This window comes from Canis lupus, chromosome 9, assembly GCF_048164855.1.
Source record: "Canis lupus baileyi chromosome 9, mCanLup2.hap1, whole genome shotgun sequence".
In the NCBI taxonomy this organism is placed as follows: Eukaryota; Metazoa; Chordata; class Mammalia; order Carnivora; family Canidae; genus Canis; species Canis lupus.
The window spans coordinates 29,832,136-29,904,224 of record NC_132846.1 but is presented as its reverse complement, the minus strand read 5'-3'; the positions used below and the strand labels follow the sequence as shown (position 1 = coordinate 29,904,224).

At 38.9% G+C, this 72,089-nt stretch overlaps 1 protein-coding gene, 3 long non-coding RNA genes and 1 other non-coding gene across 6 annotated transcripts; 4 read left to right on the top strand and 1 right to left on the bottom strand.

Annotated features, from left to right (window-relative positions):
• Nucleotides 1–659: 659 nt before the first annotated feature.
• LOC140639393 (uncharacterized) lies at nucleotides 660–8,816 on the top strand. Its single transcript, XR_012036121.1, has 2 exons — nucleotides 660–1,044; nucleotides 8,681–8,816. It is a non-coding gene; the product is annotated as an uncharacterized lncRNA (long non-coding RNA).
• A 26,280-nt stretch (nucleotides 8,817–35,096) lies between these two features.
• LOC140639956 (uncharacterized) lies at nucleotides 35,097–46,148 on the bottom strand. The gene is made up of 2 exons (XR_012036612.1): nucleotides 45,758–46,148; nucleotides 35,097–35,433 (listed from the first exon to the last, which is right to left on the bottom strand). It is a non-coding gene; the product is annotated as an uncharacterized lncRNA (long non-coding RNA).
• A 109-nt stretch (nucleotides 46,149–46,257) lies between these two features.
• Nucleotides 46,258–51,424, top strand: LOC140639957 (uncharacterized). Its single transcript, XR_012036613.1, has 3 exons — nucleotides 46,258–46,347; nucleotides 50,171–50,251; nucleotides 51,178–51,424. It is a non-coding gene; the product is annotated as an uncharacterized lncRNA (long non-coding RNA).
• Nucleotides 51,425–54,600: 3,176 nt separating this feature from the next.
• On the top strand, nucleotides 54,601–54,707 carry LOC140640820 (U6 spliceosomal RNA). Its single transcript, XR_012037439.1, has one exon. It is a non-coding gene; the product is annotated as a U6 spliceosomal RNA (small nuclear RNA).
• An 11,263-nt stretch (nucleotides 54,708–65,970) lies between these two features.
• Nucleotides 65,971–67,112, top strand: LOC140639392 (L-lactate dehydrogenase A chain-like). 2 transcript variants are annotated; one of them, XM_072837725.1, is made up of 2 exons: nucleotides 65,989–66,697; nucleotides 66,937–67,112. In XM_072837725.1, the coding sequence occupies exons 1-2, from the start codon at nucleotides 65,989–65,991 to the stop codon at nucleotides 67,095–67,097; spliced, it is 870 nt and encodes a 289-aa protein (XP_072693826.1). In that variant the 3' UTR covers nucleotides 67,098–67,112. The 2 variants fall into 2 exon arrangements, with proteins under 2 accessions (XP_072693825.1, XP_072693826.1); XM_072837724.1 differs by having other exon boundaries at nucleotides 65,971–67,086.
• Nucleotides 67,113–72,089: the final 4,977 nt, after the last annotated feature.

Sequence of the window (72,089 nt, the reverse complement as noted above, 5' to 3'; positions counted from 1 at the left end):
AACAAAACAGGTAGAATGAGAAAGTTTAAATGATAAATGCTTAAACCTATAAGATAAAAATCAAGGTGAGGTTTGTCTCAAGTGTCAAATTCACTATTTCAGTTTGGGTGTGCAAAAAAGGGAAGGGTGTTTTCCTTATATCTACTTGGCTCAATTCAGGCTTTGCTAATGGTAGAAAACTTAAACTTGCCAATTTTCATTGATTCACTAACTTCTACTTTAAAAACATAACCACTTTTGTCTAATGGCTCTGTTCATGTGGCATTCTCCTTCTCCCTCTTTTCCTTGCCTTCTCTTGGGGATGGCCTGAGACTCCAGGGGCTGGCATGGTGTCCTGACACTGGGGGTGGGACACCTGTGGGTGGGCCTGTCTCTGCCCTCACTGACCTTTGGGTTCAGCCATGTGCTATGTCCACCCAACTCCCTTGCTGATATCTTCAGTTCTACTATGGCTTGCAGTCAGCAAGCCCACATACATTGCTTCTTCCTTGTCCCAATTGTGAACCTCTTCTATCTGTAGCCTTCTCTTGACCTACCTCAATGTCCTTCTTCAGGGAAAGTGATAATTCCAGAGGCTTTTCTGTGCCACCTGGGCATTTATGGTCCTCTGTAGGACCACTGTCAGGTCTGCTTACCTAGATACTGCCCTCAGCATTGCTAATTCATTGCCTTGAGTCAGACTGGACTTGGGGCTTCTCTAGTGTACTCTCAGTTTCCTCAGGCCACATCTGGGAAAGTAGGTACAAAGATCCTCTATTCTGGAGTCCCCCAAATCCCTCAGAAAGATCTCATTGACCCTGTAACATGGGAGCTCAGCCTACAGAGGAAGTAGCCTGGCTCCAGGCTCTTCTCAGAAACCATGCATCTCAGCTTGTATACTTTTACATGTCCCTCTTCTGCCACTGGTAGAATTCTCATCTCCTTTTGAGAGGGGAATCCACTCTGATATCATAATGCTCTTCTTTCTGCAGAGTCATAAATGGCTCCCTCTGGAGTGTCCCAACCCCCCAAATTAAAACACAAATAAGGCGCCTGTGATTCTTGGTAAGTAGGAGACCAGCTTAGGCTGCTGGTCCCCTCCAAACCTGACAGGGGGCCTCAGGGAAGAGGAAAGTATATGGGACTGAGAAAAACTAAATAAAATAATAAATGAATAAAGCCAATAATAATAATGAGTAAAATAGTAAATGACCAGAAAATGAATAAATGAATAAGGTAGGGGAAAATTTGAATGAAACCTTCATGGGTAGTTATAAGGGTAATGTAGCCTGGTATGTGAGGGATAAGAACAGAAAACCTGGTTGGATATAGACAGACATCCAACTTCTGAATATTTTTCCTCTCCTTCCATTACTTGAGAGACAGGGGAATAGAATAAGGAAGAAAACTTTAAATAGAGCAGCCTTGGGGTAGAAGACTAAGTGGGGTTCCTGAGGCACCCTAATTTCCTTGTGAAGAGAAAAATAGGAATGATAATTCCAGTCTCTGGCACCATAGGCTCTGGTATCTGCCCTTAAACATATCTCTAACTCTTGCCTCTTAAACCTACCAGGAGAACACAAACTAAGACCCCAGTATTTTTTTTTTTTATTTTTTTTATTTTTTTTTAAGGACCCCAGTATTAACCCATCTCCTGGAGCATGTTGCTAATCATTGAAGCTATGAAGATGACTATAAATTGTCTAATATTCATTTTTAATATTTCCTAAGTTAAAATAAATGATCCATTTTTAGCTGGACACATGATTATGTGATTACCTAGAATAAATATGATGTTTCTCAGCCTTCTTTGTAGCTAATTGTATCCATATGGCACAATAGTTTTTCTAACTACATGCTAATAATACATTTGAAATCTATAAAAGTGAATTTCTGGTAAAAATAGAAAATACTAATATTGTCACAAAGAGATAACTTGAACAGGCTAATAATAGTCACTGAAGAAATGAAAATGGTAGTCATCAGAGATCTCCCCTCCAATTACCATAAAAGCTCAGGCTCAGAGAACATTATAAGTGAATTCCACAAAGCTTTCAGGGAATAGATAATACTTGTTTAATACAAGTTGTTTCTGAAAATAGGAAAAAAAAAGATGCCTCCAACTCTTTTTCTTTTCATGAGTTTAATTTAGTCTTGTCTCCAAAATTTAATAAGGAAAGGAAAAGGAGGAGCACCTGGGGGCTTAGTAGGTTAAGTGTCTATCTTCAGCTCAAGTCATGATCCTGGAGTTCTGGGATTGGGTCCCACATTGGGCTCCCTGCTCAGTGAGGTATCTGCTTCTCCCTCTTACTCCCTCTCTGTGCTTTCTTTCTCTCTCAAATAAATAAATAAAATCTTAAAAAAAAAAGGAAAAGGTAAGGAAAAAGATGTATAGGCCCATTTTCACTTACTTTTTTTTTTTTAATTTTTTTTTTAAATTTATTTATGATAGGCACGCAGTGAGAGAGAGAGAGAGGCAGAGACACAGGCAGAGAGAGAGGCAGGCTCCATGCACCTGGAGCCCGACGTGGGATTCGATCCCGGGTCTCCAGGATCGCGCCCTGGGCCAAAGGCAGGCGCCAAACCGCTGCGCCACCCAGGGATCCCCCTTCACTTACTTTTTAAAAAGGTTTTATTCATTCGTTCATGAGAGACACACAGAGAGAGAAGGAGGCAGAGACACAGGGAGAGGGAGAAGTAGGTTCTATGCAGGGAGCCCGATGTGGCACTTGATCCTGGGACTCTAGGATCACACCCCGGGCCAAAGGCAGGCGCTAAAGCACTGAGCCACCCAGGTGTCCCTCATTTTCACTTATTAACAAAGACATAAACTTATAAGTAAACTATTAGTTAATTAAATTAAATAGTATATCAAAAATATTATGATCAAGTAGTTTCAAGAATGCAAGGACATTCTAAAATCTGAAAAATCAAACGGGGGGCAGGGCAAGATGGCAGAAGAGTAGGATCCCCAAGTCACCTGTCCCCACCAACTTACCTAATAACTTTCAAATCATCCTGAAAATCTATGAATTCGACATGAGATTTAAAGAGAGAACAGCTGGAATGCTACAGTGAGAAGAGTTCCCGCTTCTATCAAGTTCAACTTGTTTTTAGCCACTCTGCACTGAGCAAAATGACTAGAAGAAGAACTCACCACAAAAGAAAGAATCAGAAACAGTCCTCTCTCTCACAGAATTACAGAATTTGGATTACAATTTGATGTCAGAAAGCCAATTCAGAAGCACAATTATAAAGCTACTGGTGGCTCTGGAAAAAAGCATAAAGGATTCAAGAGACTTCATGACTGCAGAATTTAGATCTAATCAGGCCGAAATTAAAAATCAATTAAATGAGATGCAATCAAAACTGGAGGTCCTAAAGATGAGGGTTAATGAGGTAGAAGAACGAATGAGTGACACAGAAGACAAGTTGATGGCAAGTAAGGAAGCTGAGGAAAAAAAAGATAAAAACAATTAAAAGATCATGAGGAGGGCAGCCTGGGTGGCTCAGCCCTTTAGCACCACCTTCCGCCAAGGGCATGATCCTGGAGACCCGGGATTGAGTCCCACTTCGGGCTCTCTGCATGGAGCCTGCTTCTCACTCTGCCTGTGTCTCTGCCTCTCTCTGTCTCTCTGTGTGTGTCTCTCGTGAATAAATAAATAAAATCTTAAAAAAAAAGGATTATGCACTGGGTGTTATTCTATATGTTGGCAAATTGAACACCAATAAAAAATAAATTTATAAAAAAATAAAAATAAAACCTTAAAAAGATCATGAGGAAAGGTTAAGGAAATAAATGACAGCCTCAGAAGGAGAAATCTACATTTAATTGGGGTTCCAGAGGGAGCCGAAAGGGACAGAGGACCAGAAAGTGTATTACAAATCATAGCTGAGAACTATGAGGCCAGCATCACCTTAATTCCAAAACCAGACAAAGACCCCACCAAAAAGGAGAATTATAGACCAATATCCCTGATGAACACAGACGCAAAAATTCTCAACAAAATACTAGCCAATAGGATCCAACAGTACATTAAGAAGATTATTCACTATGACCAAGTGGGATTTATCCCTAGGATGCAAGACTGGTTCAACACTCATAAAGCAGTCAATGTGATAGATCATATCAACAAGAGAAAAACCAAGAACCATATGATCCTCTCAATAGATGCAGAGAAAGCATTTGACAAAATACAGCATCCATTCCTGATCAAAACTCTTCAGAGTGTAGGGATAGAGGGAACATTCCTCAGCATCTTAGAAGCCATCTACAAAAGCCCACAGCAAATATCATTCTCAGTGGGGAAACACTGGGAGCCTTTCCCCTAAGATCAGGAACACGACAGGGATGTCCACTCTCACCACTACTATTCAACACAGCACTAGAAGTCCTAGCCTCAGCAATCAGGCAACAAAAAGAAATAAAAGGCATTCAAATTGGCAAAGAAGAAGTCAAACTCTCCCTCTTTGCAGATGACATGATACTCTACATAGAAAACCCAAAAGCCTCCACCCCAAGATTGCTAGAACTCATACAGCAATTTGGTAGTGTGGCAGGATACAAAATCAATGCCCAGAAATCAATGGCATTTCTATACACTAACAATGAGACTGAAGAAAGAGAAATTAAGGAGTCAATCCCATTTACAGTTGCACCCAAAAGCATAAGATACCTAGGAATAAACCTAACCAAAGAGGTAAAGGATCTGGTTTTCTTTTTTTAATATTCCCCTGGCTATTCGGGGTCTTTTCTGATTCCATACAAATCTTAAGATGATTTGTTCCAACTCTCTGAAGAAAGCCCATGGTATTTTGATAGGGATTGCATTAAATGTGTAAATTGCCCTGGGTAGCATTGACATTTTCACAATATTAATTCTTCCAATCCATGAGCATGGAATATTTTTCTGTCTTTTTGTGTCTTCCTCAATTTCTTTCAGAAGTGTTCTGTAGTTTTTAGGGTAGAGATCCTTTACCTCTTTGGTCCCCCTTAATATTTCTTGCAGAGCTGGTTTGGAGGTCACATATTCTTTCAGTTTCTGCCTATCTTGGAAGTTCTGTATCTCTCCTTCTATTCTGAATGAGAGCCTAGCTGGATAAAGTATTCTTGGCTGCATGTTCTTCTCATTTGGGACCCTGAATATATCCTGCCAGCCCTTTCTGGCCTGCCAGGTCTCTGTGGAGAGGTCTGCTGTTAACCTAACACTTCTCCCCATAATGGTTAGGGATCTCTTGTCTCTTGCTGCTTTAAGGATCTTCTCTTTATCTTTGGAATTTGCAAGTTTCACTATTAAATGTTGGGAGGTTGAACGGTTTTTATTGATTTTGCGGGGGGGGGGGGATCTCTCTATCTCCTGGATCTGAATGCCTGTTTCCCTTCCGAAGTTAGGGAAGTTCTCAGCTATGATTTGTTCAAATACACTTTCTGGTCCTCTGTGCCTTTTGGCGCCCTCTGGAACCCCAATTAAATGTAGATTTCTCCTTCTGAGGCTGTCATTTATTTCCCTTAACCTTTCCTCATGATCTTTTAATTGTTTTTCTCTTTTTTCCTCAGCTTCCTTCCTTGCCATCAACTTGTCTTCTTTTTTTTTTTCTTCAACTTGTCTTCTATGTCACTCACTCGTTCTTCTACCTCGTTAACCTTTGTCGTTAGGACCTCCAGTTCGGATTGCATCTCATTTAATTGATTTTTAATTTCGGCCTGATTAGATCTAAATTCTGCAGTCATGAAGTCTCTTGAATCCTTTATGCTTTTTTCCAGAGCCACCAGTAGCTTTATAATTGTGCTTCTGAATTGGCTTTCTGACATCAAATTGTAATCCAAATTCTGTAACTCTGTGGAAGAGAGGACTGTTTCTGATTCTTTCTTTTGTGGTGAGTTCTTCCTTCTAGTCATTTTGCTCAGTGCAGAGTGGCTAAAAACAAGTCGTACTGGAAAAAGGAAGGAAAAAGAGAAAAAAATGGGGGGGGGGGAACAAACAAAAAAACAAAAAAACAAGGAGGGAGGGGTATCCTCTGATTCTATGTACTGTAAGTCCCTAGACTTCCTCTGGAACTTTCCAGTGCTGTTTGGCAAGAACTGGCTCTTCCCCTGTCCTTCCAGCTGATCTTCTGGGGGAGAGGCCTGCTGTGCTGACTCTCAGGTATGTGCACCTGGGGGCGCTGTCCTACCCGCTGCCAGGTGCACTGCTCAGTGGAAGCTGTTTACCCGTGAGGCCCCTGCTCCCTGGTGGCCCTGCTCAGTCCCAGGTGCAAGGTGACACCAGGAGGAACAACCCCACTGGTGATGGACAGCTCTCCAGCCCTGGAGTCAGCTCCTGCAGTAACTACCGCAGCTCCGAGTCCGCAGGAGCCTGGATGCTCCGGGGGCGGGGGCGCTGATCTGCACAGCTCGGGGGCGCCAGGCAGCAGGAGTGTCCTCGCTGTCCTGTGTCCTCCCGGCCTCCGCCTGTCCCGGGGGAACGCAGGATCCTGGGCTGTGTCCCCGGTGCCCTAGTATCCGGGGGCCTGCGCTGCTGGAATCGCACTCCCGGGGCCGCGCAGCCCCCTCCGCACAGAGCCGCCGCCTGAGCCGCTGTCTGAGCTGCTCCGGAGGCCCCACCAGGCGCTGCAGCCCTTTAGGGAGCTCGGCGGCTACAGGGTGTGGCGGGGTCTCCCCTGGGATGCAGGTCCTCTATTAGTGCCCCCCGGGAGCCTGAGGGCATCACTGCCCCTCCTGGGATCCTGCCTGAGCTCCCTGCGAGGCCTTTCCCTCCAGGAAGATTGGTGAAGCTCCTGCTTCTCCGGGACTGGGCTTTCCTGTCCTGGGGGCTCTCGCTGCCTGGCCTTAGCCTTGGCTCCTCGAGGGGGCCCTCCCCCTTGGATGCTTTTTTATATCTTTTTTTTATGTCTTCCTACCTTGATAGAAGTGCATACTCTTCTTACTGTAGCATTCCAGCTGTTCTCTCTTTAAATATCAGGCCGAATTTGTAGGTTTTCAGGATGATTTGAAAGTTATCTAGGTAAGTTGGTGGGGACAGGTGACTTGGGGACCCAACTTTCCTGACATCCTGCCCCCCTCCTTGCCTTTATTTTTAATTAAGTATAGTTGACATGTAATATTATATTAGTTTCAGGTGTACAACAGTGATTTAACGATTATATACATTACAAAATCCTCACCATAGTAAGGATGGTTACCCTCTGTTACCATACAAAGTTATTTCAATATAATTGACTATATATTCCCTCTACTGTACTTTTCACTCCTGTGACTTGTTTATTTTATCAATGTAAATTTTTAAAATAAAACATAATTTTTAAGGGCAATAAGAAACATAAAACACCAAGGAACAAATAACTGAATATGTACAAGATCTTTGAAGTGTTTTGACATTCTGTAACAAGGTATTAAAGAAGACCTAAATAGATGGAAAGATTTATACCTTTCACTAATAGGTAGACTTAATATTAAAAGGTTGATTTTTGCCAAATTATCCATAATGTTAATACAAATATTGGATTGGTAAGTGTTGATAGAATAAAAATTCCATTTTTTTGTGTGGAACTTAGTGTTCTGACTCTAAGTTTTATATAAAAGAGCAAAGGGCCAAGAGTCAAGAAATATTTTAAAGATGAACAAGCAGGGAGACATGTCTTATCAGATATCAATATTTATAATGAAGTTAAGTAAAACATTGTGACATAAATGCAGAAATAGACACATGGAATAGTAGGACAGCTTGGAGAGTCCAGGAACAGGACTATGTGCATAAGAAAACTTGCTAAATAAATAAAAGAAGTGGTAATACTGATTAGGAGATGCATTGTATACAAAATGGTCCTGGGGAAAATTGTGAATCATGTGGAGGAAGGATACAGCTAGAGTGCCACGACTCATCATACACAAATATAACTCCAGCTAATTTAGACCTGGTTGTCCAAAGCAAAACTTTAACTCTTTTGGAGAAAAATTTAAGAGAATTACTTTATGTCTGGGCATAAAAAATGTTTTTCTAGGTAAGACAAAATAAGTTTAACCATAAGTGAAAGATTAGAAAATTTGACTAGATTTAGAAAAAAAATCTGTTTTACAGAAGATACCATGGGGGAAATGATAAGCCACAGACTGAGAGAAGGTATTTACAGTGTAGGTGATAGACAAAGGATTGGTATTTAATATGTAAAGGTTCCCAACATGACAAAAATAACAGATAACCCAATATAGCAACGGTAAAAGGTATAGTTAGATAATTCATAGAAAACTTTAAAAGGGGTTTAACCTGAAAAGTAATCAGAAATACAAATTAAAACCACAGTGAGGTTCTATTTTATACCTGTCATATTAATAAAAATTTAAAGTTTTACTTCTCTAGTAGGTGGGAATAATAAGGGTTAACATTGCTGGGCTGTATAGGTGGGGAGCATAAATAAGGATCATCACTTAAAGCACTTTGACAAAATGTAGCAAAGTCGAGAATACTTATTCCCTATAATGCTGCAATTCCACTTCAAAGTGTATACCCTAGAGACTTGTTATAGGTGCACGAAAAGGCATGTACCAGGTGCTCTCTGCAGCATTATTTGTAATGGCAAATAATTGGAAATCTCATTGACGCCTATAAACAGGAGAACAGAGAAAAATGATGTATCTTCATACTCATTTATTGGCCATGTGATCTAGAGCTTAACCCTTTGTATCTTTGTTTCTGTACCCAAGGATGAAGATCCCAATAGTACCTATCTGATTAGAAAAGATTTTTAAAGGTAAAATGAGTCTGTGTTGGAAAAAAAAAAAAAACTTAGAAATGGTGTCAAACACAAATAAAATCTATCAATAGCAGCAGCAGAGAAGTGGGCTGAAGTGGCAGAAATAACAGTCCCTGGGAGGAAAATAGGATTTCATCAAAAAGATCCAGGCTGAAGCCAGAAAAATGACAGACTCTAAAGGGCAAAGTACTATCGACCAATGTCAAAGATAAACAGAGTTGAAGTAAGCAAGAAAGAAGTTATTCAAAATCAAAGCTGTTGACAATGAATTTGGGTTGGAATTCCCACTTGGCTTAGAGAAGTTCATTTATAGACAGGGCATCTGGAAGGAATTGCTTCTTAAAAACCAAATGCTTTGTCTTTCTATCTGGAACTTGAGATCCATCACTTCCCCCCTCTTCCATTCATCTCCTTTTCCTCCTCTTTTCTCTTTTTTTTTTTAATCTGGAGAAAACTTCCTATATGTTCTGCCACTCAGAGAGGACAGATGTTAATATTTTATCGTAGTGGCTTCAAATATTTTTAATCAAAGAGAATTACAGATAAAGTTGTCCCTCTCCTCAGTCCCGTTCATCTGCTTCCCTGCCCATGCACATCTACAATCATGAGTTTGGTGTAGATTCTTCTAGTCCACACTTTAGAAAATTTTGTTACTTCATTCATCATCAGGGAAGTACAAATCAAACTATGATGAGATACCATCTCACACCTGTCAGAATGGCTAAAATTAACAACACAAGAAACAAGTGTTGGCGAGGATGAGGGCAAAAGGGAACCCTCTTGCACTGTTGGTGGGAATGAAAACTGGTGCAGCTACTCTGGAAAACAGTATTGAGGTTCCTCAAAAAGTTAAAAATAGAGTTACACTACTAGCTATTTTCCCAAATGATACAAAAATATAAATTCAAAGGGGGTACAGGCACCCCGATGTTCATAACAGCATTATCAACAATAGCCAAGCTATGGAAAGAGCATATGTCCATCGACTTACAAATGGATAAAGAAGATGTGGTGTATATGTACAATGGAATATTACTCAGCCATCAGAAAGAATGAAATCTTGCCATTTGCAATGATGTAGATGGAGCTATAATGTATTATGCTAACAGAAATAAGTCAGAGAAAGACAAATACCATATGATTTCACTTGTGGAATTTAAGAAACAGATGAACATAGGGGAAGGTAAAAAAAAGAGTGAGAGAGAGAAACTATAAGAGACTTTTTTAAAAAAAGATTGTATTTATTTACTTGAGGAATTTAAGAAACAGATGAACATAGGGGAAGGTAAAAAAAAGAGTGAGAGAGAGAAACTATAAGAGACTTTTTAAAAAAAAGATTGTATTTATTTACTTGAGAGAGGGAGAAAAAGCATGAGCAGGGGTAGGGACAGGCAGGGGTAGGGACAGATGGAGAAGCAGACTCCCTACTGAGCAGGGAGTCAGACTCAGGGCTTGATCCCAGGACCCTGGGATTATGACCTGTGTGCAATGCAGATGCTTAATAGATTGAGCCACCCAAGTGCCCCCCATAAGAGACTCCTAATGATAGAGAAAAAACTGAGGGTTGATGGAGAGAGGTGAGTGGAGGATGAGCTAAATGGGTGATGGGTATTAAGGTATAACATCATCACTTGTTATGATGAAGCACCAGGTGTTATATGTAAGTGATGAATCACTAAATTCTACTCCTGAAATCAATATTACACTATATGTTAACTAACTATAATTTAAATAAAAAATTGAAAAGAAAAAATAAAATTAAAAATAAAAAAATTTTGTCACTATACATATATTTTCCCACAAACAACATAATGTATTGCTTTTTGTGTTTTAAGAATAGAATAATGAGGCACCTGAGTGGCTCAGCTGATTAAGTGTCTGACTCTTGATATCAGCTCAGGTCTTGATCTCAGAGTCCTGAGTTCAAGTCCAGTATGGGAGGCTACTTTAAAAAGAGGAAATATGTCATACTGTACATATTGTTGGACAAGTTGCTTTTGTCACTGAACATATTTTTGAGCTCTAACCATGGTTATATACATTGATCGAGTTTGTTCCTTTTAACTATGTATATTCATCATATAGCATACCACATTTTACTTATTCATTCTTTCCTGGTGTGTGTTTTATTTTCCAAATTTTTGCCATTATAAGCAGTGCTACAGTGAACATCTTAATATCCAGTTCTTCCTTAACAATGAAACAACAGTTTTTAGAACAAAAGAATGATAAACTATAATTCTGATTTTTTTTTGGTATATTTTATGGGAAAGGACTAAGATGCATTCAGAATTAAATTGTGGGGCAGCCCTGATGGCCCAGCGGTTTGGTGTCACCCTCCGCCCAGGGCATGATCCTGGAGACCCGGGATCAAGTCCCAAATTGGGCTCCCTGCATGGAGCCTGCTTCTCCCTCTGCCAGTGTCTGCTTCTCCCTCCCTCCCTCTCTCTCTCTCTCTCTCTCTCTCTCTGTCATGATTAAATAAATAAAATCTTTTAAAAAATTTAAATTGTGTATGAGTTAAATGTGTCCAGATTTGACCAGTTTGTTGGTCCTAGATAAGACCAATTATTTTGGCAGAATTCTCTAGTGTGTAAGAATACAAGCTTGAGATCCAAGCTGCCTGGGTTTAAATCTTGTTATAGTTTCTAATGAACTGAGGCTCATTGGCTAGTCAGAAAAACCTCTCCCCTTCTATTGTCAGCTAAAGAGTAGACTCAGGTCAGTTTCTGTTGGCCATCAGTACCTTTGAACATTTTCTTAATGTTTAGGCAGAAGAGTCCCCATTTGAGTCTCTATTTTCTCCTACTAGAAGCTAGAGCATAGACATATGTCCTGAGATCCACCAGTCAGCTACCAGAGCTCAAACCCTAAAGGAATGGAGGTATTCATTCTGGCAAGGTTAGGTGAGGCTCTGTCCTGTTTTCAGAGGGAGTGACATCTCAGGTTCTGATGTGGTAGCCAGGCCTGTTATCTAACATCAATAGTGATGGAAGCTGCATTGTCTAGCCCAGGGTGGAAGCATCATTGGTGACCTCTGCAGTGTGATTTGGGGCATGGTTACTGGTGAGGTTGCCTCCAAATCCTGTTTCTCTGATTATCAAAGAAATTTAAAATCCTTTAATAAATTATTTTTCTACTTAAATGGATCAGAGTTGTTTTCAGTTGTTGTTGTTGTTGTGTTTTCCAATTAAGACTCCTTTCTAAAAGACGGTGGATCCCACAGAAGACAGTCTTGGGTCTTCCCATTTTATCATGTAGCCTTTTCTTTCTCAGGATGCATTGGCACTCTGGTAAGGGCGAGCTAGAAGAGTTCAAGTCCGAATTCATGTGTTCCTCAGATACCTTGTTTGTCTAGCATTCAGGTCTGGTGATGTTCACTCAGTTAAATTGTCGTTATTTCAAAACAAAACAAACCTCACTTGTTTTCCCCTCTGTCATTTGGCTTCTGTGGCCCCTTCCAATCCCAATGAACTGTTATCAAATGCATCTATATATATATTTTTTTTAGTGCATCTATATATTATTTGAATTCTAATACTCTAATTGTGGAGAGAGATTAAATTTTCTTGCTGAAATGTCCACAATAGCCAAACTGTGGAAGGAGCCTCAGTGTCCATCGAAAGATGAATGGATAAAGAAGCTGTGGTCTATGTATACAATGGAATATTACTCAGCCGTTAGAAATGACAAATACCCACCATTTGCTTCGATGTGGATGGACCTGGAGGGTATTATGCTGAGTGAAATAAGTCAATCGGAGAAGGACAAACATTATATGGTCTCATTCATTTGGGGAATATAAAAATTAGTAAAAGGGAATAAAGGGAAAGGAGTGAAAATATCAATGAGGGTGACAAAACATCAGAGACACCTAACTCTGGGATATGAACAAGGGGTAGTGGAAGGGGAGGTGGGCAGGGGGTTGGGGTGACTGGGTGATGGGCACTGAGGGGAGCATTTGGCGGGATGAGCACTGGGTGTTATGCTAAATGTTGGCAAATTGAACTCCAAAAAAAAAAATTAAAAAAAAAAGATTCTCTTGCTGAAGGGCTTCTAGGCTCTAGAGAAATTAGAGGAGGGGGTTAGATTCCTATTTAACCCTATTTAGGTATCTAAATAAGGAGTGTTTCATTAAATAAAGGTCACCATGACCATGAGATCTAGGGCTACTCAAGTCTTCCTTTGACCATAGCTACCCTTCTGTGGTTTCTAAAGGAAGTATACGTACAAAGAAAAATAGCAAGAAAAAGAAAGTCACACTTTAATTTTTGTGTGTCTTAGACTCTAGTCCCTATTTTAGAGAATTCTGGTAAGGTGGGCTGCTCTGTGGAGCTCTCCTGTTATATAAGCTATTAGTCAGTATGGCCTCAGACCAAAGAAGCTGTGAGCCCTTTCTTTCTTTCACCCATTACTTCCTTCTCTACCATCCTCATAACACTCTTGGGTATCTTGGAGACTAATCCAACACACAACTGCCAGCACCTGACTAAATGTCACCACAGAGAGGATGGCATCCATGTACTTCCCCACAGTGTGGAGCTGAGCAAGGCCACAGCTGGGGCCTAGTCCTGGCCCAACCATGTGGAAGGATGGGGTAGAGGGAAAGAAGTTGATTTCCTTCCATGTGGGAATAAACTTTGACTTAGAACTGCATCCAAGAGGAAAAGGGAGTTTAAAGAAAGAGAGCCATATCCTATATGACTTTTAAACCTGGGACTGTACCCATCAGAAAACTAGGTCAAGGGATACCTGGCATGTGACTCATGATCTCAAGGCCATGAGTTTGAGCCCCACATTGGGCAGACATAACTTAAAATAAATAAACTTAAAAAAAAATGAAAGGAAATAAAAGTAGGTCAAAGCAGTGCCCTGGCAACTGACCAAACCAGGTTGATATTCATTTTCCCTAACGTGCAAGAATAAAGGAGAGGATCAAGGAGAAGAGGAGCTTTGTGAGTTATTTTGCCAGGGCAGATGGACATAAAGGTGTTGCCAATTTCTAGATCCTGGTGAATTTGGTTCCCACCTTCTTCTCAAGTTGGGACATTTGTTATAATGGTGAGTTAAATCTCTTACCCCAAACTAGCCCAGAAATCGTCAGGACAGAGAAAATAGAATATGCTTATAGGGACATGAGAAAAAAGGTAAAGGATGTCAGGAGTTTGGGTTTTAGTTCAATTTTATTCATTTAAGGGGATAGGAATTCAGTGAACAAGTATTTCATTCTTCTATCTATATGGCAGTGAATTAACTATAACATGTTTACATGTATAAATCGCTAACCATAAAATCACATCAAGATAGATAAAATCAGACATAAAGTATTAAAAAGGGGTGCCTGGGTGGCACAGTAGGTTAAGCATCTGACTCTTGGTTTGGGCTCAGGTCATAATCTCACAGTGGTGGGATCGATGCTCAGCACAGAGTCTGCTTAAGTTTCTCCCTCTTCTTCTCTCTCTGCCTCTTCCCACCCCACCCCTTGTACTCACTCTTTAAAATAAATAAATATTAAAAAATATATTAAGAAAATGACCCCTTCATGTCATTCCAGGATCATGTTTTAAAGACTTGGAACTGTTCTACTAGCTGGCTCTTTCAAGTCCCCTAGGATTTAAACACAAGATTCAAAACTACAACTAATGACCTGGTAGTAATTTATAATCGTGTGGCCAGAATAATTAAGTTATCATTGATATAGAGATGGGAAGCAATATAAATTCTTGGATATTGCAGTGATCTTAAAATAATTTAAAAGTAATACATAAAGAAAAACTTTAACATTTACTAGCACCAATGGTCCTTGTTTTTCAGAATGTCAGAATTTTCCTTATCTCTATTTTTGTGGCATTTTTTTCTGTTTTCTTAATGGATTTGATTTTTAGAGCAATCTTACAGCACAGCAAAATCAGGTGAAAGGCAAATTTCCAATATATTCCCCTGCCCCTACATATGCACAGCCTCCCCCATCACAAACATCCCTCACCAGAGCAGTACATTTGTTTTTTTTTTTTTGTATATTTTTTTATTGGTGTTTGATTTGCCAACATAGAGCATAACACCCAGTGCTCATCCCATCAAGTGTCCCCCTCAGTGCCCGTCACCCAGTTACCCCAACCCCTCCCCCCCACCTCCCTTTCCACCACCCCTTGTTCGTTTCCTAGAGTTAGGTGTCTTTCATGTTCTGTCACCCTCACTGAGTGTTTTTGTTTTTCTACTGTTTCTCAATATTATGAATCAACAAGTTTTGATCTTTTAAAGGCTTTGCCATCAAATGGATCATCAAACTAGATGGCAATTTTCATTGACAATCTTCGTGTTACTTTCCTGTATTAGTTGAATACTTCTTATACTCAATGAACATCTTTTAATTCAGCCAATTATGGCTCAGTTGACTCTTTGTGAGAAGGCAGTTGGGGAAAGTCAGAAACCCCAAGCTAGGATTTCCCAAAAGGTAGGCAGTAGAAAAAGGAAGGATGTGGTAATCATAGGCAGAGTTTGAGCCACTGTCTCCCTCTATCAAAAAATGTTTTTTTGGGGAATATTAGTGTCATATGATTCTTCAGGTACAAGAGTCATATGGTCAATTAAGTTTGTGAAAAACTGCACACTACCTCTCTTAGAAATTTATAATGCACAGTAAAGGCTCCGAGAAATCCTCAAGTAGGGTTTCTCTAACCCAGAACTAGCTAAATTTATTTAGCCATAGAGGGCACTTTTTCTCAAATAATCCTGCTCCATTAACATTTTATTGAATTTGTGCTCTACAAAAATCATTTGGGAAAGTGCTGATCAGCATTTGGCCTAAAGTTATCCGAGATGAAGCCAAAGATAATATTACAAAGAGAGTCATAAGGCTAAAAAAAGTCAAAGCTCATGGGACGCTTTGTTTGTTTTAATAAAGAATAGAAGTGTGAGCATGTTTATAGGCCAGGCAAAGGAACCTAAAGAGATGATGAGATGGAAGTCACAGGAAAGGGATAATCTGTTAGAGTCTAGTAAAATCTCTAATATTCCCAGCAGCCACATGAAATAGGCAATATTGTTGCACACATTTTGCAGATGAGGAAATGGAGGATCCAAGAGTTTAAGAGTAAGTTGCCAAGGGTCACACATCTGGTTAATGGCAGAGCGAGGCTGCAAGGTTAGGTGTGATCCCACGGACTGTACTCTTTCCACTGTGTAATGCTCTCTTCTAAGTCCTGTGATTTTTTTCTACATACTCTCCAAAATCTTCTCTTCCTTTCATTCTCCCACTGGAATACCAGCAGACATTGAGTCAAGTTTGGGGCATTTTGAATTGTGATTCATAGGAAACAGACTTCATTTCTTTCCTCCATGTCATCACAGATATCCCTCCCCCTGCCTCTGAATACTGGCAGGGTGCTTTCCCAACCCCCTTCTCTGCTTCTAGCTCTTTTCCCTACGATGGTGAACTCATCATAATTGTCATATACGTACACACACATTATAAATACACATGGAAAATACATATATATTATACTATGTATACAACATATGTATGTTATGTGTCTTTTTACACACATACCTATTTGAAACATACACGCTATTAATCTGTGATATAATTATTAGCAAAATCCTCCCCCACCCATTACATTTCCCTTACCTAAAGTCATCCTGTCTTGTGAATTTATGGTCAGCTGCTAGAAGAAAAAATGTAGTAGTTGTAAATTGAAGATAATGACTTTGGGTGGGGCTTCTAAACTCTTAACTGGAATTTTTGTTTGGTTATTTGGCTATTACTCTAGACTCCATTTTTATAGTTCTGTAGCTTTAATAAAATTTTATTATATTCTGGGAAGGGATGGGTTAATTAGAAATGTAGAGAAGGAGGAACTAGTCAATGTAATTTATTTAGATTTTCATAAGGCTTTTTTGACAAATTTCCAAAGCAAATACTGTATTAAAAAGATAATTATAAATTGATGGAAATATTTTGCTACGAAGTGAATGTTGGCTTAAAAATAAGCTCCAGCAGGGCATGGACATTTTTAACATAGATAACTGTAAACATTTTAATAACATCTGTTTCCTGAGCCACATGAATGTTTTAAAGTATATTGAGTAATGAAGATAGTGTTATTTCCATAATATGCCTACAAGCTTTAATTAAAAATGAGGGCACTTTCTTTCAATGCAAAAATCTCATCCTGTATAGAGCAATATGTTTTCATATGGTTACCACTGTCAATGGTGAGCAAATCTACAAATGACCTTGATCCACTATAAGCAGATCTTAGAATTAAGTCTTATCTTTACTTTCTTTACCTATATTGACTTCTCTTCCATCAGTCTCTTGTTTATTTTCCCCTATTTATGTTCTGAGTTTTAAAAATCTTTTAAAATATTTGAAAAAAATTTTATATGAATCTGTGTAAACCTGTATATCCTAAGATAATTTAGGAATGAACTTAAAGATTTCCATTTCTCTATATTAGCACAGTTTATGTTGGCAAAGTTTTGTGGTTTCTTTTTGTGATATTCAAATATTCATAAATGGGCATTAGGCCATAGTCAGTGGGATGTCCAGTTAGCAGAGCAATCTTAAACAAAGAGCAATGTCTTGTATATACTAATAGGACTCTGATTTATATTAACTCACAAAACTAGAAATATGAAAGGATAATTTGGTGAAAATATCTTTCTGGTAGGTATATGCCTAGATGAAACAAAGCATGATCACTATATATATGCCAGCTGGACACTTGCAACTCAAGTGCCTCACCAACTCTCTGGGGGAAGAAGATAGCATCTCTCCCTTCACAAAGCTTATGGTTTATTTGGGAAGACAGAATTCTGGAAGGGGTTATGTAATTCAGTGTTAACTCTGTGGAATATACAGAACTGTCCTGACACAAAATTTTGACATTTGTTTAGCCTTATTTCTCTTAAGTCCTTATTTCCCTGCTCTTCTCCTCCTCCCTGGGTCTTCCTCTCTAATTTCCAAGACACCCAGAGTGTACCCTCCCAGAGTGTTCCTGCCACATCTGACTCATTTGCCTTATTTATTGAATTCAAGATGCCATCAAGCATAAAATATACCATAATTCTTTGTGCCACTATTTAAAAAAATGATGCCAATTAAATTATATCACACTCCTTTCTTATTTAAAAATGGAAATCAGGCAGCCTGGGTGGCTCAGCGGTTTAGCGCCGCCTTCAGTCCAGGGCCTGATTCTGGAGACCCAGGATCGAGTCCCACGTCGGGCTCTCTGCATGGAGCCTGCTTCTCCCTCTGCCTGTGTCTCTGCCTCTCTCTCTCTGTTTCTCATTAATAAATAATAAATATTTCCCACTCATTTTTTCTCCTTTCCCCTTTATTCCCTTTCACTATTTTTTATATCAGGGAGGGAGACAGAACATGAGAGACTCCTAACTCTGGGAAACGAACTAGGGGTGGTGGGGGGGGGCGGGGGATGACTGGGTGATGGACACTGAGGGGGGCACTTGATGGGATGAACACTGGGTGTTATTCTACCTGTTGGCAAATTGAACATCAATAAAAAATAAATTTATTAAAAAAATAAAAAATAAAATCTACAAAACTTAAACAATAATAATAATAATTAATAAAATAAAAATGGAAATCATTGGAATTACACTTAATTGTTTTACACCCAGAAAAAGGAAAATAAAGCTAATTAAATGGTTGAATCATTAAGATTTTCCCAAATCTTTACAACTTTGAATAAAATGTTATTAAACTAATTTGTATGGGATTATAAATGACTAGTTATAGATTCAGTTTCATTTTAACACACTTGTTGTTCAACTTGAAGTCAACACACCTACACATCTATTGAACATTACTACATATACTGTACTACAGAGTATCAGGCAAGTGCAGCTAAAGTTAAATAAAGAGGGTAATATTTGAAGTGGACACTGTAGGATGGATGAGATTACACATTTGCGGGGGTGAGATGCAATAGATGGAAAAGGGGGAAAGTTGAAAAATAAACCTCTGTGATGTTTGATTATTCAGTTGTAAATGAGATACTACAAAAACCAGTTTTCAATTGGAAACAGTTCACTCAAGAATAAGTAAAATAAAAAACATGTGAACTCAGGGTTACCCATTAAAGCTATCTATTAATATCAAAATATCTAGATTGAAGTAAAGCTCCTAATCACAAGTAATAGAAGAAAGAATAGAAGCTATCACATGGAATATTATACATATATGTGAAAGTGGTATCATTTAGTATTGAGTAAAAAAGTGAGATACAAAATTAAGTTACAGTGTTACTGCAATGTACAGTGTTACTACAACAATAAAAATATATTTGCTTGTAGCCCAAATTGCATAAAGAACTTAGGTAGGAATATGTATGGTCCTCCCATTCAGATGTTCTTTAATATAATCTTATATCCTCATTTTAATAATTGGCTTGAAAGTCCTTGTGAGGAAGGGTGGCATGAACAGGTTGGTGGGGAAGAAGGATATAATAGGTAAATCAAAAGGTAAATATTATGAAAAGAAAAAAATTACCATCAAAATATTAAATGCTAACATGGACTTATGCTTCTGATGCATGTTAATGTAATAATCTAATAAGTCACTAAAGGAAACAGAAAAAGAGAAATACGAGATAATAAAGATTGCATTAGTGCATTAGTTAAATGCCGTATGTTAGTACTTCATAATCAGTTATTTTTCCAGTCACAATCTAATGAATACTCAAATTTTTTTAAAACACAAAATTGAAAAGCTACAGTGGCCATTGACCTGACTGCCTAAACTTCTATATTTAGATTTTCAGATATATATATATTTTTTCAGAATCAAAAATGAATTTTCCATGTTATGTATTACCATTTTGCATAATCTTTATTCCTTTGTATAAGTCTAAGTATCATTTTCCTTCAACTTGAACATTTCTTGCAGTGCAAGTTTGCTAATAAGAAAATATCTTTATTTCACCTTTATTTTTTGAAGAATATATTTGCTGGATATGCAATTATAGGTTAATAGAAGTTGATAGAGCTCACTCCCTTCCCTCTTCAGAAATTTCTTAATGTCATTTCATTGACTCCTGACTTGCATTGGTTTTGATGACATCAGCCATGATTCTTATGTAATGTATCTTCCTCTCTGGTTGTTTTAAAGATTTTCTCTTATCATTGATTTTCAACAATGTAATTATAATATGATTTGGAGTGATTTTCTTTGTCATTATACCTTTTAGTGTGTTTGTTAAATGTCTTTGACCTGTGTGTTGGTTATTTTTCCTCAAATGTGACAAAGTTTCAGGCATTATTTCTCCAACTATTTTTTCTTCCCTACTCTTCCTAGAACCTCTAACTATGCTTGTGATACATCATCAGTATTGTTCCCAAGGTCACTGAACCTTTGTTCATTTTTAAAATTAATAAACATTTTCAAGAGCAATTTTAGGTCTCCAGAAACATCGAATGGAAAGAACAGAGTGTCCCCATAAACCCACACTTATTCATGCATACAGATACAAGTATTATTAATATCTTGCTCTATCTCATGTATTTGGCAGAGCAGCTTTGATGGTAGTGTGTGGGGGCAGGGAGAGAGTGACTGGATCCAGATGATCTAGGTGGCAGTGGATTGAAGAGTAAATCGAACTTGAGGAAGTGAAGATAGGCATAGAGAAAGCTTTTGGGAGGCTTGGCTGAAGGGAAATAGATGATAGAGTAAAATGTAGGTCTATTTTTTTTTTTAAGATAAGAAAGTTAAAGCACATATTTAATATTGGGAAACACCAGCAGAAAAGACGTGTTAAAGACACAGAAGCAAGGTGCTAATGTCAGAAGGAAGGCTTCTGAGGAGGCAGGAGGGAAAGGAAACAGAACAGAGGTAAAAAAACAAAAAACAAAACTAGCTTTATAGAAGCAAATGCCTCTACCAAGCTGATGGAAGGGCAAAACAGCTATAGATGTATAAATTTGATTGTTGGGGCTCAGGAAATTGAGGTATATTCCAATTGATGGCATACAGTAGAAGCTGAATTCATCTGCTGAGAGTATCAGCTGAATTCATCTGCTGGGAGAGGGGCCAGGAATTTTTGAAAGAATAGATGATGAAGTTTAAAATAGGTTTTGTGGGTAGCTCAGGTGGCTCAGCAGTTTAGTGCTGCCTTTAGCCCAGGGTGTGATCCTGGAGACCTGGGATCGAATCCCACGTCGGGCTCCCGGTGCATGGAGCCTGCTTCTCCCTCTGCCTGTGTCTCTGCCTCTCTCTCTCTCTGTGACTATCATAAATAAATAAAAATAAAAAAAATTAAAAAAAAGAAGTTAAGGGGCTCTAAGAGGGAAAGAAGTACTGAGGCCCCAACAAAGGTTAGAAACAGACATTCTACTGAGGCACCAATCTGTGCAGTGGAAGGGTTTTTCTTAAACACATTCAAGGTACTGGATGCTTATTATGTTTATGTCTATGAAATACATATTTTTAAAAGCTTAAAAGAAATGAGGACAATTTATTGTTTATTATCGTATTCTGTTGGTTTGGTGGTCTTAAGATTGGATAGCCACCTTTTGGGAATCTGAAAGGGGAAATTCTGGATTCAATGACAGGTCTCATTTGAGAACTCCCATTCTCTTCTGATTCAAAGATGCTCTAATAATTTAGCTTCAATTAGTATCAAATGCCTTAACTGATCCTATTTTCTCTCATCCTACTCCAAAGCATCTTGATCTGTAAATACTGGCCTTGCATACTAATACTCTTACTACTGCCATTTGGCTTTCAGCCAAATTTTGATTGCTGGATCTTCCATGTAACAACCCTGGCAAGGTCATGATATGGAGCATCCTCATGGGACATACCAGACCTTTATGATAATGGGATCAATCTCAGAGAAATCGGATGTGTTCTCAGTAGCTCAAGCTTCATTAGTCCCTAAATCCATCTCAGTTATGCTTTTCTCTGGGTGGTGACAGTTAGGAGTTTAGCCTTTAATATATATGGATTGTGAACATATATACATACTGATGTCGATGATGAGAAAAGTGATTCACTAACAGTTCCCAAATGTGCAAGGCAGATCAAAATCTGCCCTAATCCTGAACCTCAGAAACACCCCAGTGACTTCTGAATGGTGGTCCTTTGGAGATGTAGCCACTGTTGTTTATTTTCCACTGAAGTCAATGGAAAAAAATGACATTCCCAGGAGACGGCCTTATCATATCCAAACTAATTATGGAGGAATGGATAATAGTTTTCCCCTAGAAAAATATCTATGGCATTTACAAAAAGACAAATGTCAGTAAAGATGGCAATCTAGACATGAAATAATTATATCTTTTCTCCCCTTAATATTGAGAAAAAAATACCTTCTAAATTTTGATTTGGGGAGACTCTTGCCTAATTATCCTTTTATAGGCCAGAACTTCCCCTCATATTTGCAATAAAATGAATTATTTTCTCTTTTGTTTTGGAAAATAAATGGGATGAGCAAATTGTGATCAATGATTTTTTTTAATTAAGCCATACACAGATCTGTGTGTACCTTTGCCCAGAAGATAAATTATGTATATTGTAATGAAGAGAGAAAACAGAATGCTTAGGAAATAGCCAGGAGATGTGTTGCTTTTTCCCAATTTCAGGTACCTTAGAGAGAGCCTGCCTATTGATTTGGCCGCAAATGAACTGGCAGAGTTATGACTGGATGTGGCCATGGGAGGAATCAGCAAGTGTCAGGAGGCTTCCCCATTTGGTATCATTCTCGGAGTTTGTGTTCCAGGCAAAGGCATCTGTGTCTATCCTTATTTCCAGGCAGTCGAAGATTCTCATCTTAGCGGCAGAGAACTGAACTTAGCATTGTCTTGGGTAGAGATAAAAATAGGGAAACCTTTAACTCCTTTCTTGGTATCCTGAAACTCTCACCTCTGTACTTGCTATAAAGTGCAGTTTTTCTGAGTATGGTCCCTGACTAGCAGCATCAGCATCACCTGCAAACTTAGAGATGCATATTTTCAGCCCCACCTCTGACCTACTAAATCAGGAAGTCTGGGGATGGGGCCCAATAATCTCGGTTTTAACAAGTTCTCTGGGTGATCCTGGTGTATGCATATGTTTGAGAATCACTGATGTAACAAAAAAGACCTACCCCAGAGAAGATGGGCCATAGAGAGGGAGAGCCAGACAGAAGGAAGGAATTGTTGTTAGTACTGAGGCTCATAGAGGTGGGAGCTGGGCAGCGTCCAGGCACATGAGAGGATGATTGGCCGTGGCAGAGAGAGACATTACCTATTCTGAAAAAGGAGATTTGGGGACAATTTTTTTTTAAGTTTAGAAGGGAGGAAAGTTAAGGACTTCATACTTGACTACTTCTATGTTCTTAGAGAAGTAGGTGAGCAAATGAGGAATGGAGTGGAGCCTTGTGTAGACTTTTGAATAGCCAGTGTAGATTTTGAAAAGGGATAATATCAATAATCTGCCTGGCTCAACATCCTTAATCCTTAGGGAAATGTAAATCAAAACCACAAAGAGATACCACTACTCACCTATCATAACAGCCAAAATAAACAAAACAAAAGACCTAAGTAAGTAAGTGCTATAGCAAGGATATAGAGCAACTCTCATATAAGGACATTTGCAATACAAAATAGTAGAGCCACTTTGGAAAACAGTTTGGCAGTTTCTTTGAAGTTAAACATGTACTTATAATATAACCTACCAGTGAATCCTTGCCTGAACAAGTATTTAGTGTCTGAGCATGCAGAGTCTGAGAAGCAAAGCCTTCATAATATCTTATAAAATTATAACCTCAGGTAGTTTCAGCCAAAACACCAAGCATATTTTATAAAATATGCATGTGTGCAAATCTTATTTTTTATTACCTATATGTCTTATATTTTACATTAGACTTTTAAATTTAAAAATAGTATTATCTTCCTTCCAAATAAGCAAAAGGTGTAATATCAAAACCCAAGTTTACTGCTTGTTGATTCACCATTCAATCTATAATTTCATTAGTCTAGAGATAACTCATGATATTTAATGTTTGTTCTACTCTGACATTTGACACAGGAATTGAAACAGGATATTAAACCAATTTTAACACCTTTGAAACTGCAAGTTCTCTGCTAAAACAATTTTTTTCTAAAAATTTATTTTTTATACAGAGGATTGCCTGAAGAAAGATGAATCTCATGTTCAAGTTAGGAACATCCTAATAAAAAGAATTTGGGGGGAGGATTTTTTTAAATGGCTACAAAATCCAGATTTGAATGAATTCATATACTAGAAGAGAATTCTTGGGAGGAACCAAACTCAAAGCAGAGTACCATAAGATGAATTTTCAAAGGAAAAACACTTCCCTGGGCATGAACTCCTGAGCAGAGAGTCAGTGTAGTTCAGAAATACTTGTAAACAATCCTTTTGCAATGTAAAGGTGACTTTTATCCTCAAAAGTTTAATTGATTCATAAAAACTTTGGGGAATTGCCAAGGTCAAATAAAAATCACAGAAAATATCCAAATTAATAATTTTAAGCTTCTTTTAAGGAAGACAGTTGTTTTTTTAAGTACTGAATATGTCTTATAAGACATGATCATCATGAGATTTACAAAAATAGAAAGTTTAATAAAGGACAACACTATAACAAATATGCTAGTAAAAGGAAAATATTTTGGAAAGCTGGGCTCATCCTGGCTAGAGGACATAAATTCAGAGGTAGACCAGTAAGTATCTTGAATATCCTTCACAAAAGCATCATGGTGATGAGTCAATTAGACTGAAGTGAACCATCCAAGCAACAAAAGAACCTGGATACAACAAGCACCTAGAGAATCGGGGAGAATAGATGAGTACAAGTCATCTTCCATCTATTTGCTGATTACTTCCCACTTTTTTCCTAACTGCATATTTTTAATCCACTCCATTATAGGGCACCTGGGTGGCTCAGTGATTGGTTCTCTGCCTTTGACTCAGGTCGTGATCCCGAGATCCTGGGATGGAGTCCTACGTTGGGCTCCCTGCAGGGAGCCTGTTTCTCTCTCTGCCTATGTCTCTGCTTCTTTCTCTGTCTCTCGTGAATAAATAAATAAAATCTTAAAAAAAAAAAAAAAACCAGTCCATTATATAATGTTATTCTTGTCTTCCCATAGAGTTAGATTTATACTGATGTCTTGATTTGGAAACTAAGACCTAAATTGCTTAGAATTTTAATTTGACTGTCAGAGACTTCCATCCTCTTGAACAAACAGCAAAGAAATATAAACTCCATTTATGCAACACAAAACACCCAGCAGGTTTGAATTATAGCTTTGTTACAGACTGATAGGCAAGCAGCTTGATCTTCCTGGGACTTATAAAACTTGATATTAATATTGTTTATCTTTCTGTATGATCAGCCCAGAAGAGATAACACATGACAGTTATTTCAAGTTTTCAGAAAGTATATTCAGATACAAAGTAAAGTGAAACTAATATTAAATATCACCCCATTTCTTGGGTAAACCAGCCATGCCTGTAAATTATACAATATGTGTTCTTCAACCAGACCCTTAAAAATAGTCCAAAGTGGATTTGTTGGTGTCTTCTTACAGTAGTCAATTTACTATGGCAAAATAAAATTACCATTACAATTACCTTTTCATTTCATTAGTATTTTAAAACTTCTTTGATTTTTTAAGAAACTAAGTAATCCAAATATTGTGATATTAAAAGCAAAATTCAAGGAGTTTCCTGTTGTTCCTTAGAAGGGAATGTTAGGAGCAGCTGTCCTGTTCCACTATTGTCCTCTTATTGGAAGTGGGAACTGCCTGCCTCTCTTGTTTTTTCCATTGCTTCCACAGACTCTTTCATGGCTTACCAGGTCTTTATCCCCATTCTGTTCAGTGCTAATGGTGTACCAGGAAATGAGAAAGTACGGGTACTGGGAAATGAGAAAGTAGGGCCATATGACTCCCCTCCCTCCTTCTGGGTAATTAATTCTCTCACCCACATCCCTCCTCCCAGGCCCCTCATTCTCTTCCATCTCCCTGAATCTTCCTATCTTTCTCCTCATCCCAAAGCCATTCCAACCCATGCAAGCACCTCTGAGGTAGCTAAAACACCGGGCCCTATTATGGGTGGAATGATATCCTCCCAAAATTCATATGTTGAAGACCTAACCTCCCAATACTTCAGAATGTGACCTTATTTGGAAATTAGGGCCATTGTAGATGTAATTAGGTAAGATGAGGCTAACCTGGAGTAGGAGGAGGCCCTAATCAACATTCTTTAAACATGTACTGATGTTTATTTTAGAGAAGGCAATGTCAGCTCCCATTGAAACAGATTCCATTTGTGTTTCCCCTGTAATGCACTAGAATTGTGCCTTACTTCTGGTTTAAAGGATGGATGTTTTATTCCTCATAAAGATCGACACCTCCTGGAGTCAGCCCAGCTTTACAGCATCTAATTCCCAGATGTCCTGCCTCAGAGTTTGATCAACCCAGGAGCTTGTTGACCTCAGATTAATTTTAAGAGTATCTGTTTTGGTCTGAATTAGAGACGAACACTGTTTTAATGTGTTTTGTAGAATTATGGTTCTCAACAGTACCTGAATATCAAAGAAATCTTTGGAGCTTTATAGAGACACTTCTGTTGGGTCCTAGGCCTTGAATTTTGAGTCAGTGAATGTGGAGTAGGGCCAGGCTTTAATGTTTATTTAAAAGCCCCCCAACACTTTCAGGGACCATTATGCATAACCAGAATGGGCAACAGCTGGAGAATCAAATATGTAGTCCTTTGTCTACCTGGTCTAAATTAAAGAGAGTAAATTGAGGCATGGAGGAGACTATACTGTTATTATTGTTTTATCTCAGACTACATTCCTTTTGTTACTAAGACAAAAAAGAAAAGCAATGCTTAACACATCTCAAAAGGCCTATATGTTCCCCCCTCACCAAAAAAGAGAGAAATAATGAGATTATTGTTAAACAGAGTGAAAAACAATTGTCAAAGGTAAGAAACAGGCGTGGGCAATGGGAAAGGGAAGTAAGATAGTAGGTCAGTAAGAAACATCAGAGGTAGCCAGGGAGTCAGCTAGGGCCAAGACATGTCACCAGATAATAATCTTAAGCCCTGCATGGATTCCTAACTTTTGACTCTGACACCAGGAGGTTCATTCCTGCCAAAGCAGGAGGTGATTAGGCCATGAGGAGAACCAGCTGTAGATTGGTGGGGCTGGTCCTGGTGGTAGCATTTTTTGATGTCTCTATCTGTCCCACCCTTACCCTCTTAGAATCTAATTTTGGTCAAGAAAAGTAAACCACAGATACTGTGTGGTTCACATGTGGGTTGGATGAGGAAGGGTGGGAAGAGGCACCATGTACAACAGGATACAATGGAGATAAGGCAGTTCTTACTGAGATCTGTGGTTAAAATGATAATTTTAACTTTTAGTTTTTACGTTAAACTTTTAATTTGTGGGTAATTGTAGATTGACATGCAGTTGTAGAAAATAATCCAGAGTGATTTTCTTCACCTTTTACCCAGTTTCCCCAATGATAACATTTGCAGGACTATAGTATAGTATCACAACCAGGATATTGACATTGATAGAGTCAAGATGTAGAAGAGTTCCATCTTCACAAGGATTGCTCATATTGCTCTTTTGTAACCAACCCCACTTTCCTCCCACGCCTTCCTTTTCCTCTGTTCCTGACAACCACTAAACCGTTTTCTATTTCTCAATTTCGTCATTCCAAGAATGTATTATATTATAAATGCAATCCTGTATTATACACAAATATGAAAAAGGCCTTTTGAGATAGGTTTTTCACTCAGCATGATTCTTGGTAGGTTCATGCAGGTTATTGCATGTAAAAATCAGGCATTCCTTTTTTTTTTTTTTTTAAGGATTTTATTTATTTAATCACTAGAGATACACAGAGAGAGAGGTAGAGGCACAGGCAGAGAGAGGAGCAGGCTCCATGCAGGGAGCCCAATGTGGGACTCGATCCCGGGTCCCCAGGATCACGCCCTGGGCTACAGGCAGCGCTAAACCGCTGAGCCACCCTGGCTGCCCCAGTCATTCCTTTTTATTGCTGAATGTAATATTCCACAGTATGGAAGTACCATAGTTTACTAATTCACCCATTGAAGAGCAGCTGGGTTGTTTCCAATTCTTTTGGCAATTATGAGTAAAGCTGCTATCAACATTTGCATATAGATTTTTGTGTGAACTAAGTCTCCATTTCTCTGGGATAAATGCCTCAGAGGGCAATTGTTGGGTATGATCGCTGCATGTTTATTTTTTAAATAAACTGTCAAACTGCTTTCTAAAGTAGTTGTATCATTTTGCATTCCTACCAACAAAGCACAAATGATTTTGGTTTTTCCACATTCTCTCTGACTTATGGAATTTCCTTTCATTTTTGTTCTAGCCATTTTGATAGATGTTTAATGGTATTTCATTGTGGTTTAAAGTGGCATTTTTCTTATGGCTAATGGAATTTAGCATCTTTTCATGGACTTACTTGCTATCTATGTAGGATGGGGAGCAGTGTGATGTAGGTCATGATCAGATGGAGATAAGGCAGTTCTTACCAAGATCTGAAGTTAAAATTATGCTTCAAATAGATTCCCCCCTCCTCGCACTTCCACCACCTCCACTGTAATCACCACCACACCACACACACACACACACACACACACACACACACACGCCACTCAGGTTTCAACAGGAAATGGAAAAAGGTACTGGAAGCACAAATAATGTGTCCTATTCTTTTCTCCTTCTTAAACCCTCACAAAAATAACCTATGAATTTAAGATTCTAAGAACCCCCCAATTTAGGTTGGCCGGAAGGAACTCAAAGCTCTGTGTTGTACTGTTCAGGGAATAAAGCTTTGATGACTCATGTACCTCAACCAAATCTTTCAAAAAACATAAACGTTAATGTTACTTATACTCATTATTTTGATCAGCATGATGACCCTCTGGATGAACCATTTCCTGTGTTGGTTTATTTAATCTGACAAGGTAAATGTTCTCTCATCATTTTTTTGTGTGTTCAGTGTTGTATACATCATTTTGGGACCAATTAGAATGTCCATTGCCTTTATACCCAGATGTGAACATGAGTTAATGTTTTAAAAATTCTATGCAAAATGGACTCAGATAGAATAACTTTAAGAATATACTTGGCAATATATAATAGAGAATACCTAGAAGAATATATTGCCAAGTAACAAAATAAAGAATGAATGGTGTTTATTTTATGTAAGTGCCAATTCAAACCACAAAATCCTGAGGTATGAGCTGAATGTGACAGCATGTTCAAGTTCATTGCTTTTGTGTTGAAAATGAAAATATAGGATCATTTTGTCTTATTGAAATCCATTTTGATGACCTTATAAATTCACCTCTAAAATGCATTAAGTGACTGAAACAATTTACTGAAATTATCATTTTTGTGTTATGCTTGATTAAAAAACACCAAACAACCCACCAACCCAGCCTAACCCTCAACATGCACAAAGAAAGTTAAGCAGATTTGGGACATAGAGACACAGCCTCTCAGCAGGGGCTAATTTTCTGTTAGTTTTCTCAAGACTATTTAATTTTAGCTCTATTTCCCATGTGGGGCATGTACCAACTGACCAGATTTTATGGGGCCTTAAAAAAAATTTTTTTTTACTTTACTCACATCTTGTATTTTATTTCTTATCATTAATGGCTAATAAAAGGGGAAAAGTAATTGTAGCACCCTACTATTTTAAGACCACAACTACAACTTAAATACTAACCCATACAGTAAAACAGAGAACCTTCCCCTAAAGCTATTGTAGGCATTTATTTATGTTTCTATGACGCATTCCTTTAAGATAAAATATAGAAAGCATACAAATTTGGGTACAGAATGTTGAAAGGTACCTGTGCAAGAAGGAAACCTGAAGCTTAGTTAGCTTTGTTAGTGTCACAATAAATCCATTACTCTGGTAAATGGAAAATGGATCATGTGTTCCAGATGGTGTCTTACAAATTTTCTAATCTGATTTTTTTTTCCAGATAGTCATTAAATGTTTCTTGCATCATTAGGGAAGTATCTCTGCCTCTTCTTCCTTTTCTCTTAGCTACTGTCAGTTTGACTAAGCTAATCCTTTAAAAATCAAACAAAAATGCACCAAAAGCTTTTATATTCTGACCATTTGGCTGAAAAATACTTTGAGCCAAATCAAGTCTTTCTTACTGTTTGTGCTTTTATCTCATCTATAATCTTAAGTGACTCATCCACTGTCAACAGCTGGTGGGCTGCAGAGCTGGGAAGAGTCATCATCTTCCAGTCTTGGAGTAGCTGGGAAATTTTTTTCTGGAGTCCCCAAGGACTCTTATCCCATATGCATTATTGTTGTTATTCATTTCTGAGCTTAATAAGAATTCCTGATTTCTCTGATGACAGACCTGGCTCTGCATCTTTGAGCAAATTGCTCAATTTCACTAAGCTCAATTTCTTCACCTCAGAAATGGGGATAATAACAGGCCCTGCTAAAAGGGCTGCTCTAGGGTGAAGTGCAGTAATATACAAGTTGGCCCTTAGGAAAGGGAGCATGTTTGTTTGAATACTCGTTCTGTAAGCTTGTGTATGAAAGACATCGAACTTTTCTCAATTTTACATTAACAAGGAATAAATTTAATGCTCTGGACAATGAAATGTTAACTTTCTTCTTGGTTATCTAGATACATTAAGTTGAATTTTCACTGCTCAGACAACTTCCTGTTTTCATATTCCTTCAGCCAATGATATCCCAGACCATAAATCTAACAGACACTTTTCATAGGAAGCTTGGTTTTTGCATTATACATGGTTTCTCCAGAATTATGAAAATTTGACCAAGATTGCTTAATATGTGGCATCTACTATTTTACTCTGGAAGGGAGTGATGTCAATCTTGGCTTTTAAAGGTCTAGATGAATGTATTCCTCAAGTAAATGTGTAATTGCATGCCTATTGTATGGGAAGCATTGTTCTAGACACTGAGGATACATGGGTGAATCAGATGGACAAGCTCCTGCTTTCATGGAGCTAAGAATCTAATGGAGATGGCAGAGAAAGAGAAGGAAGAAAAGGAGGAAAAAGCAAGAAAGAGAACATACCTAGAAGAGGGAATGATGGGAGAAAGGACCAAGGATGGTGAGAAGCTTATGTTGGAGGCCAATGTGTTGGAGAAGAGGAGGCCACAGCAGGGCAGTCAGAGAGACAGGCAAGGCGATATCACATGGGGGCAAGGACCACATAGAGGCCAGATCATATAGAGGGCTTAATTCCAAGTCTGAAGAAAAGCCACTGGGGAGTGTGACAGTATCTGACATTGATTAGATTATAGCTACCGAGATGTTGCCTTATTTAATGTCAAAATTGGGTCGCAACCATCAAATCAGGGCACTAGTTTGGACAAAAGATGTGTGCAATCTCTGACTGTCTCACCTACCATTCTGCACTGTTGCTGCCTCCCTCCTGTTTAGCCTGAAACTGAGATTGGTAGAGGGAAAGCATTGATAATTGATAAAACAAATCAAAACAAAACCCTACCTGTACTGCTCCACATCTCCTTTAAAGAGAAGCTCTCAGTGGGTTCATGGAGGTGACAAAATGCATTCTGAGGATTGGTAGCAATGTTTTTGGAATAAGCAGTTCATTCTGAATTGCTCATGGGCAGAGCTGTGCCTTAATCACTTGGATATCCCCAACACCCGGTGCCTTCACTAGCCTATCAGTCTGTGTAAGCATTTGCTCTTTGTTGGGTGAACTAATGGACAATGCATTTTAGGACAGAGTACTTTGTCATTCATTTCAGATATTTATTGAGTGTCTAATATGTTCCAGGTACCATTCTAAATGCTCTGATGTAGCACTGAACAAAACAGATCTGAATATCTCTGCCCCTGAAACTTACCTTCTAGTGATAAGCAAGTACATCAAGACTTTCACATATTCCTGAGTATGGGTTGCAATGGTGGTGCATGTGTGTGTTTGTGTGTGTGTGTGTGTGTGTGTGTGTGTGAATATTTTCCCGGGAGCAGTGGGGTAAAGAAAAATAGTGGAGATTGATGTAGAAAAAAGTTATGACTTTCAGAGAGGATAATAATCAATCAGAAGCAGTTTTGAAACCTATATGCTCTGATTATAGAATAGAGGAATCCTTAGGTTTTGGAGGTATCACCAAGCCAGCATTATGGTGGTCCTAAGGACAGCATTTTCAGCATCAAGATCTTACCTGAAAAGAGTTGGAACTCCCTTTTATCAGCCAGAGCTCTTAGCTGTCAACCAAGGTCCTTCTCTAGTAGTTAGAATAGGAAGAGTATTTACTGAAGCATAGCTTACAGAACACTAGGAGAGCCAGAAAAATAGGCTTGGAGGCTACAGACTAAGAGCTACATCTACATTCCCCGCAGGACTGCTCCCACAGAGCACAGTAAACGCCAGGGCTGCAGCTCACACTGCTGATCAGCGTTTGGGACAACTTCCAGAGCTGCTGTCTGCCTTCTGGAAGCTCCTTGTCTCCCCCTATCTTTACCAGAATTGAGTTTAATTTTTTTTTAATGAAGAATAACGCACAAGCAAAAAATGCAGAAAACCTAAAAGAATGATTGCAAGGTAAACTTCCATATAATCACCACCCAGGTCAAGAAATATAACTTTAGAGCATCCTAGAATTTCCTTCTCCTCCCAGTCTCTCCCTCTATCCTTATCTCTCTTTAAAGAAGGAATAACTCTTCCTGGCATTCTCTTCACAGCCAAAAATCTTACATCTGATTGGAGGAACCTGGGCTACATTCATATATTCTAGTCTCAAGAAATCTGGAAAGTGAGTTTCTGGCATCACCCTAAAGAGAACAAGATGGACATTACCCCCAGTATAGGAAGGGTTTACACAGATTTTGAACAGCTTCATAGCATGACAAATGGTTGCTGTGTTCTCCCGTGGGCAAAGAAATCTCTCAGCCTTGTCAGGTTTTTGTAGGTCAAAAGCAGTCCTTTGGCTCAGCCTAATAGAACAGAACAGTGTCGGTCTAGGCTCAGGAAACAGAAAATATCTGAGGGAGATGGGACACGAGATGCTGGGAAAACTGAGGACATGCTTCAAGCCAGCACCAATTGGTAATATGAGGCTCAGAATCCGCAATTTGCCTCATATATTACCCCCAGCTTCTCTTGCCACTGTATTTTTTTTTTTTTGCCACTGTATTTGAAGTGTGTTGAAGGAGATCAATGGCTCTGCGTGGTACAAGTATGCATTGTTTATTTTTTATTTTTTTAATAATAAATTTATTTTTTATTGGTGTTCAATTTGCCAACATACAGAATAACACCCAGTGCTCATCCGTCAAGTGCCCCCCTCAGTGCCCGCCACCCAGTCACCCCTAGCCCCCGCCCTCCTTCCCTTCCACCACCCCTAGTTCGTTTCCCAGTTAGGAGTCTTCCATGTTCTGTCTCCCTTTCTGATATTTCCCACTTATTTTTTCTCCTTTCCCCTTTATTCCCTTTAACTATTATTTATATTTCCCAAATGAATGAGACCATATAATGTTTGTCCTTCTCCGATTGACTCATTTCACTCAGCATAATACCCTCCAGTTCCATCCATGTCGAAGCAAATGGTGGGTATTTGTCATTTCTAATGGCTGAGTAATATTCCATTGTATACATAGACCACATCTTCTTTATCCATTCATCTGTCGATGGACACCAAGTCTCCTTCCACAGTTTGGCTATTGTGGACATTGCTGCTAGAAACATCGGGGTGCAGGTGTGAACTGGTGCAGCCATTCTGGAATACTGTGTGGAGGTTCCTCAAAGAGTTAAAAATAGACCTGCCCTACGACCCAGCAACTGCACTGCTGGGGATTTACCCCAAAGATACAGATGCAATGAAACGCCGGGACACCTGCACCCCGAAGTATGCATTGTTTAGCAGTGAGCACAGCCAGGGAGGAGCACTGTGAGAGATTTAAAAGGACTGGCTGTGAAACCATAAAACCGGAAGTTTAACACTTTGGTAGGTGCCACTGGAGAAACTGTCACAGCAAGGTAGAACTAACAGTTTGGTTTGAGACTTGCCCTAAAGGCAAGAGGGTGCATAGTGCTACATTTAAAACAGTTCTATTTTTAACTTTCTTTTTTTAATTAAATTTTTAATTTTTAATTCCAGCATAGTTAACTTATAGTGTTATATTGGTTTTAGTTCTAAGGAGCCATGGTTAAAATACACATCTTTAATTCAAGGAAATCATCAGATGGTACAAAGATGGGCTATAATTAGATTCAGCTCAACATTGCTTATTAGGGAAAAAATAGAAATGGTCTAGATGCCCAATTAGAGGAGATTTATTAAATAAATTATTATTTATCCATGCAATGGAATGCTAGGTAGTAGCTAAAAATGGTGTTGCAGAAGAATATGATAAAGATTGAATGAAATAAATAATAACATATGTAAGTTAAATATCTCTATTTTGTTAGTGATTTGAATGTCAAGCAGAGTCCCAAGTACCCAGTTATTTCTTCTTTCTCTTCCTCCAGCATCTTGTATGCATAGAAGAGAAAACACCACAGTGGGTGAACTATTTTTCTTTTTTTAGTTTAAATAAGTTGAATACAATATTTTTTTAAATTTTAGGATAATGATAAGATTATATACAATTTCAAACAATATCTCATTAACCAGAGGTTTCATAAAATATTAAGAGTTTCATTTACCAAAATTATTCTGTCAATTGTCCACTTTAATTATTTACATTCATCTTTCCAAAATGAACACCATGGCAAAGAATAGGAAGGAAACTTAGTGGGGAAAATCTAAATAACATTTTTAAGATGAATATTTAAGGTACAAGCAACAGGAAGTGGGTTCTGTTATATGTAGGTCATCTGTTTGGTATATTATTTTTCTTGGCACTTTTGGATATAAATCTGTTGACCACACTGCTGGTGTGAATGTAAATCGTAAGAGTTTTATTAAAAATATGCAAGGTATATTTGAGCTCTGTAAATAACAAAATAAAAAATGGTACCTAATTTATGTTGCACTCGTATGTATCAGCACTAGTACGAGTTTTATTTACATTTTCTTGTTTTATTCTTACTATGACTGACCTCATTTTACAGAAAACCAAAGCTAAAGACACTAAGTAATCTCCATAGTTCTCATAGCTAGTAAATAATGGACATTAGATACAAACTAAGCAAATTTATTCTCAGACTTATATTTAAAAAAATGGAGTCAGGCCACTCATTTACACGTGTATACACAGACACACACATACACACTGGAATATTATTCAGCCATAAAAAAGAATGAAATCTTGCCATTTGCAACAACATAGAAGGATCTAGAGGGTATAATGCTAAGCAAAATAAGCCAGTCAGAGAAAGACAAATATCATATGATTTTACTCATATGTGGAATGTAAGGAACAAAACAAACAAGTAAAGGGGAAAAGAGAGAGAGCGAGAGAGAGAGAAATCAAGAAATAGATTCTTAACTATAGAGAATAAATTGATGGTTACCACAGAGGAGTAAGGTGGGGGGGAATGAGTGAAATAGGTGATGAGGGGATCCCTGGGTGGCGCAGCGGTTTGGCGCCTGCCTTTGGCCCAGGGCGCGATCCTGGAGACCCGGGATAGAATCCCACGTCGGGCTCCCGGTGCATGGAGCCTGCTTCTCCCTCTGCCTGTGTCTCTGTCTCTCTGTCTCTCTCTCTCTCTGTGACTATCATAAATAAATAAAAATTAAAAAAAAAAAAGAAATAGGTGATGAGGATTAAGGAGTGCACTTATGATGAGCACCAGGTATTGTAAGGAAGTGTGGAGTCACTATATTATACACCTGAAACTAATATAACACTGTACATTAATTGGAATTAAAATAAAAACTTAAAAAGAAAAAAAAAGTAGTTATTTGCAGGGGAAAAAAAAAAAAAGATGGAATTAGGCCCTGGGGTCATTTTGCCTTTTTTCCAATTCTGCTTCCACCATTTATTGTGTGGCTTCAGGAAATTTACTTTCTCAGCTTAGGTTTTCTTATATGTAAAATGGAACACCAATAGTACTAGCATTCTAGGGTCACTGTAATAGTTCAAAAAGACAGTATGGGTAAAGCTCTTAGTAAAATGGTATAGAGTTAGTGTTCAATAAGTGTTAGTTGTAATATATTATTATTACTATTATAAGCTACTAAATCATACTACTTTAAAAATATTCATGCTCATTGATCTAGTTCTACATTTTAAAATCTATTTTGGGAAAATAATTGGTCATAGGTATGCAGAAAAATTTCTGCAGAAGGCTATTCCTTGAACTTATATAAAAATGAGATTTTAGGAAAAAATTAACTTTGCAGCAAAAAGAATTAAATAATTAAACTAATTAGTTAATTAGTTAAATAAGTGGCTCCATATGATGGACTTTTCACAAATGTGAAATGTTTTAGAAAAATATTTAGTCATATGGGGGAATAGTTTATTATAATAAATAGATGAATGAAGAGAAATGAAAATCCATAAATACTACATTATCTCAACTCAAACCCATTTGTTCTTGCAAGAAGTATGTATTGAGTGGCAAATGTGGACAGGCGGTGTTCTGAGCACTGGAGATACAGCTCTGAAAAAATAATAACTATCCTTCTTGAGAAGCACATTCATCCCATTATATGTTAAGGCATCAGAAGAAAATACTTGTTTACAGGGCCTACCAATGAATATTGCAATATAGACTAAATAATAGCTTACATGTTTTTATATTTTTAAGTTCTTTCCTTTTATACTGTTTACTTTTATCCTTAATAAAGTAGCAGAGTGTATGTAACAAAATGACCATATCAACAATTACTGCCCCTTTTATGGAAAAAAAGACGAAAAGGAAAGCTGGTCTGTAGATTAAAAGCATAAACTCCAAAGCCAAAATGTTTTGTTTGAGTCCTGACTTGGGCACTAATTAGCTTAGTAAGTGGGCAAGTTCCTCATCTGAGAAATTAAAAGAGTTACTATACATAAAGTATGTGGAAGAATTTCTAGAACATGGATGTGTCATCCATTTTTATGATCATAAGGTAACTGATGTGGTTTAAAGTATAATGTTCTCTAAAACATCATGTGTATTTATTTTTTCACCCTTTCAAAATTCCATTAAGATGACAATAAAGGAATTTTAAAAAGTGAAATTCCACAAAGAGAAAATAGAGATGCAGCACATATGGATGACAACTGGATCAATGTTCAAGTCGATATTTATCCAAAGTGAAGACTAACGTCAAATATCATCACCACTGATTGAATTCCCAGGATACAAAAATGAATCTGAAGCTTCATCAAATTATAAATATTATTTCGATGTTATGACAAAAAAATGTGGATAGTCAAATATTACAAATTTGACAAATCTATGCAGAAAAATGATTTGTCTGCACTGCCACCATATATGGTTCCTGGTATCACTCTATTGCAATATTAAAGAGATTGCTGGCTTATAATTACAGGGAGGGGGAAGTAGCAAGATTTTAGTAGTAGTAGTAGTAGTAGTAGAGGAGGAGGAGGAGGAGTTATAGCAGTGGTAGTTGTAGTAGTAATAGTAGTAATAGTAGTCGTATTTTGACTAGCTGTACCAGTATAGGACATTGTTGGTTGTGATGTTATCACTGAGTTATCAAGGCTTTCTCACTCTGAAGAGTAACTGCTTAAAGTAAAATGTTATCTTCTCTATGATTCCTGCATGTTAAAACTTGATTGATGGTGACAATGTAATCTCATTGAAGCAAACCAGTTCCTGAAAAACATTCTTAAGTATTTTCAGAAACAGACTTAATATCATTGCCTCATTTTTCCTTCCTTCCTTCCTTCCTTCCTTCCTTCCTTCCTTCCTTCCTTCCTTCCTTCCTTCCTTCCTTCCTTCCTCCCTTCCTTCCTCCCTCCCTCTCCCTTCCTTTTTTCTTTCTTTCTTTTCTGGGAATAGGCAAGCATTTGATGGTTTATCACTTGGGAAAAAACGTGTCCTTAAATCGTCATCTGCAAATGTGGAGTAACTTGATACAATTGGCTCTGAAAGGTTAAAAATAGATATGTTCGAATTGCCATCTATATCTCAACTGGCAGTGCATACGCAGCCTTTACCCTGGATAGAAGTATAGAAGGCTCTTTACTACAGATATCATATAAAAGATATTTACCATCTCAAGGCAGATCAGCTTGGTGTCCTTTTTGGATGCTTACTTTCTCTGCAAGCAACTGTTGAACTTTGGTCCTGTTAGGCTGCCCCCACCCCCAGCCCAATTCCTGAGTTATATTCTGCTCTGTTATCTTATGATGTGCTAATTCTGCATTTTGTACCGGTTCCTCAGACACGTTCTGTGTGACTCCTTGATGGATGGGTCCTGATTATTGTTGAACTTTGCTTTTAATTTACTTGACTGCCAAGAGAGTTCTGGGTCTCACAGAACTAATATCACAGTGAATCTGACTGAAGAAACATTTATATAATGGAAAACTAGTGACTTAAAGTGTCAGGTAATTGTCATTGACAGTGTGACACTGCAGTAGAGGCTTCGGGTTTAGGAATCACAGGCATATGATCTGTTCACAGCCTTTGGAAAGTAAGGATAGCACAGTGAGGTTACGGACATCTTAGTGGTGAGCAGGAAGAGAGCGGGCTCCTCCTGTTACTCTTCATCTGATCCACCCGAATAAAAGGGAATTAGGAACTGCCTTGCCATTCACTCTCTTTATTTAAGATAGAAATAGATGGCCATAAAGTTCAGGGTCCACTTCTGGGTTCTCCATTCTGTTCCATTGATCTATGTGTCTGTTTTTGTGCCAGTACCACACTGTCTTGATGACCACAGCTTTGTAGTGCAACCTGAAATCTAGCATTGTGATGCCCCCAGATATGGTTTTCTTTTTTAAAATTCCCCTGGCTATTTGGGATCTTTTCTGATTCCACACAAATCTTAAAATAATTTGTTCTAACTCTCTGAAGAAAGTCCATGGTATTTTGATAGGGATTGCATTAAACGTGTATATTGCCCTGGGTAACATTGACATTTTCACAATATTAATTCTTCTAATCCATGAGCATGGAATATTTTTCCATCTCTTTGTGTCTTCTTCAATTTCTTTCAGAAGTGTTCTGTAGTTTTTAGGGTATAGATCCTTTACCTCTTTGGTGAGGTTTATTCCTAGGTATCTTATGCTTTTGGGTGAAATTGTAAATAGGATTGACACCTTAATTTCTCTTTCTTCAGTCTCATTGTTAGTGTATAGAAATGCCATTGATTTCTGGGCATTGATTTTGTATCCTGCCACACTACCAAATTGCTGTATGAGTTCTATCAATCTTGGGGTGGAGGCTTTTGGGTTTTCTATGTAGAGTATCATGTCATCGGCGAAGAGGGAGAGTTTGACTAATATTCGATAAAGGAGGAAAGACTATCCATTGGAAGAAAGACAGTCTCTTCAATAAATGGTGCTGGGAAATTGGACATCCACATGCAGAAGAATGAAACTAGACCACTCTCTTTCACCATACACAAAGATAAATTCAAAATGGATGAAAGATCTAAATGTGAGACAAGATTCCATCAAAATCCTAGAGGAGAACACAGGCAAAACCCTTTTTGAACTTGGCCACAGTAACTTCTTGCAAGATACATCCACGAAGGCAAGGGAAACAAAAGCAAAAATGAACTATTGGGACTTCATCAAGATAAGAAGCTTTTGCACAGCAAAGGATACAGTCAACAAAACTAAAAGACAACCCACAGAATGGGAGAAGATATTTGCAAATGACGTATCAGATAAAGGGCTAGTTTCCAAGATCTATAAAGAACTTCTTAAACTCAACACCAAAAAAACAAACAATCCAATCATGAAATGGGCAAAAGACATGAAGAGAAATCTCTCAGAGGAAGACATAGACGTGGCCAACATGCATATGAGAAAATGCTCTGCATCACTTGCCATCAGGGAAATACAAATCAAAACCACAATGAGATACCACCTCACACCAATGAGAATGGGGAAAATTAACAAGGCAGGAAACCACAAATGTTGGAGAGGATGCGGAGAAAAGGGAACCCTCTTACACTGTGGGTGGGAATGTGAACTGGTACAGCCACTCTGGAAAACTGTGTGGAGGTTCCTCAAAGAGTTAAAAATAGACCTGCCCTATGACCCAGAAATTGCACTGCTGGGGATTTACCCCAAAGATACAGATGCAATGAAATGCCGGGACACCTGCACCCCGATGTTTATAGCAGCCATGTCCACAATAGCCAAACTGTGGAAGGAGCCTCGGTGTCCATCAAAAGATGAATGGATAAAGAAGATGTGGTCTATGTATACAATGGAATATCACTCAGCCATTAGAAATGACAAATACCCACCATTTGCTTCAACATGGATGGAACTGGAGGGTATTATGCTGAGTGAAATAAGTCAATTGGAGAAGGACTAACATTACATGTTCTCATTCATTTGGAGAATATAAATAATAGTGAAAGGGAACAGAAGGGAAGGGAGAAGAAATGGGTAGGAAATATCAGAAAGGGAGACAGAACATAAAGACTCCTAACTCTGGGAAACGAACTAGGGGTGGTGGAAGGGGAGGAGGGCAGGGGGTAGGGGTGAAGGGATGACAGGCACTGAGGGGGGCACTTGATGGGATGAGCACTGGGTGTTATTCTGTATGTTGGCAAATTGAACACCAATAAAAATAAATTTATTATTAAAAAAATAAAATAAAATACATGGAATAGAAAAAAAAAGATAGAAATAGAAGCTGTTTAGTGTTAAAGGAGCTGTTTGAGCAAATTCAAGTCTTCACACTACCTTTGTATGTAATATTTCCATCCGAATAGGACCAAAATTCTCCAAACTGATGTGCCTAATTTTTCTGGAAGGAACTTTGTACTTAGAATCCATAGCTTAGGCAAGTTGGAAAAAATCTTTTGGGTTCAAACAAAACAAAATAAAACTCTTTTGTGTTCACTATTGAAAATGTCAATGCCTACCAATCATTTAGACAAGTTCCATTTATAGTTTTGGCCTTGATTACTAGAAATATTTCTTCTTTTCTTCACATGTTTATTACTCTTTATTATGATTGGATAAAGGATGACTTATGTACGCTGTAGTTCAGAATTTAATTTTTAAGTGGCAACGTTGATATTCTGCTTCCTACTCATTTTCACAAGATGTGAGCAATTCACAAATAGAAGATTTTCATGGAAGACTCAAGGCCTAATGAAATTAAGTAATTAAAAATGAAATACAGTTCCTTTAAGTTATTTTGTCTAGTTTTGCAAATGTCTGTGCATCAAACAATTCAATAAAAGATTAGAATTGTAAATAGTTTCTATTATTCTGCCTTGTGTTATTATTTAAATTCTCATACATATTTGTTGTTTCAGAAGGATGTATTTCGAGTTGCCTGAGTGGCTCAGTCAGTTGAGCATCCAGCTTTTGATTTCAGCTCAAGTCATGATCTTAGGGTGAGTTCAAACCCCACTTTGGGTACAGAGCTTACTTTAAATACATAGATAAATAAGTGAGGGAAAGAAGGAGTTAAGTCAAAGTCCACACATTAAAGAGAAAACCCCTCCTCCCTACCCCCCAACACACACCATCAACACCAGCAGCCCTCTTCCCTTATCTTGATTCTTATATGTCTCTAAAGACAAAAATGAAGTTTCATTTTCTGGAGAAATAATATTTAGGCACTGACATATATGTGGTCCTCCTAATGCAAAAAGTCTGTTTGTCAGCCATTGCCTTGCAGCAAAGCTGGCCATTTGATGAGCCCCATCCTCATACACAGAGTTTACAGCTAGCTTTGTAGGTCTTGCTCTTAAATGTGAAAAATTGGTCAAACCTCCTGAGGCATTTGAGGAAAGACTCCATCAGAAAACATATCAGACAAACAGAAAAACAAAACAAAACAAAGCAAAAAACCCCACAACCTCAGGAGAAACATAGTAATAGAAATTACTAGAAAATTTTTTTAAAAACCCCAGCAATCTATAATTCATATCTTCAGAGGGATAAAAGAAGATATTGCATCCATGAAATAAGAGCTAAATACTATCAGAAAAAAATAGAAAATGGGAACATATTTAATATTACATATTCAATAGATTGGTTGGAAAATAAAGCTCAGGAATTCTTTCAGTATTTAAAATAAAATAATTCAGAAATGGACAATAGGAACCAAAAAATACAAAAATAAAGATTCAATCAAGGAATTTCAACATCCAGGGGAAGAAAGAACAGAGAAAATGAAAGGGATAATGTAATTATCCCACAAAGAGTATGAGAATGAAAGGACATGAGTTTCTGGATTGAAATGACCCATAAAATGTCCAAGACACACACACGAGCTCACGAAATACCCACACCAAACCATAATAACCATGACATTTAGAAATACCGTTGATGAAGAGAAGATCCTAAAACCTTTGAGATGAAAAAAACAGCTGCAAACAAACAAACAAACAAAAAACACAATTCCATGGTAAGGGTTGGGAATCAGAATAATACCAACCTTTAAAATACCCACATTGGTAAGGTGCCTGGCAAGCTCAGTCAAAGAGCATGCAACTCTTGATCTCAGGGTCATGAGTTCAAGCCTGAGCTCATTGGCAGGTAAGCAATAATGGAGCAATTCTTAGAAAATTTTGAGTGAAAAATTATATTTAACTATCCATTAATCAAATGTAAATGTAAAATAAAGATTTTTTATTATGCAAAATTCAAAATATCACCTGGCAGTGGTCTTTCTCAGGAAGTTGATGGAGGAAGTGGCCAGGGTGGGAGGGGTAGATTTACAAGATCTAGAATAGTCTCAGCAGTTTCCCATGTAAGTAGGGGGGCTATGATCTCATAGGAACTGTAACTGGTCCACTATCCATTAGTCTAGATCATTGATTTCCAGTAGAAATATAATATGAGAAATAAGATTTAAATTTTCTAGGGGGTACATTTTAAAAAGTATTAAAAAATGGGTGAAATTATTTTAATAATATGGTTTATCCATTTATTTTTAAATTTTTAATAATATAGTTTATTTAAACTTGTATACCCAAAGCATTATCATTTCAACATTAATCAATAAATAACAAATGAGTTATTTTACACGTTTTTCATGTCAAGTCTTCACAACTTGGTGTGCATTTCACATTTACAGCACATCTCAATATAGACTAGCCACATTTCAAGTGTTCCATAGCCACTTGTAGTCAGTAGCTACTATATTGGACAGCATGTCTTAGGAAACATTATGTTAAAAAAAATTAAATTAAATTAAATTTTAAAAAAGGAAACATGTTTTAGCTGACTGACATAATGTGAAGCATGGCAAAATAGTCTTTGAGGGACTAGGATGTGACAGGCAGATAATAATAGAAAAGTCTGAAAAATGGTATGCCGAGATAAGGTTCCAAATATGGAGGCCTGGAAATGGAGATGGATTCAGATTGGTGGTGCCAACTGCTGAGACAGAGCTTCTAGGGAAAGAGAGTCATTCCTCCCAGCCAAGGAAAATACTTCCTTTCATACCATGGATGCCATCCAATTCCTGTATCTTCTCAGGAACATTTTTCCACCATTTTTCTCTCTTCTGTATTTTCAGCCTCATCCTCTTTTTGGCACCCACATCTCTCCTGTTCCTTGTTCATTAACCAACTCTTTCCCAGCTGCTGTCTCCTCCTGTAGACCCACTCGATTTCAACTGGGAATCATCCTTTTCTTCTCATTTTGCCAAATTCCACTGACAACAGACTGTTGCCTGCTATCAATAATTTCAGAAATAATAAGGTGATGTAGGCCAATTGCAGCTCAAGGAAGAAAAAAAAACAATTGGACATCAGACATCGCTACGTAAACATTATTTTTTAAAATTCGTCTACTCTCCCAGTTCCAGAAAATTTCCCTTTGGTCCTACCAACTCTCTTCTGGATGTCACTTGAATTGCTCCATCCATCTTTCTACCCAGTTATCTGAGGACTGCTTTTCAATTCATGTGAAGCACCATAGATCTCTCCCACCATTCCAAATGAGGTTTTGTCTTGACTTTGCATATATAAGAATTCATTTTTGGCTCAGCTAAGCAAGGAATTATTTGCTTTATGACTTCATCATGAAAAAATATAAAGAACTGGAGAAAGCTTTGAAACTACAGTTGTTCTCTAATATAATCCAGGATCAAATTCTTAGGCACAGATATTACCCACAGAGATCCCAGGGGTGTGGGCTGTTTCCTTCTTATATAATATCTTACAAACTTTAGAAGTTATTGTAATTATGTTTGCTCAGCTGTTCCCACAGCTTCCAAAGGCGCTCCACTGCTGGCAAGCTAAAGGGAAGCTTTTCTCTGGTTTCCATAGCACTTCTGGTTAAGCTTAGATTCTGCTTCTAAGTGCTTATACAGCTTTCATATCCCTAGATAGGTTGATTTTCCAAAGTTACCGTCTTCTCTGTTGAAGACTGTCAGCCTTAAAATTCCATCATCCTTTGGTCAAGGGCTGTTGGAGGTCTGCCCTGATATCTCCCCATCCCTAACATGGGTAAGGCATATGTTAAAGAGGTCTCAGAGATGACATACACCCACATCTTACTTCACTGATGAGAAATTGAGGCCTATGGAGACAGTTAGTTGATGATAGATCCAGAGCTAAGCCCAGAATTCCTAGCCTTGATTTCATTATTATTTTCACTCTATAAAATAGATGAGTGGGAGTAGAGTCAAGGAGGCAGGAGACATACTTAAGGGCTGCAAAATAGCACAGTTCTGGGTGAGAAGGGCAGAAAATCCAGAGGACTTTGAAAAGCCACTGGGTTAAGAGTTGCCAGACAGATTCCTGCTATGGAAATGACAGAGTGCCACCAGGAGTCTGATAACTTATCTTCAGTGTGTCCCAAGAGCAACATCTCCAGGCCACCATTAGTTCCCCAGGGCCAGACATAACTCCTGGGCAAAGAGGGTGATTCTGAAGGAGGAGCTATCTCCCCAAACAGATCTGTGGCTTCAGAGATGCAGAAATCAATGAAGCAAAGGAGCCAGGACTGAAATAGGACATTCTTCCAGGTAAGCAGGAGAGGAAATGAGCAGCCATAAAGGGGCAAGATTTGAACTAAGGCAGGGCTGAGTGTGGGAGCCTAAGACCCTGAAAAAATAGGGCCAAACATGCCAAATGCTGTATGAATCAGAGGTAGAGGCAGTGGAAGATTGGAAAAGGTTATTTATCCAATTTGTTGTGATGGGAGTATAGCGAGATTGTGAGGGAAACAGTGAGGGGCTTGTGAGGGGGTTGGGGGTATCAAGAATTTATTACTTGAAGAAGCCGGTTGCAACATTATTCATAATATCCAAGACACAGAGTGTCCATTGACAGATGAATTGTTGAAGAACATACAGTATATAAAATAGAATATTATTTAGAACTAAAAGGAGGAAATCTTGCTGTTTGTGACAACATGGGTGGACCTTCAGGGCATTACACTGAGTGAAATAAGTCAAACAGAGAAAGACAAATACCATATGATCTCACTTATATGTGGAATCTTAAAAAAAAAAAAAGGCAAAACAAACCCCAACAAAAAAGCTCATAAATATAGAGAACAGATTGGTGGTTTCCAGAGGCAGGAGGCTGGGGTTGACAAAATGGGTAAAAGGGACCAAAAGTTACAACTTCCAATTATAAGATAAATAAGTCCTAGAGACATAATGTATAGCATGATGACTACAGTTACAATTCTGTATTGTATACTTGAAGGTGGCTAAGAGGGTAGATCCTAAAAGTTCTCATTATAAGAAAACAAAATTGAAACTGTGTGTGGTGATGATGTTACCTAGACTCACTGTAGTGATCATTTGGTAACAGACACAAATAAGGGATCATTATGTTGTACACTTGAAATTAACGTAATGTTACATGTTAATTACATCTCAATTGAAAAAAAACCAGCCTACTATAGACATCTAGGAAGGTTTAATAGATATTCTTAGTGTTTACCAATATCAGTTCAATATATGGTTTTGAGACTTACATGACATAAGGGTTGGGGAAGCTTCTCCCTTCAAGGAAGGAGTTTGGAGAAAATCTACCTTTGCTCCTCAAAAGCTGCAGAAAATCTGGGAGAGAGTGGGTGATCTTTGGTAGCCCTAATTAAAATTTCAGGCCAACCTACCTTTTGGCAGAAGATAGACAACTGCCCTTTTATTTCCATAAGGGAATGAATGAATGAGTACTTGGAATAACATTTCTGAAAGGTTACCAGCTCCTGATGTAAATCTCATAAGGAACAGTCAATGACTGAATGCCCAGAGTTGGAGCGGAAGAGGTGTGGGAGAATTAAGGGCTCGTCCGTCTCTCGGCTCTTGCAAGGCCCCATAAATGAAATGAGGTGAATTGAACTTCCCACTGGCAGTGGCCTCTGAATTCCCTACCTTGGAATTCCATGAGGAATGTGCTTTTGTTTCTCTCACAGTGTACTAATTGTGTCTTAAAGTGTGTGGAGAGAGGCATGGGAATGTTGCCTATGAAAACATTCTGCTGCAATTTGAGCTTTCAATTCAACAGATGGAAACTAAAAGAAACTAGATGGCTCTGTTAACAGGGGACATTTTCAGATGTTTGGTATGTGCTGTCTTTTGCTGCCCATTCCAATAAGGCCAAACAATGGGTACAAGAAGAACTGTGGTCTTTTGAGTGAAGATGTATGTCTATTTTTCTCTTAGGCAGAGCAAATGGAACCAGGAAGAGCTGGGCTACTTACCTGATGGTCAAAGGACAACTGTTTGACAGTTGGGGCAGTGGTAGTAGGAGATGGAGCCAGATCAGCCATAAAGTAGGCTGTAAAATTGCCAGGAGGTCTTTAGTTTTCCATTTTATGTCCCTCTGGTGGTGCAGTATGGATTCAAAGCCTGCTTTGACATGAGCTGTGCCTTGTACAATTTCCTGGATATCCCAGATGCTGGTTTCCTTGGTGATATCCTGACCCTACTCTTATCTCCAGATGGTCAGGGAGTGTATTGAATGTATAGAGTGTATAGAGTCTCAGGCTCTGGGGGCAGATAGACCTGAGTTCTAATTCCAAAAGAGCCTTGGGAGGAATCCCAGACCCCACCCCTAGACCTGATGAACCAGAATCTGCGGGAGCAGAGCCTACACCATCAATAAACTTTCCAGATTTCTTAGGCATCCTAAAATATGAGACCACTATCTAAGTGTTTCTCCTTTTCCCATCCTCTTCTATCCGAGTTCTTGACATCAGTTTCTTGCAGTGAATTCTTAATTTAAGCTCTTAGAGCAAGTGTTTTTTGTTTTCTTGTTTTTAACCTAGGGAACTGGACTCTTTGGAGAGAAGAATTCAAAGGTCTTAGATCTTGGATAAGAAAAAAATTACTTTTTTTCCATAACCTCAATCTGAAATTAGGCATTTCTTTCCATTACAAGCATAAGCAACACACTCCAGCAGCAATTGCTAAGTGCCTCTGACTTGACTCTCACCATGGGAGTTGCAGATATTTTCAGAGCACACTATGGTGGTTGCAGAGAGTTTAAAGATCATAAACTCTCATCAGGACTTTGACACGATGGTAGCTATGGATTAATAAAAAGGTACATATATTGTACCATAATTTTAAAAATTATTTTAATAACTATATTTCAATATCATTGGTTTCCCTTGTCATCTGTCTTAAAACATGCATTCAAAAATATTTTTCTGAGAAGGGGTCCATAAACTTCCTCCAAGTGTCATAAGGGCCAGAGCACAAAGAACTTAAGAATCCTTGTGCTAGACATATTTAATGTAATCCCTATCAAAATACCATGGACTTTCTTCAGAGAGTTGGGACAAATCATCTTAAGATTTGTGTGGAATCAGAAAAGACCCCGAATAGCCAGGGGAATATTAAAAAAGAAAACCAGAGCCAGGGGCATCACAATGCCAGATTTCAGGTTGTACTACAAAGCTGTGGTCATCAAGACAGTGTGGTACTGGAACAAAAACAGACACATAGATCAATGGAACAGAATAGAAAACCCAGAAATGGGCCCTCAACTCTATGGTCAACTAATACTTGACAAAGCAGGAAATACTATCCACTGGAAAAAAGACAGTTTCTTTAATAAATGGTGCTGGGAAAATTGGACATCCATGTGCAGAAGAATTAAACTGGACCATTCTCTTACACCATACACAAAGATAAACTCAAATGGATGAAAGATCTAAATGTGAGACAAGATTCCATCAAAATCCTAGAGGAGAACACAGGCAACACCCTTTTTGAACTTGGCCACAGCAACTTCTTGCAAGATACATCTATGAAGGCAAGGGAAACAAAAGCAAAAATGAATTATTGGGACTTCATCAAGATAAAAAGCTTCTGCACAGCACAAGAAACAGTCAACAAAACTAAAAGACAACCCACAGAATGGGAGAAGATATTTGCAAATGACATATCAGATAAAGGGCTAGTTTCCAAGATGTATAAAGAACTTATTAAACTCAACAGCAAAGAAACAAACAATCCAATCATGAAATGGGCAAAAGACCTGAACAGAAATTTCACAGAGGAAGACATAGACATGACCAACAAGCACATGAGAAAATGCTCCACATCACTGGCCATCAGGGAAATATAAATCAAAACCACAATGAGATACCACCTCACACCAGTGAGAATGGTGAAAACTAACAGGAAACAACAAATGTTGGAGAGGATGTGGAGAAAGGGGAACCCTCTTGCACTGTTGGTGGGAATGTGAACCGGTACAGCCACTCTGGAAAACTGTGTGGAGGTTCCTCAAAGAGTTAAAAATAGACCTGCCCTACGACCCAGCAATTGCACTGTTGGGGATTTACCCCAAAGATACAGATGCAATGAAACGCCGGGACACCTGCACCCCAGTGTTTATAGCAGCAATGTCCACAATAGCCAAACTATTGGAAGTGGAAGGAGCCTCGGTGTCCATCAACAGATGAATGGATAAAGAAGCTGTGGTCTATGTATACAATGGCATATTACTCAGCCATTAGAAATGACAAATACCCACCATTTGCTTCATCGTGGTTGGAACTGGAGGGTATTATGCTGAGTGAAGTAAGTCAATCGGAGAAGGACAAACAGTATATGGTCTCATTCATTTGGGGAATATAAAAAATAGTGAAAGGGAATAAAGGGGAAAGGAGAGAAAATGAGTGGGAAATATCAGAGAGGGAGACAGAACATGAGAAACTCCTAACTCTGGGAAACGAACAAGGGGTGGTGGAAAGGGAGGTGGGCGGGGGGATGGGGGTGACTGGGTGACAGGCACTGAGGGGGGACTTGACGGGATGAGCACTGGGTGATATGCTATATGTTGGCAAATTGAACTCCAATAAAAATTAAAAAAAAAAAAAAAGAATCCTTGTGCTAGACAGTATCCAACTCACGGTAGCTAGCTCCTGCTTGTCTGGCCGTCCTCCTCCCTAACTGAAATAAACCACTAATGCATAGAATTTCTAGTGGCATGAGGGAGATAATCGGAGATGGGAATGGCCATGAGAGTAGGAGCTTTCTATCGAATTTCACTTACAGCTTCCTGCCCTGACCAGCTCTAGAAGGGTTGCAGGGGCAAAGAACACCACTGGCACATTTCCTTAAGCTAGACAGGACTCCCCGCCTCTCATGTTTGGCCCTGCAGGAGTACCCATCCGGCATCTCCTGGAGCACCCTTGGCTATGGAGAAACTCCTCCATGAAAACAAAGAAGGAAGACCAGATGTTCGGATATCCCTGTCATAGATCCACGCGACTACTGAGGGGTTCAGTACATGCAGATACCCCATCCTACTCAGGTCCTCTATCCCCAGGACAGCCAGGTGCAAACACAATTGATTAGCCTGATAATGACAACAACACCAGCAGCAGCTTATTGTGTGTCAGGCACCACACCAAATGCTTTGTAAATATTGCCTCATTTAAGTCTTGGACCATTCAACAATGTACATGATATCAGTGCCCTTTTACAGTCATAGGAGGTGAAATGAAAAAAATAGTTCACCGCTACTTACGTCATCTTTAAGTGATAATAACATAATATCTGCTCTGCTCAGTAACTGCGGGATGCTGGAGACCATTGTGTAAAGAACTATGTGCACTATGTTGCAGATGGTAGATTATGCGTGTGGTCAGGTGCAGGTGTTGTGCTGGTTAGGTGTGCAAGCCTTCACATGGGAATCCTGGGGTTAGAATTCTGACTCCACCCCCTTGGGCAATGACTTTTCTGTGCCTCTGTCCTCATCTGAATCAAGGAGATAACAGTGCCTTCCTCAGTGGGAAGTGGGGAGGATGAAAGGAGATCATCTGTATAAAGCATTCAGCACTTTATGCTACAAAGCACAGCACTTGTAGGCAGTAAGTTCAACATATGTTAGTCATCATTACCATAATTCATACTTACATATTTCTTAGAAAGACATCAGGAAGTTGATTATCTCCAAGATCTCTGGAGAACACCAGAGAACAAAGAGATCTCTCCCATCTGGAGATAAGGTAAAACATTCCGGGCATAATTAATTCAAACTGACTTTAGTGTGCGACTCTTGTGTTTGCCTATACAGCATATGCCCACTTCCTCTGGTAAAACCACCCAGCTTTGCTTTAGGAAACGGCCCTTCTCCATTCTATGGGGTTCTGACTTGGTGCTTCCTCACCTCTGGCCCCAGGGACTCATTTCTGTTTCCCTCTGGATTTGCTGACTTTGTGGGATGAGCAGCTGGACTGTTGAGTCCTCTTACCCACGCTATGGAGAGAGTCTGCTCAAGGCATGGAGAGCAAGACAGAGCTCTGAGATCATTTGAACCTCTGGATTCATATGTGGCTGAAACTAGACACATATCAGACTTATGATTGACTAGTTCTCTCTTCTGCTTAACCTGTTTGAATTCAGTTTCCTTTTTTAAAAATTTTTATTTATATATTCATGATAGAGAGAGAGAGAGGGGCAGAGGGAGAACCAGGTTCCATGCAGGGAGCTTGACACGGGACTCGATCCAGGATCTCCAGGATCACGCACTGGGCTGAAGGCGGGGCTAAACCGCTGAGCCACCCGGGCTGCCCTTGAATTCAGTTTCCATCTTTGTAATTGAAAGAGGCTCCAGATCTACCTATAAATGCTATTTGAGCACTTATAAGTGCTTATCCCTAAGTTCTGGGTATACTCCAGTTTCATATTTTATTACAGAAAATTTTATCTGCTCACTGCCTACTACTACTACTATTTCTACTACTACTACTACTACTACTACTAATTCCTATGCTTGATCTCTCTGCCAGCCTGACAACAATTATTAGGTTAAGTAATGTGTTCAAAGACTAAGGGGTGCAGGTGGGATTTAAACTAAAGTTTGTCTGATTGTAAATCTGTGAGTTTTCTTTTTTTTTTTTTTTTTTAATTTTTTTTTATTTATTTATGATAGTTACAGAGAGAGAGAGAGGCAGAGACACAGGCAGAGGGAGAAGCAGGCTCCATGCACCGGGAGCCCGACGTGGGATTCGATCCCGGGTCTCCAGGATCGCGCCCTGGGCCAAAGGCAGGCGCCAAACCGCTGCGCCACCCAGGGATCCCGTGAGTTTTCTACTATACCAAGCCTCCTCTTCACATTGAGCTAAGAATGTTTTCCACCTGAATGCATCTTAGACATGATGATGGAAGTCTGTGAATAAACAGGTTAATTTAACAAAATTCACTTTAAATGTCTTCTTTAAGTCCAATCCTTTTTGAGAATTGTAATTGGAAGTGGTGCTTTATCTTACATCATTCAAGTCCATCCTGCTAATCACCACAAAGTCCTTGTTTCCAAGAGAAAAATATGAAATTAGTGCATATTTTACAGTGACTTCTATACAAGGTAAACTAGGAGGGAATGGGGCTGGGAGTGTCCTCTGCCAGCAAGTAGCTGGAACTCCTGTGGGGAAAATCCACCTACAATGAACTAAATCTCTTGCAGGCCAGTTAGCTATATGCCACCATCAGTACAAATCATGGGCACTAGCCACAGAGAAAGGAGTATTAGTGGGATTGGGTACCTCAGGGAGGGAGGATTTCAAGGAGAGGGAGCTGTTGAGCTATGTCTTCAAGCATGAGAGGAATTCCTCAGAAGTATGTGTGCTCAAGTGATCTAAGAGTTCCCAAAGTGGGATCAGAGAGCACTCTAAGTTTTCACTGTGGGACTCCCATCTTCAAACACTGTGCTGGGAGCAGGAATACAAGAGGGATGTCAACAGTCCTAGCCTCACCATGCTGAGGGCATGCAGAATAAAGCCGTGAGTATGAAACTAGGGGTAAGTGTGGGGTGCAGTGGGAACTTGTGGCAGTGGCCCTGTCTCAAGCGGTCAGGACATCTCAGATGGCATCTGATGGGTGAATGCAGAGAGTGCCACAGGGGGACACTCTTCAGAGACTGTGGAGCAGTGGAAACCAGCCTGGAAAACTAGTGATAACATGACTTGACTCATTGGGGGAATAACAAGCTGTTTGCTAGAATATTTCCAGGTGGGCTGGAGCCAGGAGAGGCAGTGGAAAAATATGCATAGGAAGGATTTGGGATGACCTCAATCCTTCCCCTGCCTTTGACATTAGTATAAATGTGAAGAATTACCCTTCTGTGAAATGGGTTAGAGGCTTGGACAAAGGACTACAGTTGGCTCCCACTTCTTATTTGCTCCCTTCTCTCTCAGCTCAGCCTGGCAGAGTTCTGAATTTCCATCTCTACCTTTGTAATTTGTTACTCATGGTTTCCAGCTTACCTTCAGCTTTGCACCCTAGTTCCTTACCTATGAATAACCCTGCTTCATGGGCTCCTGGAGACCAGAGCCACATGGCTTCCCTCCAGCTCAACCCTTCCCCGCAGTGTGTTGTGTCTTCCCTTCTCTCTCTCTTTTTTCTCCATCTTCTCTAGGCTATGTACAACAACTCCCCTCAGCCCAGAGTGCTTTAGCTCTCACTTCAGCACAAGTAGCTTGGCAAGAGGGGAAGAGAGAGGGAAGTGGGTAGAGTAAAACCCAAAGGCTCTTCTGCTTTCTCTGCCTGTGGCCCCAGCCCCAGGTCCCCTTCTTCTCCCCATCCCTCATTTCACTTTCGGTCCCCAATTAGGTGCTAGCTTCAATGATACATGGACCCGTCTGGTAACCCTAATCTTCAGATTTCTCTCAAACATCCACATCTGGCAATTCACCATAAAGTGTGAAGAGGGCAGGTTTTAGAACATCTGTGCAGATTTTGTTTTTCTTCAGGAGATCTCAGTGAAAACAAATGAGGCACAGAAGACAGCTTTTTAAATCCTGGGTCAGCCTCCCCTTTATTACTACATAGGAAGCCACTTAGAATCCTGCTTTTTCTCCCTTTAACTTGTTTTGGGCATAGAAAAAGTAAGAGGAAAAACTCGAGGATTATAGTTAGTTCCTCAATGGAAAGGTAGCAAAGGTTTTCACAGATAAAGGTAGCCAAGACCTGTGGTACCGTCCCCTGAGAGTAACTAGACCAATTATTTTCACCAGAGTCCCTATCCTCAGCCTTTATCATGATGACAATTTATTCTCCTGGGTTTTAGTCACTAAAGTATCAAACACACTTGGATCTAGAAGAGAATGAGGGAAGTATGGCTATAAAATACTGACGTTGCCACATCAAAGAGGAATCCATTTTCCTTTGTCTTACATAGAACAGTCCTGAAGGGGTAACCAACTATTGTATTGATGGTTGACCACAAGGGGGCAGAAGAAGATAAAAGTTCTCTTCAGAAAGTTCCTTGTAAACATTGGAGTATTGGCCTCCCCAGTTCTTTTCCAGCCTTTTCTCTATGTATGGTCTGTTTCAGAAGTTTTAGAGAAAATTACAGTGCAAACTTTGAGGCAGGAAGGTTGAGCAATGATTCTCAAAATATGATTCCCAGATCAAACTTGGGAAGCACTGAGACCCTTTCAGGAAGCCTTTGAGGTCAAAGTATTTTCATACCAATATCAAGACATTATTTGCCTCTTTTGCTGCATTGATATCTGCACCAACAGTGCAAAAACGATGATGGTCAAAAATGCTGTCACCTTAACATGACTCAAGATACTGGCATCAAGCTATTAGTAATCAGTGTATTCTTCACCATCACATATTTGCAAAAAGGGGAGAGGGCCAATTTTACCTAAGAATGGCCTTAAGCAGTGAAATTATTAATTGTATCAAATGTTGACCCTTAAATTCATATCCTTTTAATCTTCAGTGTGACAAAATGGGAATACACATAAGGTAGTCTTGTTGCATGTCAAAGTAGAATGATCATCTTGAAGAAAAACACCCGTGCAGCCTAAAAAAGAGTCCCTTTTTTATTCAACACCATTTTTACTTAAAAAAAAAAAAAGAAAAAAAAAAGGTCTGGCAAACAAATTATGGTTTTTCAAACTTCAGTGTTTGGCAGATATTTTATCAAAAATAAAGTGAACTTACTCGTTTAAGGAAAATAACTAACAGTATCTGTGCCAGTATTTGTGATAAAATTTGAGCTTTCAAGTGAAAATTAGAAATCCAGAAAACTTGTATCTACCCCAGTGAACTTCACAGGTTCTCCATATTTGAAGACTCTTCTGATTATTTTGATGATGGTGGTGACATTAATGAATTTGATATTTTTTTAATATTGTGCAACTAAATGTGTCAAAACCTTGGAGATCTGTATAACTCAGTGAACCACTTGAAGGTCTATTCAAAGTGCAAAATAGCTCAATGGATTTTGGTAAACAGAGTACAAAAAGTTCATTTATATGGCTTCAGATTCTATCCTGTTACTAATGTTTAAGAAACTATCATTTGGTAGTTAGGTGTAGTATAAAAGATCAAGAGTCATAGGCCAGTGCTCACTTCGGCAGTACATATACTAAAATTGGAACAATACAGAGAAGATTAGCATGGCCCCTGCACAAGGATGACATGCAAATTCGTGAAGTGTTCCATAATTAAAATAAAAAAGAGAGAGTCATAGGCCGGCTGCCAAGCCGGTTCAGTCAGAACAGGTGACTCTTGATCTTGGGATTGTGAGTTCAAGTCCCAATGCTGGGTGTAGAGATTACTAAATAAATAAATAAACTTTAAAAAAAGGGAATAAAAAGCCACAAGCAAATCTGAGAAGCTGTTGAAATACCTCTCCCTTTTCCAACTACTTATCTGGATGAGGTTGGATTTTTTTTTCACATGCTTCAACTTGAACAATAGAGCACAAACAGACTGAATGTAGAAGCAGATATATGAGACTCTGATAACCAACAACCACTAACTCATGTTTTGAATAGACATTCAAGGAATAGGATATCTTGATTTGTTCCCTGTCATTTAGTTATAGCAGATAAACTTGGCTTCCTTCTTTGTTTACAAACTCTCTTCTTTAGAAAACAAAGGTCTTGGTCAAGATAATTTTACTTGTCTATCTAGCCTTTACTATCAACAGTATGATCATATCACCTTACACTGTAAATATTTTGTAGTTTAGAAATACCATACAGTTTATTCAAAGACCCTAAGGAAAGTGTGGTCAAGATGGGATTTACCTTTAGTCATCTAGTAACTAGCAGAAGCCTAACTAAAATCCTGGCTTTATGATTCAAGGTTGTTTCCTCCCTCATTACACTGCTTACTTTGGAAAGTAGTTCTCCACAGCAGTTTGTCACAGGAGGGTGGGGAGAAAAGAAAGAGGCCAGTCAATTCTGCATTTGAGAAAGCTCAACACAGACAGGCAGGACTGAAGAGAGTGGGACTCTTGGGTGAGGTGGGTGTCAGAGTCAAACTACATGCAAACAATTCTGATTCTTTATTCAAGTGACTTGGAATTGTGGGACTACGGAGAAAATCCTATTTGCTTCATAATCAAAGGTAGTGCTCTTCTTTGTCCAACCCTCCAGAGGGCACTAGAGCTTTTAATCTCTGCCAAGTAAGGGAAATACCCTGATACTGGTCATGGGGTACTTGGATTCCTTTTATTTCTTATTTCTATTTTTTTAAATCTGTTAAAGAATTTTATTCTTAAGTAATCTCTACATCCACTATGGAGCTCAAACTCACAACCTTGAGATCAAGAGCCTCATGTTCTACCAACTAAGCCAGCCAGGTGTCCCTGGGCTGCCAGATACATTACTGTATCTTCACTCTATCCATTTGTTATAGCTTTGTTTCAAGCTTAAACAGAAAAGCAGAGTAAAATCAAGGGAGGGAAGCTATGTGTATGATGATTTCTTCAAAAGCTGAGAGTAGGTTATATTGTCATGCCATCAGTGTCTCTTCCATTTTTTCTCCCTAAAGGCTTGGCAACTTTAACAATATTTACATTTATATGGCTCCTCTGAGTTTTCAAAGTATTTTTGTAGCATTTGTCCATTGAGCCTCAGGCTTACCTCTATGAGGAAAGTAGGCTATGGGGCCTCTGGTGAGCAGAATTGTTTAAAGGTGATAGAAAAGAGTACTCTAGACTGCCTGCACTTCGAGCTGGTAGGATGGAGAAGAACTACCCCAGTGCAGCCCCACCCCCTTCCAGATCCAGTATCATCACAGCAAAGGAATTGGCCTCACACCAAGGAACCAGTGTTTCTGAGTCAGTTAATTTAGGGCACAACTTGAGAATGTGCATTTTAATAAAATTCCTAGTAGATATTTCTGACTGGGGACTACACTTTGAGAATCTCTGCTTTAACTCATACCATATACATTTGCAGAATTGTCTACAACTTTGTTGCAGGGTGTATGGCATCCATGCCCATGATGGAAGCCACCTTTTATGAATGGCCCTTTTTACAGCTGAGGCAGAGAGTAGAGATTAAGTGATTGGTCAATGGTCACATTGATAGAGATTTGGTATAGTCTGAAGTAGCAAGGTCTTCTGATTTCTAGTCAAGGGTAGTTTCTAAGGCCATCAGTTTTTTGCAACTTTCTTTAATAATAGACAGCGATGGTTGGCGATTGTTATAGAGCATTCAATAATTATATGTTTAGTTGAACTTTTAGCTGAGCTTGATCTAAGGAAACAGGAAAAGAGAAAGAATCCTTCCTATTTTTATTCCTGACACATTGTGGGAAATAGAAGTATCCTTCATTATACTTGAGAACATCAAGTATAGAAACATATAAAATACTTAATTTCAGCTCTTCAGAATGATATGTCTATACTAAATGCTGTTGGGTTCTCAAAGATAGTGGATTTCTTTTTTATTTTTTTAAAATATTTTATTCATTTATTCATGAGAGAGAGGCAGAGACACAGGCAGAGGGAGAAGCAGACTCCCTGTGGGGAGCCTGATGCAGGACTCCATCCCAGGACCCTGGGATCACAACCTGAGCCAAAGGCAGATGCTGAACCCCTGAGCTACCCAGACACCCCAAGATAGTGGATTTCAACACAGTTTAATAAAAAAATATTTTTGATGTTCACTGTGAGAAATATTTCTGCTGGGGCTGTAAATAAGATCTAGTCTTTAACTTAAAGGAATGTATAGTTTAGTGGGAAAAAGCAGAATGTTCATAATTGACTCCAGTGTTACACCAGATGGAATGTGGTATCTACTAAAATGGAGCTTTGAACTGTACAGAGCAGGAGATAGAGGGAAGAGGTTTCACTTAGCAGCATTAATGAAAGTTTTGTGGAGGATGTGTCATCTGAACTGAGCCTCTAAAAGGTAAGAGGATCTTGTCTGGTAAAGATAAAGAGGAAGAATCTTCTGGACAGAGAAAACTGCATGGAAAGAGATGTAGCTAAACCCAGAGCTTGCTTGAGGAGTAGCTTCTTTTCCATGTGCTCTGGGAAGAGCACGCTCATGCACTATGAGATACCACTGAAATGTCAGTGGGAACAGTCAGAATGATGGAACAGTTCTGGGCCGAGAGATATGTGATCAGAGGCTAGGTGGCCATGGCAGGTAGCAGTATGGAGGACAGATGGAAGGGACAAGAAGAGACCGGCAAGGAGGTGGACACCAGTAAGGAGGATACTTCAGAAGTTGACACAGTTGACATGAGTGAGAAAATGAATTTTGAGTCTTTTGTGGTAAACTTGGTTTTGAACCTGATTTCAACTTACTACCTCTGTTGTCTTAGGCAAAATACCACTCTCTTTGGACTTCAGTTTTACTATTTCTGAAAAGAGAGGGTAGATGCTGGCTAAAGTCTATGTACTGCAAACTTTCTGTGATTCTGGGAATCCTACTTGTCCTCTGTTGCAAATAGAATTTTGGATGATCTTGGTCACTTTTTAATCCTTCAATTTTGCTAATATGATTGTGCCTCCATTTGGGATCACAAAGTTGAAATAAAATACAATTGAAGGTCCCATTGATCTAGCCATAGTTTGGGGTAGAAGTGTGAAGATGAAATTTTATTCAAACCTGCCTTATTTAGAACTTATTTCAATAATACCAACTTTTCAAGTAGGATTGATTTGCAACAGAGAAAATGTTGTCTTGCTGAGTTTACAAATTCATGGGACAGGAAGCATGATTTCAACTCTGAAAATGTGGTAGGTTACTTAGGTTACTTCTTATAAACACAAGGGTTTGCATCAGGGGTAGAGGCCAGATTTCATGACTCTGACTGGAAATATTAGGGAACAGATGAATCATATAATACATCACTTCAACCGGAAAGTGAATGTATCCTACTGTTAAGAGTTTATCTCAAAATGCTTTGTGAAATCTAAGGGAGCTGGAGGAACCCTAGCTCAAGGTGTGGGATGTCATGGTCTATCTAGCATAGACTCCAGCCAGAAGACCAAATGTGTGGCCTTTTGTTCTCTCCTGGGGGATGGGAAGGATATGGAAAACAATGCTCTGGCCATGGAGAAGATTCAAGGGAATAAAAATGAATCATCGCTGGCCGCCAGGAAACACTAGGAGTTCTCTAAATGGAATGAAGTCCTCCTGTACCTTGGGTGGGAGGAAAGAGATTGAGGGGAAACAACAGCTGAGGGGGAGACGGAAGCTGGAGAGAGGGACACTGCAGCAGGCCTGTGACTCCCAACCAGCACCACAGAGGAACAAACCCAAAGGCTGTGAGCTTATGCTGGTTTCCTGTGGTGTTCCTTAGGGAGGTTCCTTGGGGTTTTTTTGTTTTTTTGTTTTTTTTTTGACTGCCTTTGGTGATTTCCTAATCAGCTGCCCCAGTCCCCAACCTCCACCCTATGCAATGTCATCTGCATAAAAATGTGGAGAATGTGACCAACTATTCACGCATGTCGGGAAGGGCTCTGTGAATTATGAGGCTGCACGTGTGGCCTGCTATACAAAGGGTCTCCAACCAGCAGGCTGGGAACACAAATTGCTGCCCTAGGCAAAGGAGGCCCAAGGGTCAAGGGACATCTGGAGCTGAGTCCAGGCCCTGAACTGGGACTTTGGAAGAATTTCAGGCACATCCTGCTCCTTACTGGACCCTGAGGCATGGGATTTGGGCTGGATTTGTTCATGATTCTTGTGTTTAATTAATTAATGACTTAATCACTTTTTAAGCATCCTTATATTTCTCCATTAATTTCAGTTTTCTTTAGTGTTTCTAAATAATGTCTTTTTTTAAACTTTTGTTAATGTCATTTTCAAACATACAAGAAAAAGAATAGTATATATTGAAACTGTACCACCTGGCTTCAATATTTATCAATATTGTGCCAAATTTGTTTTACTTATATCTCCTCCACTTTTTAAATCTAGAGTATATGGTATTAAAGCAAATACCAAATCTCATATCATTTCAATTATAAAAATTTCAGAATGCTAGCAGATAAGGACTTTCATTAAGTAAGGCCTAGACCCAAAGTGGGCCTTGAACTCATGACCTGAGATCAAGAGTTACATGCTCTACCAACTGAGCCAGCCAGGCACCCCAGATAAGGACTCTTTTTTTGTAACATAATAATACTATCATATATCATATGTAAAAAAATTAGTGATTTTAAAATATCATACAAATATATGTCTTATTATACCACAGAACCCAAAAAAGATCCACACATAATACATATTGGTTCCTCTCTTTTTAAATTGCCATTTATTTGTGGGAGAAATTGGGTCATAAGTTTCTTTTTTTTTTTTTTTTTAAGATTTTATTTATTTATTCATGAGAGACAGAGAGAGAGAGAGGGGCAGAGACACAGGCAGAGGGAGAAGCAGGCTCCATGCAGGAAGCCCGCCCAACATGGGACTGGATCCCGAGTCTCCAGGATCAGGCCCTGGGCCGAAGGTGGCGCTAAACTGCTGAACCACCCAGGCTGCCTGGGTCTTAAGTTTCTATAGAATTTCCCACATCCTAGATTTGGCTCATTGCATCCTTGTGATATTTTTCCCATGATTCCTACTTCCTTTTCATTAGGAAATGTTATTTAGAGACTACCATCTGGGCTTGAAGGATAGTCTTTGCCACTGCATTGTCATTGTTTTATGAATTTTTAAGGGCAAATAGTGAGAAAATATTTATTTTTGAAAATAAGAAAAACTGAGTTCCTATTAATATTTTCAATTTAAGTTCATGGTTGCAGGGTTTTTGCTTACTTGATTTAAAAAAATAAAAGATTTTATTTATTTCTTTGACAGAGAGAGCATGAGCAGGAGAAGCAGCAGGCAGAGAGAGAGAGAGAGAAGCAGGCTCCCCACAGAGCAGATAGCCCAATGTGAGGGATGGGATTATGACCTGAACTGAAGGCAGATGCTTAACCAACTGAGCCACAAGGGACCCCTTAATTTACTTGATTTTGTATTTGTATCTTATTTCTCCTTTCCTGAAAAACTTGATTTTTATAATATTAACATAATTACTAATTAGTTGTAATTCACAACACATTTAACATAGGTTAAAATTTTCTTGCAGTAATTCTGTGGAAGCAGTATTGTCTCTTATGTTTCTGAAGATAGCAATTGTAGTTCCTTTTTACAATAATGTTTTCTTGTATTCCCCTTATTGTTTTGTTTTTACTACCTAGATTTTCATAAGTATTTGATGAACTATTGGCTATTGACTAAAAAATGAGAGATAGTAAAACATCAGTATTACTAATAACAGTAAGATTACTAAAGAGTATAAAACAAAGAAATTAAGTAAAAATCCCATAATCTTCCATTTGAATAGGAAATCAATATGAACTTATCTTTTTTCTTAAAATAAATAAAAAATGCACACTTCATTGCTCTGTCCCTGAAAAGTCTGAGAAGCAATGCTAATTCAGTAATAATATGCATGACCAGCATTCAGATTCTGGTCTCTAAATACCATTCCCCACTAAGAGAAATCAGAACTTCCCAGTAAGAGAAATCAGAAACCATTCCCCACTATGAGAAACCAGAACTCTTTTGGAAAAGTGCCTGATTTCAAGACTAGGGCAGAAAATTAACAAGTAAGTCTGGGACATCATTTTATGTCAAGGAAGAAATAAAGAAGCCTTTCAAAACAAATGGAATCATATCAAAAGGACACAAAAGCCACCTTTGAGGCTCCCATTTGCCAAAGATGGGACCATTTGAGCAAGACAAAGAATCAGATATATAAAAATTCCTGAGTTTATGATGGTTTTCAAAAATATTTCATTGGTCATCTTTGAAGGTTGCTAAGGCACAGTAACATTGAAAAGGAAAGTATGAAATATCCTTCCTTTCCTGTATGTACTGTATTTCAGGGTAACCAAATTGTTGATGTGGTAAAGATCTTCGTAGACCTATAATTCTGACCAGTGAATGAAGAAAAAATGATAGGATTCAAAAAGCATCGTTTTGCACCCCTTTATGATCTAGGCAACAATTAGTGTTTGCTAAAACAATTAGGTTAAAAGTCAATGAAGACCTCCATAATGGAAATGTTTTCCTTAACCCATTGATCCATCTTGGTATCATTAAAACAACTGGTCTGTATAATGATGTCCTATGGTTGGAAAAACACACCACCACTTATGGAGTATATTCTTGCTTAAAAAAAAAAAAAATCAAACCTGAATCTTATCAACTCAGTAGGTTTAGTGGTCAGTTTACAGAAAACAAGAGGAAGAACATTTAAACAAGATCATTAATATGTAATAAATGAAATCCTGAATGAGATATCCTATAAGTCAGATGAGCTACTTTCTCCACAAAATAATGGCATAAAAAAATAGAGGCATGCATTGTTAGAGAATACAAGATACTTGTGAGATATAACAACCAAAGCCAATGTATGGACATTGTTTGGATCCTACTTTGAACAAACTCACTATAAAATACATCTTTGAGATAATTGGGGAAATGTGAATATAGGCTTAGTATTCAATTATATAAAGGAATTATTTTAAGTTGTACTATCATAATGGCATAAGTGCTATTTTTAAAAGTTTTGTTCAGCAAAAGATAGATGTATATTGAAGCATTTCTAGATGGGTTTAAAAACTGGGTAATAGATACATGTGAGTTCATTATACTGTTCTTTCTACTTCTAAGTTCAAAATTTTCTATCAATTAGGTTTTTAAAAAATAAAGGAAAAAACTCTTGGCGAATATTGAATCAAAGTTATCTCTAAATAAACATAGTCTTAAAAAACAATAGAAAAAACAATCTTGGTTAACATAGAACGTGGACAAAAAAAGAAAATAGGTATTTCCAAAAGAATATCTAAATGAACAAAACACGATGATAAACTAACCATCTCCTCTACGTCTACCTTACTTGATTTCTATGTCGTCACTACCAATGTTCTAGATATCAATCACCTCTCTTCCATGTGATTCTGGTAATGCACAAATTCTATTTTTTCTGGCTCTTTTTTCCGAGAACTATCTCCCTTCTGTCTGTATTTGTCATGCCACCTAATCTGTGCCATGATGCAATTTTCCCATGATTAATGCAATTTATAGGACTTTATTTGTCTTCCATGGTTCTGTGTTAGATTTATTTTTCCTGTAGTCACCAAAGGAGGCCACCCAATTGCAAAAGTAAATCCTGTTTGGATCATAGTAGAGACTGAGGCACAGCTCATTCCTTCTAAGCTATATTAGTTCTTCTCCAGTGTTGAGTCTTGACTTTGTCACTTCTTTCTTCCCTGACACTAAATTTGGTGCCCATGTGTCTCCCAAACCTATTACCTGCCACTTACTTACTAGAGTGACTCGAAGCAGAAATGAATTTTTCAATTTCTGGTTTTTCACAACCCAGCGAACTAGCCTGACGGAAGAGTAAGAACTCTCCCAGGACAGACTTCTCCTTCTTTTCAGAGGCAAGTGCTCATGGGGGGGGGGAACAAATGAGCCTTGTGCTCTGCCCTTAAGGTCAATGGATTGAATGTGGCCTTGTGTGTGTCGTGAATGTACAGTACATGACATCATGCATATTCAGTGGGCTTTTCCAACCGACAGAGTCCCACTCATGACCAAAATTCTTTTTTTACAAAGGCTCTCCTCTGACTTTGGAGGTTATTTTACTCTCCTGGTGCTTTTATCTTTTTTTTTTTTTTTTTTTCCTGTCATGGCCATGATTCTTCTTTCTTCTGACTTGCTCTTTTTTCCCTACCCTCTCCTCAATTCTGTTCTCCTTTTTCTGTCCTTTTCTTTTATTTCTTTCCTCCTCCCATATTCCTTGCTATCTGCTTCCTGCTTTTTCCTTCTTCTCCTGGTTTCTCTTTTCATTCTTCATGTGTAAAACTATTAGAAACACCTGACCTCGACTGTCAGTTTTATGTGGGTCAACTGAAACCTTCTTTATCACTTCCACCCACATTCCAATCCTGCATCTCCAACAGACTAATTGATATTTATATTTGGATATCCTTGTTATTAATTCCAAAATAAAACTTATCATCTCCCTAAGAGATTCTCCCTCACATTTTCTTTGACTTTGTGACATTTCCAGGCTCCTAGCCACCCAGACTTGAGCCTCAGACTCATCTCTTATTCTTTCCTTCACCAGTCCATTGGGACAAGGAGCACATTTTATTATCTCAGTCTTTGAAACACATCCTCACCCATCCCTCCTCACCGTTTCTACCAATATCATGGTGATCTGGGCCCATTGGTTGTGCTGAATGATAATAATGACTCCTCTAAACCCATTTCCCCTCTATTTGTTTTGCCCCTTGGGTTCCCTGGGCCCACTCTCACCCTAGATGATCATTCACTCAAACACTGCTTGGTTCATTCCAAATCTAAAATATTATGTGAATATCTACCCTTCTCTGTAGGAACCCAACATCCTCAGGCTGGCATTTGAAACTTTTTGTAATTATTTCTACCTGACGTTCCCAACCTTCTCTCTCTCCAGCACAGCTTCCTCCTGACTGTGTATACACTCTTCATTTCCTGTCCAAATCTTTCCTTATACTCTCATTCTCATTTCAGATGACATGCTGCTTCTTCTCCACTGATCTGTGAGCTTTCCATCCTCCAAGTCCCTGTGAAAACCCTCTTCCTTCAGAAGGGATTTATGGATGAAATAACTAGATGCCCAGTTTTGCTTTAAAATAATCTAGTGGATAGTGGACAAGTATGTATGTGGGGGGGAGGGGTAATAAATGAAATGACCTGGACAGAGGTTGCCATGTTAGATATACAGAGGTTCATTAACCTATTCTCTGAACTTTTGTATATGTTTGAATCTTCCATTACAGAAAGTTTAAAAATAAAATAGAATCTAGGAGTATGGCCATGAAACATAGCATCCTTTTTTTTTTTTTTTAAGATTTTATTTATTTATTCATGAGAGACAGAGAGAGGGCGGGGGTGGGGGGCAGAGGGAGAAGCAGGCTCCATGCAGGAAGCCTGATATGGGACTCAATCCCAGGACTCTGGGACCACACCCTGAGCCAAGGCAGATGCTCAACCTCTGAGCCACCTAGGCATCCCAAAACATGGTGTCCTATACAGGCAGGACTCATCAACAGTTGGAGAGGATTCCAGCAGAATGTCAAATTGGTCTCAGGGAGGGTTGGTAGAGAAGAGGAGGATGGTGATCATGTAACCAGCCTATAAAATTAGATTCTACAAGATTTGTGTCTGCTCTGTTACTGGCTGTACCCAGCCAATAGAATGTTCCTGGCCCTCCATATTATTTGTGGAATTAACTTATTGATTAAATAGATTATCTATAAGTCAAGGTAGGTCTGAGAACAGCCTGCAAATCCATTCTGTCAAAGAAGAAAATGGCCATGTTTCTCTTGGGACCTAAATATGTTCACAGTGTACTGCAAAAGCATAAATAAAAGCACCAAACAGCTCATTTATTCAAAAGGTTGTCATTGTGTGCTTACCATGCTTCATGTGTGAATAAAATAGAGAACAAAGAAGTCTCTGCCTTCTGGGGCTTATATAGTAGAGGAGGTACAGACAAAAAAATACATGGTCTGGAGAGATCAATGCAGAATAAGGTGTATAGTGTCACAGGAAAACAGAAGAGGCACCACAAACTCTGGAGGCCCAGGAAGGTTCCCCAAAGCTGAAAGCTGAAGGATAAATAAGTGTTTGCCTTATGAAAACAGAAGGAAAGACTGTTTCAAGCAGAGAAAGCAGCTTGGAGAAGAGAGGAACAAATGAAAGAAGTTTACTGAGGGTGGGTCCTAGAACAAAGCAGGTCAGGCAGACTGGTTGTCAAGGGTCAAGTCAAGAGATAAGATTGGACAAGAACAGAGGAGCCAGATCCTGCAAGGTACTGTAGGGTAATTTATAGAATGTGAACTCAATATAAAAAGCTAAGAGAAGACCTTGAAAAGTTCTCGAGCATCCAGAGTGACGTAGTACTCAGATTTTGCATTTTTGGAAGTCCCATCTGGCTAAAGTGCAGAGAATGGATTGGAGGGTGATAGCTACAAAGCTGTGCAATCCTTTTTTTTTTTTTTTTTTTTTTTTGAGAGAGAGACTGTGAGCTGGGACAGGGATGTTTGGGGAGGTAGGGATGGAGGGAGAGGGAGAGAGAATCAAATCTTAAGTAGGCTCCATGCCCAGCACGCATGGGGGTGTGGCACTCGATCTCACAACCCTGAGATCATGACCTGAGCTGAAAAACCAAGAGTCAAACACTTAGCTGACTAAGTGACTCAGCCACCCAGGTGCTTCACTAGAGAGAGGTGACGGTGACCTTGCTAATGGATGGATGGGGTGGGGCATGGGGGTGGGCAATACAGACATTTCAGGGTGGAGGATAGGGAAGCCGTTCTTCAAAATAGGAAATAAGGAGGAGCCACAGCCGCCAAGTCCCGACCCCGACCTGACCCCGCACACGGCCACCTGCTGCCTACCACGCACTCCTGATTCCTTTTGGTTCTAAGTCCAAAATGGCAACTCTCAAGGATCAGCTGATTCAGAATCTTCTTAAGGAAGACAATATCTCCCAGAATAAGATTACAGTCATTGGGGTTGGTGCTATTGGCATGACTTGTGCCATCAGTATCTTAATGAAGGACTTGGCAGATGAACTCGCTCTTGTTGATGTGATGGAAGACAAATTGAAGGAAGAGACGATGGATCTCCAGCACAGCAGCCTTTTCTTTAGAACACCAAAAATTGTCTCTGGCAAAGACTATAATGTGACTGCAAACTCCAAGCTGGCTATTATCACGGCTGGGGCATGTCAGCAAGAGGGAGAAAGTCGTCTTAATTTGATCCAGCGTAACCTGAACATCTTTAAGTTCATCATTCCTAATATTGTCAAATACAGCCCAAACTGCAAGTTGCTTGTTGTTTCCAATCCAGTGAATATCTTTACCTATGTGGCTTGGAAGATAACTGGCTTTCCCAAAAACTGCATTATTGGAAGTGATTGCAATCTGGATTCAGCCCGGTTCCGTTACCTAATAGGGGAAAGGTTGGGAGTTCACCCATTAAGCTGTCATAGGTGGGTCCTTGGAGAGCATGGAGACTCCAGTGTGCCTGTATGGAGTGGAGCAAATGTTGCTGGTGTCTCTCTGAAGAATCTGCACCCTGACTTAGGCACTGATGCAGATAAGGAACAGTGGAAAGAGGTTTACAAACAGGTGGTTGACAGTGCCTATGAGGTGATCAAACTGAAAGGCTACACTTCCTGGGCCATTGGACTGTCTGTGGCAGATTTGGCAGAAAGTATAACGAAGAATTTTAGGTGGGTGCATCCAATTTCCACCATGATTAAGGGTCTCTATGGAATAAAAGATGATGTCTTCCTTAGTGTTCCTTGCATCTTGGGGCAGAATGGAATCTCCGATGTGAGAGTGACTCTGACTCCTGAGGAAGAGGCCCATTTGAAGAATGCAGATACACTTTGGGGGATCCAAAAGGAACTGCAGTTTTAAAATTTTCTAATGTACCACGTCACTATCTAGACTACGACAAGATTTTAGTTGGAGGTTGTGTATGTTGTCCTTATTATTTGACCTGTTACTCAAGTAGTAATATTAAAATGGGCTAAGAAAAACATCAGTTTCCTAAAGTTACAAATGGGAATGGTTCACAAAACCCTGCAGCTATATCCTGATGCTGGATGATACCTGTCTTGTGTAGTCCTAAATTGGTTAATGTAATATAGTTCCACCATCTCGGAGACACCACTGCCAATGTCACATATGCTGCAGTTACTCCTCAAACCAGATGTGTATTTACTGTGTTCCGTAACTTCTGATTCCTTTGCCCCAACACCCAACATGCTTAGTCGATCTTTTTTCTTCAGTCACATCCTGGGATCTAATGTATAAATTCAATATTGCATGTATAGTGCATAACTCTTCTAAAGGATCTTATTTTGTGTACTATATATGTCGGAATATAGTGTACATTGCCATAAAATGTAAAAAGACAATGCAGCCAACTATCTGTCCTACCAACTAAAATACCAAATAAATTTTGAACAGTGAAAAAAAAAAGGAAATGAGGAAATGAAGTAGTTTCCTATCTGTGTGGCTGTTCTCCACTCGAATGCAAGTTTTTTCTCAAAATTGCTTTTATTTGAGAAAATAAAGAAATGTCTCAAAAATGTTCCTACTGTATAGGGAGTGCCAGCTTAGGAATGGATGGCAGTGTGAAGAAGGGAAAAGATCGGTTGGTGGCCTGAGAATAAGGAAACCGGGTTCTAGTCCATAAGTGCCATTTTCATTGTTCCACTAGCTTTGTTTCATCATACTTCCACTTCTTTAGTTCATTGTCTTCTTCACGAGGGTTGATTTTCTTGAATACTTTCTATATCTTGGTTGTGGGCTTATCTGTGTGGTTGAGATTCCCAGTTAGAGTCTGTGTCACATCTGTTTGTATGGTCTGCCTGGAAAGGGGACAAGAGTTGCCCTGGTGTCCTGCTTGTATTCTGGTCTGCTTTCAGGAAGAGGAAGGATGGGCTATGTCACCTGGCAGGGCACTGTACTGGTTTGTTAGATGTTAGTACTCGGCGCTCCCCACTAAGGTCAACAGCCACCTGCTGCCCTGTCTCTGATCTGATGGAGCCTGGAGGCAGACACTCCATCACTGCTGCTTGGCTGCTATTGCTATGACATCTATTCCCTGTCTGTTGCCCTGGACTCCCTTCTGCTGCAGGTTTATACAGCTCCAAGTATATACCTCCTTAGCATGCTTCAACTTTTCTCGGAGGTCTCAGATGCATCTGGACTACAGATTTCCCTGTCAATCCAATCTTCTCAATTTTTATTCCTTTTTTTTAAGGTTTTATTTTCAAGTAATCTCTACACTCAATGTGGGCCTCCATCTTACAACCCTGAGATCAAGAGTCACATGCTCTACCACCTAGCCACGCAGGTGCCCCTCAATTTTTATTCTCTAAGTTATTTGTGACCAAAGTCTTACTTTTTTAAAGCACAATTATCTCTAGGAATTTGGAAAAACTGCAACTTGTACTTGGTCCACCATTTTGAAATGGAAGTCTCTGCTCTGGCTAACAACTCAAGTATTTCAGAAGCTAATCTTTGACAGTCCCTGGGACTTTTTTTTTAAGATTTTATTTATTTATTCATGATAGACACACAGAGAGAAGTAGAGACATAGGCAGAGGGAGATTCAATCCCAGGACCTTGGGATCACGACTTGAGCCAAAGGCAGACACTCAACTGCTGAGCCACCCAGGCGTCCCAAGGTCACTGGGATCTGTCTTATTTGCTCATCTTTGCTGAAATGAGAAGAGGACAGGAAAGATTTGTTGGAAAACAGGAACAATTTATTTTCTTAAAGCTGATTTCTTTTTAGGGCAGCCTGGGTGGCTCAGCGGTTTAGTGCTGAGCAGGATCGAGTCCCACGTCAGGCTTCCTGCATGGAGTCTGCTTCCCCCTCTGCCTGTGTCTCTGCCTCTCTTTGTCTCTGTGTCTCTCATGAATAAATAAATAAAATCTTAAAAAAAAAAAAAAAAAAAAAGCTGATTTCTTTTTAATACCTGAATGGGGAGTTAGAAGTTTGTATCCAAAAGAGTATTTTTTGGTTATTGGGAAATGGGTCACTCAAAGTCAGAAGCATACTCAATGTCAGAAAAATACCTCTATTGCCTTTTAGAGTTTGGATTTATGTACTTTCCAAATGAGTGAATTTCAAGTCCCTGGACCTGGCAGAGCTGCCTTCTCTGGGCTCAGAAATAATTTGGTTCCAGGGAGCTGGAGAATTTATGGACTTCTGAATTCTATCCAACTGAATAGGAGAGAAGCTTGGGAAAGAGCCAGCCAGGTGCATGACAAAATTAGAGCTACAGCTGGAGAGAGGGGATTCCATGAGCGGGAGGGTCAGCCTGAGGGGCTGAGTCATCAGTACAGAGAGGATTCTGAGGGCTCTGGAATTCTAGTTAGGCCCTGGTGGTGAAATGAAGTTTCGGCTTTGATCCTCTGGGAAGGGGCAGACCCTGTTGAGAGAGATTCCAGTTAGAGGCTACTCCCTATTTCATGGAAAAGGCAAAAAAAGTTGCAAAGCTCTAAACAACAACAACAACAAAGGTTTTCATTTGCTTATTTGTGTAGAAGTCTTTTAGTCTATTTAGGTACAATGAAAATAGAAACAGGATTTAGTAAGTTAGTTAAGAAATCTTTGCTTTGTTTCCTTTCAAGAAACTGGATAAAAAGACCCCTTGACCATTTTCTAAAATTTAAATGAGTGTCTGCACAGGATGAGAACAGGGTGTGGTGGGGAGAGAGGGTACTGGCCATGAAAGTATTAAGTGTGGTGCTTGAACTTCAGGGCTCTCACTCACAGGGATCACCCCTTTCAGGGCCTGACAAGTGTTCACTTGGTCATATGCTTTTGTAAAGTTTGCAAAAGTAAAACCATTGTTTCCTTCTACCTTGACTTCCCTCCATCACCATCTTTTCATATCATGTGGCAGCTAAGGGTATTTCAGGGTCTGACTAAAGGGACGTCCAAGTGAAAATAGAGTGAGTTTGGTTCAGTGTGATGTATTTACACAGTTTGCAGGCACTTTGGGTTCAGTTATTTCCACTTGTTTGAATGTAGGAATGGCTTTCGGGAATTTTTTAATTTAATTGAGATATGACTCCTATATCCTCAAATTGAATCCTTTAAAGCTATAATTCAGTTACTTTAGTATATTCACAATGCTGTGCAACTGTCACAACTATTTGATTCTAGAACATTTTCACACCCCTCTCCCCCCAAAGAAACCCCATGAGTCACTCTATTCTTTCCTTCCCCCACTGCCAGCCAGCTCCTAATCTCTTAATGCCCCCTAATCTACTTTCTGTCTCTATAAATCTGCTTGTTCTGTACATTTCATGTCCATGAAATCATACAATATGTTGCCTTTTGCATCTGGCTTTTTAAACTTAGAGCAACGTTTTCAAGATTCATTCACATTATAGTATGAATCAGTACTTTATTCTTTTTATGGCTAAATAATACTCCATTTTGTTCATCAAATAAATGCATCAGTTGATAGACATTTCAGTTATTTCTAGTTATGTTCTTCCTGACAATGTGTGAAGTTAGCTAACATGAAGCTCCAGGGCCAGTGGTGGTATCACACTATGGGGATGGCCAATGTGCCAGACACTGGTTGTGGAAGAGAACACTTTGAAATATACAGTCAGAAGCTATCATGTTAGTGGAATGATTAAATCTCTCTTATCCATATAGAAGTGATATTACAAAATTATTGTCAAGTAAAAAAGTTATCAAAATTTTTGAGCCCACAAAATGTGGAAAGACATATAGAGGTGTGTCAGGTGGCTAGCCAATTAAAATATATATTTTTTTAATTTGGGGATATTTTTGTTAACTATTTTGTTAATATTTTATTAATTATTTTAAAACATGTGCTTTGTGGCTTTCTCTCATTTGAAATAAGCACTTTTAAATTTAAGTTTATATTTATAATTTTATATTTCTTAAATCCTGTAGATCATAAACTGCAAACCCCTTAAAATCAGGATCCACCTGCTGTTAAGCAATACTTTCAACTCCGTCACTTTTTCTTTTTTCTTTTTTACTTTTTCTTTTTCTTTCTTTCTTTCTTTCTTTCTTTCTTTCTTTCTTTCTTTCTTTCTTTCTTTCTTTCTTTCTTTCTTTCTTTCTTTTTGTAGTACTACTTAAAATGGAAGTCTCTGCTTTGGCTAAACAATCAGAGCGGCCAGGAGCTTGTGTGAGAGATTTCCAATTAGGGGATGATACAGCAAGTTGCTCATTTTGTTGCTTTCCACTTTCTTGTCCATCTTTTTCAGCGCAGCAACACTTTGAAGAAAAACTAGCTCAGGCAATACCTTATTACCTAATTAAATATGCAGTGCCTAGAAGAGTTGCTGTGATTGATTGAATATTGTTTAGCAGGTATTTTCCTCTATGCTCCCTTCCTCTGGGGCAGAGTCTACTTCCCCTGGCTTCCCTCCATGGGCTTGGCCCTGTGACTACTTTGGCCAATGGGATATAGACAGAAGAAGTCCATATGACAGTTCTGAGAACCAGAAGCCCCATTAGATCACATTCTGGGAGGCAGTGGTCCTTCAGCATGGGTCCTGCAAGAAGATACACACAGAGACGTATATCCTGAATCTGATATTCAGCCTTCAGGAGGAGCTGCTGCCACTGACCTGCAGACCGTGAGTGAGAAATAAACATTTACTGTTCTGAGCCACTGAGTTGGGGGTTGTCTGAAACACACTGGAGCTGCAGCAGAAGCTGACTAATACAGAAGCACATTCCCAATCTAAACAGCAGAGCCAATATCATTTCTCTCTCAGGAGGCAGCTGAGCTTCGTTCCAAAACTCCGACTTGCAGGATCCTTGACAGCAGATCCCAGTACACCACCTTTCTGCATGCTTCCATCTTTCAAGGATATCCATTTCTGCCTTGAGGACATGCCTCCTCTTCCCCACCTCCCTTTAGCTATAATTTTAAGTACAATTTATTTCATTGTTTCTACCCTTTATAATAACACTTTTGTCACTTCAATTAAACAGCTTCCAAAAGCAG

Excerpts from the sequence above, each read along its gene's own strand:
- LOC140639392 (XM_072837724.1), top strand. The coding sequence starts at position 65,989 with ATGGCAACTCTCAAGGATCAGCTGATTCAGAATCTTCTTAAGGAAGAC.